Here is a 72,089-nt window from a genome sequence, read left to right as displayed (position 1 = left end):
AACATGGTCTATTAGAAGCATCAGAGGAACTTGAGTTCAGAAGCAGAAGCACTGAAGTCATGGAATCACGCTCAGAAGCATATCAAGATCAGAAGATCAGAAGATGCTCTGCACCAAGCTGTTTGTACTCTGATGATTTTCAACGTAGTATTTACAAAGAACAAATCAGAATCAAGTACTAGATGTCAGGCTACGCTGACAGACAAAAGGAACGTTAGAAGCTATTAAAGGCAATGTCAGTAGTCACAGCAAAAGCAAGGCTCGAGGTAGTTGACAAAACAGTGAAACATTAAATGCAATGCTGTACGGAATACGCAAAGCATTAAATGCTCCCAACGGTCATCTTCTCAAAACGCCTATAAATATGAAGTTCTAATGAGAAGCAAGGTTACGAATTTTGGACGCACTTTGAACGAATTCTGAACTATCTCTGATACTATCTTGCTGTTCACTTCAAAAGCTATCAAACTTCATCTTCAATCTCACTACATTACTGTTGTAATACTTTAGTGAGTCTAAGCTTAAATCTGTAAGAGAAATATCACAGTTTGTGATTATCGCTTTTAAGAAGCAATTGTAATACTCTTAGAATTTGTTTACATTAAATTGTAAAGGACTAGAGTGATCGGGTTGTGATCAGTATACTTTAGAGAAGTCTTAGAAGGTCTCTAAGCAGTTGTTCCTAGAGTGATCAAGTTGTGATCAGAAGACTCTAGAAGACTTAGAAGTTGTCTAAGTGGAAAACCATTGTAATCTCGTGTGATTAGTGGATTAAATCCTCAGTTGAGGTAAATCACCTTGTATAGGGTGGACTGCAGTAGTTTAGTTAACAACGAACCAGGATAAAAATACTTGTGCAAATTATTTTTATCTTACGAGTTTTTGAAACTACACTTATTCAAACCCCCCCTTTCTAAGTGTTTTTCTATCCTTCAACAAGCACTTTAACATACAACTTCACTTGATTATGTAATAAATGTCCTTGATGGTGTACTCTAAGTCTAACAACCTGGGTATCGTATGGCCTACGACAAAACAAAACCAAATCACTAACATTATCAATTTACGGACCACAATATTAACATAATGATCAGTGCATTTTGATGCACATTCCTCTATGTTTGAACTTATACATTTCCATGGTTTGCTTGTTTTATTTTTATATTTTATAATTTTTTAATATTTTAATTTATTTTATTGTTATTTAATTTTCGTACTTATTTTTCAGCTTTAGCAGTCTACACGAAAACGATCATAACTCGAGCTCCGGGAATCCGATCAACGTGTTCTAATAATCGTCGGAAAGCTAAGAGAAAGAGCTACAATTCTCGTGTTGGAGTCAAAGTCAGATTCGGAACGCATATTTTCCAGAATTGCGTTTGAAGTTGCAACAATAGTTTTTTATTTAGTTTGGGTCATTTGTATTGGGCTGGGTTATGTATTTGACCCAATTGAGCTGTAAACCGTTTGGTTCTCTCTAGTACCTAGGTTTTCCCGTACAATGGAGAACTCACATATTTTACTATTCACGAATTTTATTTTCTTCCGCTGAAAAGAACCGTAATGGAGAACTAATTCCTCGGAGCTGATCTATTGTATTCAGGTTCCAATCTTTGAGATTATTATAATGTTCAATTGAATTTCGATTTCCTTTCAAGTTCTTCCTATAAATCGTTTGCTTAATTCGTATTCAATCGTTTGCTTAATTTGATTGTTGTTATAGGATAGAGATTGATAAATTCGATCTATTGCGTTCCTTAATTTATAATCGCTTTTTAACTTTGCTTAATTGTTAATTCGCGTAATCTCTAACCGAATGCTTAATTCGACCAACAAGAATATAATTGAAATAATATCTTTCGCGCTTGTTTGATTGATGTTGTAATCGTATGGGATTGAGAATCCGTTAGGGAATTGAACATATAGTAATCGATGATGAGTAGGAACCCGAATCAGTAGAGCGGCTTATTTTATAATCACTTATTTTAATCACTTATTTGCTCTATTGTTCATAAATCGATCTAAAACCAAAAACCCCCAATTAGATTTCTATTAGTTAATATCAAAACAAGAATCCTTGTGATACGATACTCGAGTTGTCGTTACCGTAACTATATTTCAAAATCACTCGTTTTTGACCCGTGTGCGGCAGCGGATCAAATTGGTGCCGTTGTCGGGGATTCTTGTCGATTTAGCCAATAGTATAGTTTTAGGTATTCTTTGTTTTGTTTTTCTGAATTTTTGTGTTATTAATTTGCATTTTATGCGTTTTCGCTTTCGGAAGCCCGACCGGGTCCGAAAAACCTGGTTTTCTAAAAAATCGTGTCCGATTACAACTCTTTTTTGCCTACTGGGACCAGAAAAATCGTGGGATCATTACTCCCTTACTCTATGAGAGTTAAGGGATTTTGCCCTCAATTTCCCAAATTCATCGTTTTTCTATTTTTAATGAATTTTTTAGTGTTTTCATATAGTCGAAAAATTCCAAAAAAAGTCTCAAAATTCTTATTTCATCTAAGTAGATTAAATTTCGTGTTTTTATATTTTTTTGAACTTATTTTAACCGTGTTCCTTCATTCTATTTGTTTATGGCTGTTATAGGATATTGTTGGCATTTTCGCATGTGTTGCTGCATTGCTTAATTGATTTTGATTCTGAACTTGATTTTGATAACATGGTTGATCAAAGAACACTAAGGCAGCTAGCTGCATTTGATGTTAATTATAATGGTTTATATATTGAATATGCTGATGTTGTTGTTCCCTTTGAGTTGAAATCTGGTTTAATACACTTGTTGCCACATAAGCATCTGAAGGAATTCCAGATTGTTTGTTCTACACCATTGAGACCTAAAGGAATAACAGAAGACCATATCAAGCTGAGAGTCTTCCCGTTCTCACTTCAAGGTGCTGCAAAAGATTGGTTATACTACCTTGATCCGAATTCTGTTACAAGCTGGAATGATCTCAAAAAAGTGTTCTTAGAAAGATTCTTCCCTCCCCAAGTTACCACTTTTGCATCTTCCAGACCTTCACTAGAGGACCTTGTCAAGCAAATGGCTATGAATAATCTCCAATTTCAGCAACAAACAGATTCTATTATTCAGAATTTGCAGACACAGGTTGGACAACTTGTAACTTCAATGAATTCCATGCAAGCTCAAGGATCAAACCATCTACTTGCCCAAAAAGTAGTGAATCCAAAAAGTCCTAATGTAAGTGCGATTTCCTTGAGTTTCGAAAAGAGTGTTGAACCGGTTGAACCAGCACCAGAAAAAAATAAAGAGTGGTTAAGTCCATTCCTAAACTTGATTATGAAATTGTTGATGACACTTATAATGATTTGTTTGCAGCTGTCAATTTTCCATATTTTTCTAGTTTTGATGATGTTTACTCATGTTCTGATTGTACTAACTCTAACCTTTGTGTTGTATGTGCTGAGATTGATGCTGCCTTGCAGGGTGACATTTTTCCTACAGGTGAAGTTGTCGATGAAGTTGTTTATGCAGTTGAACTTGAAATCTCGGCTGCCCAAAACACATCATCCGTTGAACAACCACCTTCTTTAGAGTCTGAACTACTTCTTGAAGATTTAAATTATTCATCAAAGAATGAATTTGAGAATGAAGAGAAATTATTGAAGAAACATAAGAATGGAATTGGATGAAATTTGATCGACATTCTTGATACTATTCCATCATGTAATGTGAATAAGATCTCACTTTCAAATGAAGAAAAATTAGTGAGGCAGCCCTTTCAATGATTGATCTTTGATGTTGTGAAAAATGACATCACCTTCATGTGCGCATTCAACACTTTTACTTTTCGGAGATTGTTCTTTGATCCTGGAATAAAAGACGAAGGCACTAAAATAAATTTCAAGGTCAATGTACATCGTATTAGGCTATTCCATGAGAGCCTTACCTTGGAAGGAGAGATTGTAAAGAGCCTTCACTAGCAAAGGTTGTTTATGCGATTACATATCCTCCTTGAATACTCGGGTGTGTTATTTCCTTTCTCTCACTCTTACTTTATATTTGAGTTCTTTTCATTGAGGACAATGCTTGTTTTAAGTGTGGGGGAGGGAATCATTTATTTTCTTTGCTTTTGTTCTTTGTTTTATTGTTTTGTTTTCTTGTTTTGTGTTTTCAGTTAAAAAAGTGCATCTTTTTAAAAGTTTTGGGTTATAGATTAATTTGAGGTTAGTTGTGGAGACGTGGGAAAAGTTCACAAGATCGGTATTGTTTTAACACCATAGGTCTCCTGAGTATGGAGATTATTTTGAATACTTGTTATGACATAGCCTTAAATTCTTATTCTCTAATAGCTCTTGAGTAGTTTATCTTTGCAGTCAGCACCATCTCACACATGCTCTACGTAAGAAAGCCGATGAAAATAAGTGAGTGATCCAAGTTTTATTTGAAAGAAAAAAAAGGAATGCATCTTCTAAGTTTGGCGACCCTCACCCGGTCACTTAACCCAACGGTTATAGAACCTACAAAAAAAACATGATTTCAAGACCCGTTGTTAGTTGGTTCAGAGGTTTCTGGTGTTGAACTTGGTATGGAGGATTACGGTCCGATCCCTCGCAACTACAATTGGGGAATAAAAAGGGTATACCACTTAGTTACCAGAATCCCATGCAAAAAGGATCAGAGTCACTAACCGGTAGCCTTACTATGAGAGTGTGGGGATAACAGGCTTAATGTGATTGCGCCAGAATGAAAAAGAGTAAAAAGGAGGATGAGTAAGTTGGCTTTGGCATAATACATGATTCGAAGTGATTTGTGTGTTCAGGAGGTTTATGTCTGCATAATTGCGGATTTGTGTTCCTACGATATCCTTAGTGTGTGAGATTAGTTTTTATATTTTATAATTTTTTTATATTTTAATTTATTTTATTGTTATTTAATTTTCGTACTTATTTTTCAGCTTTAGCAGTCTGCACGAAAACGATCATAACTCGAGCTCCGGGAATCCAATCGACGCGTTCTAATAATCGTCGGAAAGTTAAGAGAAAGAGCTACAATTCTCGTGTTGGAGTCAAAGTCAGATTCGGAACGCATATTTTCCAGAATTGCGTTTGAAGTTGCAGCAATAGTTTTTTATTTAGTTTGGGTCATTTGTATTGGGCTGGGTTATGTATTTGACCCAATTGAGCTGTAAACCGTTTGGTTCTCTCTAGTACCTAGGTTTTCCCGTACAATGGAGAAATCACGTATTTTACTATTCACGAATTTTATTTTCTTCCGCTGAAAAGAACCGTAATGGAGAACTAATTCCTCGGAGCTGATCTATTGTATTCAGGTTCCAATCTTTGAGATTATTATAATGTTCAATTGAATTTCGATTTCCTTTCAAGTTCTTCCTATAAATCGTTTGCTTAATTCGTATTCAATCGTTTGCTTAATTCGATTGTTGTTATAGGATAGAGATTGATAAATTTGATCTATTGTGTTCCTTAATTTATAATCGCTTTTTAACTTTGCTTAATTGTTAATTCGCGTAATCTCTAACCGAATGCTTAATTCGGCCAACAAGAATATAATTGAAATAATATCTTTCGCGCTTGTTTGATTGATGTTGTAATCGTATGGGATTGAGAATCCGTTAGGGAATTGAACATATAGTAATCGATGATGCGTAGGAACCCGAATCAGTAGAGCGACTTATTTTATAATCACTTTTGCTCTATTGTTCATAAATCGATCTAAAACCAAAAACCCCCAATTAGATTTCTATTAGTTAATATCAAAACAAGAATCCTTGCGATACAATTCTCGAGTTGTCGTTACCGTAACTATATTTCAAAATCACTTGTTTTTGACCCGTGTGCGACAGCGGATCACATAACAGGGACCATAACATTAACAAAACAGGGACCACAATACATTAACACTTTAGGGAACACAACATAAACCAACCACATAACTCAAAACCTGTAACAGACCACAACATTAATAAGACGAGAAATCAGGGACCGCAACATTAACAAAGCACAAACATAAATAAATGTTCAGAATGAGCCAAGGATACAATTAAGGTAAGCAACTTAATCAAAATATATGAAAACGAGTTGGGTGAATCAGTGATGAGCGACCATACATACCTCGAAACCTAAGTTGGGTTTACCATTTCATAGATGAGCGACGAAAGCGATTTGAGCGATTTCAGAAAACGAGTACGCTATCGATTTCATAAAGCGCACTTAGGGTTCATGTTCTGGTTTTGAACTGCAAGAGAGGAAGAGAGTGTATGAAGAATATTTTTCCTTTTTTGATTTTTAATTAGAATAGGGGAATGGTAAGGGTTTTTAAATTTTTTTATATAATTATTGAAAATGAATTACAAAAAACATTAATTAATATCAAATAAAAAATTAATTAGATTAATTTTAAAATGACTTGTCATTGACACATCAGCAAATATAGCACCACATCATTAAAAATAACTCCCAAATTGGAGAGGGGACTAAAATCAAACATAAAACTTGAAAAAAGGAACAAAATCGTGATTTTTAAAATAGGGTGATCAAAACTAAAAAAAAAAGACAAAATAGAAAGATCAAAGTTGCAATTAAGCCAATAATGTTTAATCTAAAGCAACTTGTCATTATTGTGGTGATAAAGGTCACATTAAGCCTTTTTGCCATGTTAGGAATATCAAAGTTCCTAATGGTATTATAACATGTATACCTAAGTGCTCTTTTACTAACCTTCCAGAACCTACTAGATGAATACCTAAATTACATGCTTGATTTCTTATAAGATAGTTTTGCCTCCGCAAAAAGGATGTGGTTTCTAATAACTGATGCTCAAGACATATGACGAGAGATGCTTCGATGTTCATCAAGTTAGATCACAAGGAATATAGTCACGTCACTCGTGAAGACAACAATAAAGGTAAAATTTTAGGAGAAGGTGTTGTAGGAAATTCCTCCACAATCAACATAGATCATGTTTTATTGGTTAAATGGCTTACACAACTTATTAAGCGCTAATAAATTATGTGGAAATGGGTATTCAATTATTTTTTGATATATTGAGTTGCCTAATTGAACATAATGCTAGTCAGAGTCTTTTGTTTAAAGATCCTAGAGTTGATAATATATGTTTGCTAGACCCAATTGATGAGTCAAGGTAAGGTAATAAATGTTTGGTCATCAAGAATGAAGATTAATGGTTATGATAGAGACGTATAGGACACATACACTTTCACTTGATAAATAGGATAATATCCAAAAATTTAGTAGTTAATCTACCTAACATAAATTTTTTAAAAGATAAGCTTTGTGATGCTTCCTAATTGAAAAAGCAAACGAGGACTTCTTTTAAACTTAAAATTTTACTTCAACTTTAAAATTTCTCGAGTTTCTCCATCTAAATATTTTTGAACCTTAAAAAACAAAGAGTATAGATGATAACTATCATGACTTTAGATTTTAAACAATCACATAAATAACATTAAACATTATATCTATATCCATATTATTTAAATATTATGTATATGAATCTTCTCGTTTATATTTTATTCAACATTTACTTTTTTATATTATTTAAGAGAAATTCTCAATGCACCCCTTGAATCTCTTAGCTATCTGACGAAATTTCAATTATGCCCTTACTTTCGTAGATACACATTCGGAAGCACCTTTTTTTAAAAAAGAAATAGTTTTTTTCGTAGGTACATCTACGGAAGCATTAAAAGATATAGTGAATGTTAAATTCAAAATATTTCAGTGTAGTAAATCTTCCGCAGATATATCTACGTACGGAAGGTGTTAAAAACAGAGTGTTCCATAGATGTACCTACAGAACATTCTGCTATATTTTAAATTAGTGTTATTTCACTCTAAAACTCCAATACTTTTAACATCAAAATATAGTACATCAAGGTAGTGTAATGTAAAGGCAATGGTATATAGTACACAAAACTAATATGTCGTATAAATCATCCAAATAGTGTCATACATAATAAAAAAAGTACATAAATGTAATCAAAATACAGACATCAATAAAGTCACAGGAATCACTACTGTGTGTGCCGCACAACATCCTCCTTTACCCTTCCTCTGGCTCCGTCTTTGCATCCACGTCCTCTACTAGTTACTCTACCTCTACTGTCAAGAGCCCCACCGGTCCTGGCACGATTTAAACGATACAAAAATGCCCTTTCTGCCACCCCCATGATACCATCCAGTACACGCCTATGATCAGACCCATAAGGAAAGAAACCATCGGCAATGCATGCCCGCACCATGTCAAGTATCTCACGATAGCAAGACAACACATCCTGAGTGTGGTCCAACTGAGGCTGATGAGTCTGCAAGATCTCCTCATGGGCTGGTCTAGGTGGTGATCCCAAAGCAGTGGGGATCATGTTTGTATGTGACACCATGAAGTACCAAGTGATGTACCTGTCTGTGCAACTCAAGTCTCTCTTTGATCTGGTCGCCCGAGCCTCGTCAGGAACTAGCTCCCAGTCTCCAAAGACCTCATCTATCTGCCGACGGGTCATCAAGATAGGGGCAGAGACAAAAGGGCCGCGAGGGATCTTCTGGTAGTACCCAAACTGCCGCATGCTGAACTCCGAAAGATAACGACCAGTGATGGTCGAGCTAGAAGCCAACCATCCAAAATATAGGGCAATGTCATCCACAGAACTGTCTCACGGTGAGCAGCATAACAGTCGTATTGGATGTCCTCTGTAGTGTAACTCGGTGAACTGACTTTTATTTTAATAAGCAACAATGTTGCGGTGAGCATGAGTCGCCACCGACTTTTATTTTGTCCAATGTTAGGAAAGGTAAAAAGTACAGAAAAAGACCTTATTTGAGAGAAAACGGGCTCGGGGAGTAAGTTATGAAAAGGGAAGGTGCAAGCACCCTTTTCATCCGTAGTTATCTACGGGCTCTTAACTTGCTTAGCTCATGTTTGTTTGTTTTGAGTTGAAAAGAAATATAAGGACTTTAGCGTAAATGCGTAGCCTTAGTTTTTTGAAATAGTCGTGAAAAGATGTCTTTTATTGAGCTAGGCAGGTTAAGAGAACTACCCTAGTTAACTGGTCTTTTTCTGTAATTTTTAAAGTTCCTAGGATTATCCATACTATGTAGAAGTAGGAAATCCTTTATATTGGACGTGCGGGTCATCGAAGGGTCATCGAGGTCGTTGAAGGCAACATGATAGAGGTACCCTTAGCAATTTCGAAGGGACGATCGTCACTTTTTCGTAGGCAACAATCGAGGGTCATCGAGGGACTTAGTGACGATTTTATATCGAGGGACCTTTGCTAATGGGTACCTCTACATTTCGAGGGACGCGACCTTATAATCGAAGGCAACCGAAGAGGAGCGTACCCTAGGGGTGAGTGAGTGCAAGTGTGTTAGATTCAAATACTTATCTTTGAAATTAAGTTAACTATGTTTAGTTTTAGTCTTTCCATACAATCCTATTAGCATACATCTAACAATTAATATTTGTGCAGAAAATAAAGTGCGGAAAGGTAAAGGTTCCTACGCTATTACATCGCTTCAGGGAGGGGATTACAAATTGCCAATCGGGGAGAAAAAATTATTACAAACCAAAAAAAATAAATATTAAAGCGGAAATTAACATATATAAATGTACAGAATTTAGTAGTTAATGTCCATAAGAAAGTCCAAAACCATAGGAGTGGTACCTCACAAAACAAAGCAAATGTTAGTAATCAAATATTAATCAAGAAATTAATAACAAATATCTAAACAAACTATAAATTCTAAAGAGAGATTAACATGAACTAATATTTATTTTTTGGTATTTTTAATATGAAAATAAAATCTAAACATAAAATATATTTTTGTATATATTTTTTTTAATAGGGAAAATAAATTCTAACTATATCTAAGCTCTAATAATATTTTTTGTATTTTATATATCACAACATTTTTTTTGGTATTTTTGTTATAGAAACATGTTTCAATCAATTAAAAATAAGTATTAAATAAAACTAATCAATCACATAAAATGGGCTAAAAAAAACAGTAAAAATGGAGGGTGCATGGTAAGGAATTCGCTGGGCTTCTAACTGCAGGCCCAAAGCGAATCCATAGCAGCAAGGAGGGAGTGGTCCGCCTGATAGAGGGTGTAAAGAGCAAATCGATGGACTATCTGGAGCAGGCCCATTCAAACCAATCCATAATAATTCTAAAATTAAACAGATAATGTTAGGAAATAAAAATAAACAAAAATGATGCAATTGACATAACAAAAATATTAAAAACACAATGACTTTTTCAAACAAAACTATGGCCACTGAATTGATGACACGTGGCAAGTTATTTGTTGAAAACAAAAAATGAAATTAGATTCCATTTCCCAACTCCTCTTTCTCTCACCACGTTAATCTTCTTCTTCTTTTAACAAGAACCACCATTTTTCTCTTTTCTCCTTCAATATAAAACAAATGTCAAAACTCCACAAAAAAGAAAAGAATAAATGAAAAAATAAAAACAATACCGAAACAAAACGATGACGGCGAAGAGCGTGGACACGGTCTTTGGTGGAGATTCCGGCGCCGTTTTGGTGAACGACCTGAGGGTGCGCGACACTGGCGACATCGCGGTGGCGCGCGTGATCTGAGCAGTCGGATCCGTGACACGGTGTTGGTCGCGAAAAGGGCTGCGGTGTTTGTCATCGGGTGCGTGGTGAACCGAACAACCAGTTGTGCGTTTCGGAGCAGATCCGATTGAAAGGATTTTTGCGACACCGAAAGCTTCGATCCAATCGATTCAGTGATTGTTTAGATCCACATTATTTTTCTTTATTTTCTCTGCAAAATAACTTAGATAGGATACTACACAAATTTATTATGGATTTTGATTCAAGTTATGATTAGATGGAAAAAAGTTTGTTAATGGTTAATTGATGAAATAGAGAAAGTTTGTATTGTGTTCATTGCATACGTTATTGTTTTATATGATGTTATTATTTTGTTGGAATTATATTTAAATGGAAATGGTAAAAGTGTGGTAGTTAGAAGTTAGTGTGAGGGAGATTGATGATATGATAATGCTAAGATGTGTGTATGTATTTTTTTTGTGAGAAATTATGTGTAATAAAAAAAATGGGTTGGGGACTATGGAACTGTTATGTACGTGAATAGTGTAAGTAAAAAAAAATATTGTTAGTCTGTGAGTGTACGTCTCTGAGGGGAATAGTATATGATAGGTTAGTTTTATAGTGTACAAATTTTGACCTAGAATTAAAAAAGGTAAAAACAAAGATAATAAAAACTTTAATTGAAATTGATTGAGAATTATTAAATAACAAATTTGACTATAAAACTTTCTTTTTTTGGGATTTTTCAATATTTTATGTTTTTTTTGTTGATTTTTTGGCTAAAAAAGCATAAAAAGTAAAAATTGATTATTTTTTTAAAAAAACTATTTAATTAATACGAAAATCAAAATTAAAATGGTAAAAAAATGTTTTTTTTTTAATGTTTTTTTTTAATATAAATGAGAGGACATTTTTTTTTTATGTTTTTTTTTAATATAAATGAGAGTAAAATTAAAACTATAGAAACAAATAAAAAATGTAAGAAGTGGGAGTCGAACCCGAGACCTTGTACCTACAAACCTTACTTCCTTACCAATTGTGCTATATTATTTATTTGAAATAAAAAGCCAATTGAAGTATATGAAGCATCAATAAGCATTTTGCTATTTATTAAAATATAATAATTTAAGAGTAAACTATTATATTTTAAAATAGACTTTAAATCGAATATTTATAAAATTCAGGATGTCAATGTAAATGAACCCGAGATTTTATAAAAATCCAATTTTGAAAAATAGTTTTGAATTTTTGAAAAGTGTGGGCAAATTTTGGGGTATGACAGCTGCCCCTGTTCAATCTTCTTAAACCTGAGGATGTAGATTGGCTTGTGTGCCTATCGGAATCTGAAGGTGGAAGAGGATTGAACACTAGAATACCCAGAAATTTGCCCTTGTTGATGGAGGGACTTTTGTATGAGATGGGCTTAAAGATGCCATCCGGAGGTTGACAGAGAACTGTCTGAGATGGCTTAGAGATGCCACCTAACTGAGATGATTGTCAGCAACCTGGGGGGTCATGCTTCCCATGGCGCGTATATGATAGATCTTCAGAATGTTTGGGGTTCAAGCTTCCAAACGTATATCTGGAATAGAGATTCATAGATGTTCGGGGTTCGAGCTTCCGAAACATCTACCATAGAATTCAGATCAATCGGGGTTCAGGCTTCCGAAACATATCTGCCGTAGATTTCAGAACATCCGGGGTTCATGCTTCCGGAACGTTTCTGTCGTAGATTTCAGATTATCCGGGGTTCAAGCTTCCGGAACATATCTGTTGTAGAATTCAGATCATTCGGGGTTCAAGCTTCCGAAACATATCTGCCGTAGATTTCAGAACATCCGGGGTTCATGCTTCCGGAACGTTTCTGTCGTAGATTTCAGATCATTCGGGGTTCAAGCTTTCGAAACATATCTGCCGTAGATTTCAGAACATCCGGGGTTCATGCTTCCGGAACGTTTCTGTCGTAGATTTCAGATTATCCGGGGTTCAAGCTTCCGGAACATATCTGTTGTAGAATTCAGATCATTCGGGGTTCAAGCTTCCGGAACGTTTCTGTCGTAGATTTCAGATTATCCGGGGTTCAAGCTTCCGGAACATATCTGTTGTAGAATTCAGATCATTCGGGGTTCAAGCTTCCGAAACATATCTGCCGTAGATTTTAGAACATCCGGGGTTCATGCTCCCGGAACGTTTCTGTCGTAGATTTCAGATTATCCGGGGTTCAAGCTTCCGGAACATATCTGTTGAGAATCTGGGGTTCAAGCTTCCAGACTGTATATTTTATAGAAATTGGTTTTGTAAATGATATTTTCATGACCGGTTGGTCGACCTGAAAGGAAAAGTTAGCTTTTGTGCAATGTCATGATGCATGTAATGTATTGTATGTTTTTTGAAATGAATGAGAGTGCTATGCAGATGCCATGAAATGTATGATGTATGAATGCTAACAGCAAATTGTAGCGGTATTTGGCGGGGAAAATAAATCCCTGATTGTTCAGCGCCTTTGAGAGATTATTTGAATCTCGACTTGACTGCCCCAGATGAATTGGACAATAACATGTCATGCCCCTTGTACATATTGGTGTTTTAACCAAATGAGTCATTCGTAGGAAATATTTCTGCTTTTGACGTGCTTTTGAAGCGACTCTGTCTGTCTGGAGGACTTCCTGAGATTTGTGCTGTTATAAGCAACTTGGCCCAATATCATGAGTTTAAGGAACAATGCCCCTGATTGATCTGGGTCGGAGGTAGTTTCAACTATGCTTGGGTGAATTCTCCTGGTTGTTCAGCAGTTTTGAGAGATCCCTTGAATCTTGACCTCATTGCCCCAGATTGACTGAACTATTACTCAACGGAGTATCCAACTGCTTTTGTGCCCCTGAGGGTGATCAGAATTTGAGATATTCTCACTTGAACTCAACGGAGTTCTGAAGACAACTTGTCCCTTGAAAGGATTAAAATTTTCATCTGCAGTTCATGATGGAAGCTTTCCTGGTGTCAACCACTTGTTCATATGCAAAGAATGTTTAGTATGAGAAATATAATTCTAATGCAAAGTTCATGTTTGTCTTGAAGTTTAAAAAAGAAATTTTTGAAAGGATGTCAAAACATCGATTATTTTATGAAAGGTGATGTGATACCAACTCAAACGTTTTTAGAAAAACTCTTTGGAGTCAGTTTACCGTATTCTCGTTACAGTATGCTTTCGAATTAACCCTGACTCAATTAGGACTTTTATAGGTTGTAACGTGGTCAGGTTCACGGTTTTTTAGAAGAAAGGATTTTTAGGCTCAAAATTTTATTGGTGCCCACCCCCTTCGTAATGTTCTTCAACCTAAGTTCAGTTAACTTGACGCGAGCATTCATCCTTCAAGAGGAGCTTGAGACGATTGAGAAATCAATTAGGTATTTGGACATGGCAGTCACTTTACCTTTCATATTTTGTGTCTGATCACACGACTTGTTCTTTGAATTTATAGTCACACGACTTTGCCCTTTTGTTGAGGATCTCTTTTTTGTTTCCCTAACTTTTGCCTGGACAAATTCTTTTTATTTTGATGTCCAGCGGGATGCCCTAATTTTTGCCTAAGTCGCTGGTTTTCAAGTTCGTTGACTTAGCGGGCTTTCTTTTCTCTCTTTTTTTTTTTTTGAACAAGTCGTATGAGACGTCTTCAATTTATTATCATTGGAAAGATTGTGACTGCGTCATTTCTTGGTTGACGAGGGATAGTCGTTGTTGTACCGTCATATTTTGACCTCCTATTGTGCGAGAGATGACCATTGCGGTCTCGACTTTTTCTCAACCTTTTGAAGGATAACCATTTTTGTTTCCTTAGGTGCGAGCTCCTCCTGAATTTTGAACACCCAATCAGGTTAACTGAACACTACCCTGCCCCTAGGTTAAATTGAGGGTTTTTTCGTATAGAAAAGAAACTCCTACTTCAAGGCTCAAAAGGGGTTGGCAAGGGATTAACTTCCTTATATCTCCAGTGTTTGGGAATTTGAAACAATGCCTGTACATCATCAACAGGGTTTTACTCGAAAGCACACCATTTGAGATTATTGGTATTATGCGTTCGTCATTCTCCCTTCAGAGTCATCACGCTTTATCATTGAAAGTTTGATATCACAAGCAAATAAAACATATTAGAGCGAGAGCGAATGAATTTTTTCAAGACAAACACATCCAATGCATCGTTATTATAGTTAAAAAACAAACAAGTATTGCATATAGACAGTATTGAACAAGAACAAGAAAGATTACGCATGAAAATGCATGAGAAATTACGAATTGCCAATATTGAGGAGATTTTCTCCGTATGGACTTATTGCTTCAGAAGGTCCATTGAGTCGAAGGAGGACTTCAAATATGGCCTGCAGGTGTGAATATGATAGCCTTTGCATTAATCAGGTCTTGTACCTTATCTCGGACTAGTTGGCAATTATCGATCGACTGACCAAGTGCCCCAGAGAGGAAACCAAACCAAACGTTCGTATCTGAACTACAGATTACTTCCAAGAAGAAGATTCTGACGAAGCCACAAAGGTGTTGTAAGTATCAAGCTTTAGGGATTTGAGGTAGGAAATGAGAAGCTCGTTGTCTGGAAACCTGTTATGCAATGATATGTATGCAAATGCATATGCAATGCTTTCAAGGATCTTTTTGGAACCCAGTTTGCAACATTGACATGTAGTTGCAGTTTTGTTGAAGAACTTCGACTTCCGTCTTTGAACGTCCTTCTTTAAGAATCAGGCTCACCATATCCAGTGGGTCATAGCCTCTGATTCGGGATACCTCTGAATTTGAAGGTACATGGCTAGAGGAAAATAAATCCTCTTGCCCCTTGATAGGTATGGTGCCTATAAACCGAAGACACGTGGCTAGAGGAAAATAAATCCTCTTGCCCCTTGTTAGGAATCTGGCTCTTAAGGATGGCACCTGGAATTGCGCGCCCTAAATACTTGAGATCCTTGAAAAAGGTTAGTTAGGTGATGAGAACGAGTAAGTCCTATAAAGAGTTCAAGTTGTTAGTGTACACACAAATCCTGCAAGGAAACCAAAAAGTTAGGGTATAAACAAACCCTGCGAGGAAACCAAATGGTTAGGATATAAACAAATCCTGCGAGGAAACCAAGCGGTTAGGGGATAAACATATCCTGCAAGGAAACAAAAGGGTTAGCAGCACATACAAACAACTCACACAAGTGTTCTTAGGTTTAGAGGCTCGCATGAAGTTCATAGTTAAATACCCTCCCACTGAAGTTTAGTTGGTTCAACCTGTCCTAAAAGAGTAACCGGGTTCTATGGTGCTCATATCCCTGATCTTTCTCACGGGCATTGTCTCAACATAGCACTCAATCGGCCAGCCAAAAGCATCCCTTGAGTCCAATCTCAATGAGTGTAGCATCGAGTATCAACCGGCTTCAGTCAGGAATCCAAAGCCAGCCATCTCGCTACTTCTTATAAGCCAAAGTCAAGTTCAACTAAGGTTCTAAGGGCGAATTAGTGCTCATGACACCACGCGGTAGCCAAATGTCTCCTCGATCAGATTCAAGGGCCATCAGGACAAACCAAAGCGTCGCACTAACGGTGGCCACCAGTTCAACCATAACGATACATGTCGTACAGTTTCCCTGGTCTCATGCCACATACTTAAGGTACACTAGATCCGGGTTAGGATCTTTCACACAGAACAATCCCAAACAAACTTTAAGAATAAAGCATACAAACAAACAATTGAAAACATTTATAATGAACTAAGCCCTAAGGTAAACCCCTCTTTTTATTTGTCCCCAGCAAAGTCGCCAGTTCTGTAACTCGGTGAACTGACTTTTATTTTAATAAGCAACAATGTTGCGGTGAGCATGAGTCGCCACCGACTTTTATTTTGTCCAATGTTAGGAAAGGTAAAAAGTACAGAAAAAGACCTTATTTGAGAGAAAACGGGCTCGGGGAGTAAGTTATGAAAAGGGAAGGTGCAAGCACCCTTTTCATCCGTAGTTATCTACGGGCTCTTAACTTGCTTAGCTCATGTTTGTTTGTTTTGAGTTGAAAAGAAATATAAGGACTTTAGCGTAAATGCGTAGCCTTAGTTTTTTGAAATAGTCGTGAAAAGATGTCTTTTATTGAGCTAGGCAGGTTAAGAGAACTACCCTAGTTAACTGGTCTTTTTCTGTAATTTTTAAAGTTCCTAGGATTATCCATACTATGTAGAAGTAGGAAATCCTTTATATTGGACGTGCGGGTCATCGAAGGGTCATCGAGGTCGTTGAAGGCAACATGATAGAGGTACCCTTAGCAATTTCGAAGGGACGATCGTCACTTTTTCGTAGGCAACAATCGAGGGTCATCGAGGGACTTAGTGACGATTTTATATCGAGGGACCTTTGCTAATGGGTACCTCTACATTTCGAGGGACGCGACCTTATAATCGAAGGCAACCGAAGAGGAGCGTACCCTAGGGGTGAGTGAGTGCAAGTGTGTTAGATTCGAAATACTTATCTTTGAAATTAAGTTAACTATGTTTAGTTTTAGTCTTTCCATACAATCCTATTAGCATACATCTAACAATTAATATTTGTGCAGAAAATAAAGTGCGGAAAGGTAAAGGTTCCTACGCTATTACATCGCTTCAGGGAGGGGATTACAAATTGCCAATCGGGGAGAAAAAATTATTACAAACCAAAAAAAATAAATATTAAAGCGGAAATTAACATATATAAATGTACAGAATTTAGTAGTTAATGTCCATAAGAAAGTCCAAAACCATAGGAGTGGTACCTCACAAAACAAAGCAAATGTTAGTAATCAAATATTAATCAAGAAATTAATAACAAATATCTAAACAAACTATAAATTCTAAAGAGAGATTAACATGAACTAATATTTATTTTTTGGTATTTTTAATATGAAAATAAAATCTAAACATAAAATATATTTTTGTATATATTTTTTTTTAATAGGGAAAATAAATTCTAACTATATCTAAGCTCTAATAATATTTTTTGTATTTTATATATCACAGCATTTTTTTTGGTATTTTTGTTATAGAAACATGTTTCAATCAATTAAAAATAAGTATTAAATAAAACTAATCAATCACATAAAATGGGCTAAAAAAAACAGTAAAAATGGAGGGTGCATGGTAAGGAATTCGCTGGGCTTCTAACTGCAGGCCCAAAGCGAATCCATAGCAGCAAGGAGGGAGTGGTCCGCCTGATAGAGGGTGTAAAGAGCAAATCGATGGACTATCTGGAGCAGGCCCATTCAAACCAATCCATAATAATTCTAAAATTAAACAGATAATGTTAGGAAATAAAAATAAACAAAAATGATGCAATTGACATAACAAAAATATTAAAAACACAATGACTTTTTCAAACAAAACTATGGCCACTGAATTGATGACACGTGGCAAGTTATTTGTTGAAAACAAAAAATGAAATTAGATTCCATTTCCCAACTCCTCTTTCTCTCACCACGTTAATCTTCTTCTTCTTTTAACAAGAACCACCATTTTTCTCTTTTCTCCTTCAATATAAAACAAATGTCAAAACTCCACAAAAAAGAAAAGAATAAATGAAAAAATAAAAACAATACCGAAACAAAACGATGACGGCGAAGAGCGTGGACACGGTCTTTGGTGGAGATTCCGGCGCCGTTTTGGTGAACGACCTGAGGGTGCGCGACACTGGCGACATCGCGGTGGCGCGCGTGATCTGAGCAGTCGGATCCGTGACACGGTGTTGGTCGCGAAAAGGGCTGCGGTGTTTGTCATCGGGTGCGTGGTGAACCGAACAACCAGTTGTGCGTTTCGGAGCAGATCCGATTGAAAGGATTTTTGCGACACCGAAAGCTTCGATCCAATCGATTCAGTGATTGTTTAGATCCACATTATTTTTCTTTATTTTCTCTGCAAAATAACTTAGATAGGATACTACACAAATTTATTATGGATTTTGATTCAAGTTATGATTAGATGGAAAAAAGTTTGTTAATGGTTAATTGATGAAATAGAGAAAGTTTGTATTGTGTTCATTGCATACGTTATTGTTTTATATGATGTTATTATTTTGTTGGAATTATATTTAAATGGAAATGGTAAAAGTGTGGTAGTTAGAAGTTAGTGTGAGGGAGATTGATGATATGATAATGCTAAGATGTGTGTATGTATTTTTTTTGTGAGAAATTATGTGTAATAAAAAAAATGGGTTGGGGACTATGGAACTGTTATGTACGTGAATAGTGTAAGTAAAAAAAAATATTGTTAGTCTGTGAGTGTACGTCTCTGAGGGGAATAGTATATGATAGGTTAGTTTTATAGTGTACAAATTTTGACCTAGAATTAAAAAAGGTAAAAACAAAGATAATAAAAACTTTAATTGAAATTGATTGAGAATTATTAAATAACAAATTTGACTATAAAACTTTCTTTTTTTGGGATTTTTCAATATTTTATGTTTTTTTTGTTGATTTTTTGGCTAAAAAAGCATAAAAAGTAAAAATTGATTATTTTTTAAAAAAAACTATTTAATTAATACGAAAATCAAAATTAAAATGGTAAAAAAATGTTTTTTTTTAATGTTTTTTTTTAATATAAATGAGAGGACATTTTTTTTTTATGTTTTTTTTTAATATAAATGAGAGTAAAATTAAAACTATAGAAACAAATAAAAAATGTAAGAAGTGGGAGTCGAACCCGAGACCTTGTACCTACAAACCTTACTTCCTTACCAATTGTGCTATATTATTTATTTGAAATAAAAAGCCAATTGAAGTATATGAAGCATCAATAAGCATTTTGCTATTTATTAAAATATAATAATTTAAGAGTAAACTATTATATTTTAAAATAGACTTTAAATCGAATATTTATAAAATTCAGGATGTCAATGTAAATGAACCCGAGATTTTATAAAAATCCAATTTTGAAAAATAGTTTTGAATTTTTGAAAAGTGTGGGCAAATTTTGGGGTATGACAGCTGCCCCTGTTCAATCTTCTTAAACCTGAGGATGTAGATTGGCTTGTGTGCCTATCGGAATCTGAAGGTGGAAGAGGATTGAACACTAGAATACCCAGAAATTTGCCCTTGTTGATGGAGGGACTTTTGTATGAGATGGGCTTAAAGATGCCATCCGGAGGTTGACAGAGAACTGTCTGAGATGGCTTAGAGATGCCACCTAACTGAGATGATTGTCAGCAACCTGGGGGGTCATGCTTCCCATGGCGCGTATATGATAGATCTTCAGAATGTTTGGGGTTCAAGCTTCCAAACGTATATCTGGAATAGAGATTCATAGATGTTCGGGGTTCGAGCTTCCGAAACATCTACCATAGAATTCAGATCAATCGGGGTTCAGGCTTCCGAAACATATCTGCCGTAGATTTCAGAACATCCGGGGTTCATGCTTCCGGAACGTTTCTGTCGTAGATTTCAGATTATCCGGGGTTCAAGCTTCCGGAACATATCTGTTGTAGAATTCAGATCATTCGGGGTTCAAGCTTCCGAAACATATCTGCCGTAGATTTCAGAACATCCGGGGTTCATGCTTCCGGAACGTTTCTGTCGTAGATTTCAGATCATTCGGGGTTCAAGCTTCCGAAACATATCTGCCGTAGATTTCAGAACATCCGGGGTTCATGCTTCCGGAACGTTTCTGTCGTAGATTTCAGATTATCCGGGGTTCAAGCTTCCGGAACATATCTGTTGTAGAATTCAGATCATTCGGGGTTCAAGCTTCCGGAACGTTTCTGTCGTAGATTTCAGATTATCCGGGGTTCAAGCTTCCGGAACATATCTGTTGTAGAATTCAGATCATTCGGGGTTCAAGCTTCCGAAACATATCTGCCGTAGATTTTAGAACATCCGGGGTTCATGCTCCCGGAACGTTTCTGTCGTAGATTTCAGATTATCCGGGGTTCAAGCTTCCGGAACATATCTGTTGAGAATCTGGGGTTCAAGCTTCCAGACTGTATATTTTATAGAAATTGGTTTTGTAAATGATATTTTCATGACCGGTTGGTCGACCTGAAAGGAAAAGTTAGCTTTTGTGCAATGTCATGATGCATGTAATGTATTGTATGTTTTTTGAAATGAATGAGAGTGCTATGCAGATGCCATGAAATGTATGATGTATGAATGCTAACAGCAAATTGTAGCGGTATTTGGCGGGGAAAATAAATCCCTGATTGTTCAGCGCCTTTGAGAGATTATTTGAATCTCGACTTGACTGCCCCAGATGAATTGGACAATAACATGTCATGCCCCTTGTACATATTGGTGTTTTAACCAAATGAGTCATTCGTAGGAAATATTTCTGCTTTTGACGTGCTTTTGAAGCGACTCTGTCTGTCTGGAGGACTTCCTGAGATTTGTGCTGTTATAAGCAACTTGGCCCAATATCATGAGTTTAAGGAACAATGCCCCTGATTGATCTGGGTCGGAGGTAGTTTCAACTATGCTTGGGTGAATTCTCCTGGTTGTTCAGCAGTTTTGAGAGATCCCTTGAATCTTGACCTCATTGCCCCAGATTGACTGAACTATTACTCAACGGAGTATCCAACTGCTTTTGTGCCCCTGAGGGTGATCAGAATTTGAGATATTCTCACTTGAACTCAACGGAGTTCTGAAGACAACTTGTCCCTTGAAAGGATTAAAATTTTCATCTGCAGTTCATGATGGAAGCTTTCCTGGTGTCAACCACTTGTTCATATGCAAAGAATGTTTAGTATGAGAAATATAATTCTAATGCAAAGTTCATGTTTGTCTTGAAGTTTAAAAAAGAAATTTTTGAAAGGATGTCAAAACATCGATTATTTTATGAAAGGTGATGTGATACCAACTCAAACGTTTTTAGAAAAACTCTTTGGAGTCAGTTTACCGTATTCTCGTTACAGTATGCTTTCGAATTAACCCTGACTCAATTAGGACTTTTATAGGTTGTAACGTGGTCAGGTTCACGGTTTTTTAGAAGAAAGGATTTTTAGGCTCAAAATTTTATTGGTGCCCACCCCCTTCGTAATGTTCTTCAACCTAAGTTCAGTTAACTTGACGCGAGCATTCATCCTTCAAGAGGAGCTTGAGACGATTGAGAAATCAATTAGGTATTTGGACATGGCAGTCACTTTACCTTTCATATTTTGTGTCTGATCACACGACTTGTTCTTTGAATTTATAGTCACACGACTTTGCCCTTTTGTTGAGGATCTCTTTTTTGTTTCCCTAACTTTTGCCTGGACAAATTCTTTTTATTTTGATGTCCAGCGGGATGCCCTAATTTTTGCCTAAGTCGCTGGTTTTCAAGTTCGTTGACTTAGCGGGCTTTCTTTTCTCTCTTTTTTTTTTTTTGAACAAGTCGTATGAGACGTCTTCAATTTATTATCATTGGAAAGATTGTGACTGCGTCATTTCTTGGTTGACGAGGGATAGTCGTTGTTGTACCGTCATATTTTGACCTCCTATTGTGCGAGAGATGACCATTGCGGTCTCGACTTTTTCTCAACCTTTTGAAGGATAACCATTTTTGTTTCCTTAGGTGCGAGCTCCTCCTGAATTTTGAACACCCAATCAGGTTAACTGAACACTACCCTGCCCCTAGGTTAAATTGAGGGTTTTTTCGTATAGAAAAGAAACTCCTACTTCAAGGCTCAAAAGGGGTTGGCAAGGGATTAACTTCCTTATATCTCCAGTGTTTGGGAATTTGAAACAATGCCTGTACATCATCAACAGGGTTTTACTCGAAAGCACACCATTTGAGATTATTGGTATTATGCGTTCGTCATTCTCCCTTCAGAGTCATCACGCTTTATCATTGAAAGTTTGATATCACAAGCAAATAAAACATATTAGAGCGAGAGCGAATGAATTTTTTCAAGACAAACACATCCAATGCATCGTTATTATAGTTAAAAAACAAACAAGTATTGCATATAGACAGTATTGAACAAGAACAAGAAAGATTACGCATGAAAATGCATGAGAAATTACGAATTGCCAATATTGAGGAGATTTTCTCCGTATGGACTTATTGCTTCAGAAGGTCCATTGAGTCGAAGGAGGACTTCAAATATGGCCTGCAGGTGTGAATATGATAGCCTTTGCATTAATCAGGTCTTGTACCTTATCTCGGACTAGTTGGCAATTATCGATCGACTGACCAAGTGCCCCAGAGAGGAAACCAAACCAAACGTTCGTATCTGAACTACAGATTACTTCCAAGAAGAAGATTCTGACGAAGCCACAAAGGTGTTGTAAGTATCAAGCTTTAGGGATTTGAGGTAGGAAATGAGAAGCTCGTTGTCTGGAAACCTGTTATGCAATGATATGTATGCAAATGCATATGCAATGCTTTCAAGGATCTTTTTGGAACCCAGTTTGCAACATTGACATGTAGTTGCAGTTTTGTTGAAGAACTTCGACTTCCGTCTTTGAACGTCCTTCTTTAAGAATCAGGCTCACCATATCCAGTGGGTCATAGCCTCTGATTCGGGATACCTCTGAATTTGAAGGTACATGGCTAGAGGAAAATAAATCCTCTTGCCCCTTGATAGGTATGGTGCCTATAAACCGAAGACACGTGGCTAGAGGAAAATAAATCCTCTTGCCCCTTGTTAGGAATCTGGCTCTTAAGGATGGCACCTGGAATTGCGCGCCCTAAATACTTGAGATCCTTGAAAAAGGTTAGTTAGGTGATGAGAACGAGTAAGTCCTATAAAGAGTTCAAGTTGTTAGTGTACACACAAATCCTGCAAGGAAACCAAAAAGTTAGGGTATAAACAAACCCTGCGAGGAAACCAAATGGTTAGGATATAAACAAATCCTGCGAGGAAACCAAGCGGTTAGGGGATAAACATATCCTGCAAGGAAACAAAAGGGTTAGCAGCACATACAAACAACTCACACAAGTGTTCTTAGGTTTAGAGGCTCGCATGAAGTTCATAGTTAAATACCCTCCCACTGAAGTTTAGTTGGTTCAACCTGTCCTAAAAGAGTAACCGGGTTCTATGGTGCTCATATCCCTGATCTTTCTCACGGGCATTGTCTCAACATAGCACTCAATCGGCCAGCCAAAAGCATCCCTTGAGTCCAATCTCAATGAGTGTAGCATCGAGTATCAACCGGCTTCAGTCAGGAATCCAAAGCCAGCCATCTCGCTACTTCTTATAAGCCAAAGTCAAGTTCAACTAAGGTTCTAAGGGCGAATTAGTGCTCATGACACCACGCGGTAGCCAAATGTCTCCTCGATCAGATTCAAGGGCCATCAGGACAAACCAAAGCGTCGCACTAACGGTGGCCACCAGTTCAACCATAACGATACATGTCGTACAGTTTCCCTGGTCTCATGCCACATACTTAAGGTACACTAGATCCGGGTTAGGATCTTTCACACAGAACAATCCCAAACAAACTTTAAGAATAAAGCATACAAACAAACAATTGAAAACATTTATAATGAACTAAGCCCTAAGGTAAACCCCTCTTTTTATTTGTCCCCAGCAAAGTCGCCAGTTCTGTAACTCGGTGAACTGACTTTTATTTTAATAAGCAACAATGTTGCGGTGAGCATGAGTCGCCACCGACTTTTATTTTGTCCAATGTTAGGAAAGGTAAAAAGTACAGAAAAAGACCTTATTTGAGAGAAAACGGGCTCGGGGAGTAAGTTATGAAAAGGGAAGGTGCAAGCACCCTTTTCATCCGTAGTTATCTACGGGCTCTTAACTTGCTTAGCTCATGTTTGTTTGTTTTGAGTTGAAAAGAAATATAAGGACTTTAGCGTAAATGCGTAGCCTTAGTTTTTTGAAATAGTCGTGAAAAGATGTCTTTTATTGAGCTAGGCAGGTTAAGAGAACTACCCTAGTTAACTGGTCTTTTTCTGTAATTTTTAAAGTTCCTAGGATTATCCATACTATGTAGAAGTAGGAAATCCTTTATATTGGACGTGCGGGTCATCGAAGGGTCATCGAGGTCGTTGAAGGCAACATGATAGAGGTACCCTTAGCAATTTCGAAGGGACGATCGTCACTTTTTCGTAGGCAACAATCGAGGGTCATCGAGGGACTTAGTGACGATTTTATATCGAGGGACCTTTGCTAATGGGTACCTCTACATTTCGAGGGACGCGACCTTATAATCGAAGGCAACCGAAGAGGAGCGTACCCTAGGGGTGAGTGAGTGCAAGTGTGTTAGATTCGAATACTTATCTTTGAAATTAAGTTAACTATGTTTAGTTTTAGTCTTTCCATACAATCCTATTAGCATACATCTAACAATTAATATTTGTGCAGAAAATAAAGTGCGGAAAGGTAAAGGTTCCTACGCTATTACATCGCTTCAGGGAGGGGATTACAAATTGCCAATCGGGGAGAAAAAATTATTACAAACCAAAAAAAATAAATATTAAAGCGGAAATTAACATATATAAATGTACAGAATTTAGTAGTTAATGTCCATAAGAAAGTCCAAAACCATAGGAGTGGTACCTCACAAAACAAAGCAAATGTTAGTAATCAAATATTAATCAAGAAATTAATAACAAATATCTAAACAAACTATAAATTCTAAAGAGAGATTAACATGAACTAATATTTATTTTTTGGTATTTTTAATATGAAAATAAAATCTAAACATAAAATATATTTTTGTATATATTTTTTTTTAATAGGGAAAATAAATTCTAACTATATCTAAGCTCTAATAATATTTTTTGTATTTTATATATCACAGCATTTTTTTTGGTATTTTTGTTATAGAAACATGTTTCAATCAATTAAAAATAAGTATTAAATAAAACTAATCAATCACATAAAATGGGCTAAAAAAAACAGTAAAAATGGAGGGTGCATGGTAAGGAATTCGCTGGGCTTCTAACTGCAGGCCCAAAGCGAATCCATAGCAGCAAGGAGGGAGTGGTCCGCCTGATAGAGGGTGTAAAGAGCAAATCGATGGACTATCTGGAGCAGGCCCATTCAAACCAATCCATAATAATTCTAAAATTAAACAGATAATGTTAGGAAATAAAAATAAACAAAAATGATGCAATTGACATAACAAAAATATTAAAAACACAATGACTTTTTCAAACAAAACTATGGCCACTGAATTGATGACACGTGGCAAGTTATTTGTTGAAAACAAAAAATGAAATTAGATTCCATTTCCCAACTCCTCTTTCTCTCACCACGTTAATCTTCTTCTTCTTTTAACAAGAACCACCATTTTTCTCTTTTCTCCTTCAATATAAAACAAATGTCAAAACTCCACAAAAAAGAAAAGAATAAATGAAAAAATAAAAACAATACCGAAACAAAACGATGACGGCGAAGAGCGTGGACACGGTCTTTGGTGGAGATTCCGGCGCCGTTTTGGTGAACGACCTGAGGGTGCGCGACACTGGCGACATCGCGGTGGCGCGCGTGATCTGAGCAGTCGGATCCGTGACACGGTGTTGGTCGCGAAAAGGGCTGCGGTGTTTGTCATCGGGTGCGTGGTGAACCGAACAACCAGTTGTGCGTTTCGGAGCAGATCCGATTGAAAGGATTTTTGCGACACCGAAAGCTTCGATCCAATCGATTCAGTGATTGTTTAGATCCACATTATTTTTCTTTATTTTCTCTGCAAAATAACTTAGATAGGATACTACACAAATTTATTATGGATTTTGATTCAAGTTATGATTAGATGGAAAAAAGTTTGTTAATGGTTAATTGATGAAATAGAGAAAGTTTGTATTGTGTTCATTGCATACGTTATTGTTTTATATGATGTTATTATTTTGTTGGAATTATATTTAAATGGAAATGGTAAAAGTGTGGTAGTTAGAAGTTAGTGTGAGGGAGATTGATGATATGATAATGCTAAGATGTGTGTATGTATTTTTTTTGTGAGAAATTATGTGTAATAAAAAAAATGGGTTGGGGACTATGGAACTGTTATGTACGTGAATAGTGTAAGTAAAAAAAAATATTGTTAGTCTGTGAGTGTACGTCTCTGAGGGGAATAGTATATGATAGGTTAGTTTTATAGTGTACAAATTTTGACCTAGAATTAAAAAAGGTAAAAACAAAGATAATAAAAACTTTAATTGAAATTGATTGAGAATTATTAAATAACAAATTTGACTATAAAACTTTCTTTTTTTGGGATTTTTCAATATTTTATGTTTTTTTTGTTGATTTTTTGGCTAAAAAAGCATAAAAAGTAAAAATTGATTATTTTTTAAAAAAAACTATTTAATTAATACGAAAATCAAAATTAAAATGGTAAAAAAATGTTTTTTTTTTAATGTTTTTTTTTAATATAAATGAGAGGACATTTTTTTTTTATGTTTTTTTTTAATATAAATGAGAGTAAAATTAAAACTATAGAAACAAATAAAAAATGTAAGAAGTGGGAGTCGAACCCGAGACCTTGTACCTACAAACCTTACTTCCTTACCAATTGTGCTATATTATTTATTTGAAATAAAAAGCCAATTGAAGTATATGAAGCATCAATAAGCATTTTGCTATTTATTAAAATATAATAATTTAAGAGTAAACTATTATATTTTAAAATAGACTTTAAATCGAATATTTATAAAATTCAGGATGTCAATGTAAATGAACCCGAGATTTTATAAAAATCCAATTTTGAAAAATAGTTTTGAATTTTTGAAAAGTGTGGGCAAATTTTGGGGTATGACAGCTGCCCCTGTTCAATCTTCTTAAACCTGAGGATGTAGATTGGCTTGTGTGCCTATCGGAATCTGAAGGTGGAAGAGGATTGAACACTAGAATACCCAGAAATTTGCCCTTGTTGATGGAGGGACTTTTGTATGAGATGGGCTTAAAGATGCCATCCGGAGGTTGACAGAGAACTGTCTGAGATGGCTTAGAGATGCCACCTAACTGAGATGATTGTCAGCAACCTGGGGGGTCATGCTTCCCATGGCGCGTATATGATAGATCTTCAGAATGTTTGGGGTTCAAGCTTCCAAACGTATATCTGGAATAGAGATTCATAGATGTTCGGGGTTCGAGCTTCCGAAACATCTACCATAGAATTCAGATCAATCGGGGTTCAGGCTTCCGAAACATATCTGCCGTAGATTTCAGAACATCCGGGGTTCATGCTTCCGGAACGTTTCTGTCGTAGATTTCAGATTATCCGGGGTTCAAGCTTCCGGAACATATCTGTTGTAGAATTCAGATCATTCGGGGTTCAAGCTTCCGAAACATATCTGCCGTAGATTTCAGAACATCCGGGGTTCATGCTTCCGGAACGTTTCTGTCGTAGATTTCAGATCATTCGGGGTTCAAGCTTCCGAAACATATCTGCCGTAGATTTCAGAACATCCGGGGTTCATGCTTCCGGAACGTTTCTGTCGTAGATTTCAGATTATCCGGGGTTCAAGCTTCCGGAACATATCTGTTGTAGAATTCAGATCATTCGGGGTTCAAGCTTCCGGAACGTTTCTGTCGTAGATTTCAGATTATCCGGGGTTCAAGCTTCCGGAACATATCTGTTGTAGAATTCAGATCATTCGGGGTTCAAGCTTCCGAAACATATCTGCCGTAGATTTTAGAACATCCGGGGTTCATGCTCCCGGAACGTTTCTGTCGTAGATTTCAGATTATCCGGGGTTCAAGCTTCCGGAACATATCTGTTGAGAATCTGGGGTTCAAGCTTCCAGACTGTATATTTTATAGAAATTGGTTTTGTAAATGATATTTTCATGACCGGTTGGTCGACCTGAAAGGAAAAGTTAGCTTTTGTGCAATGTCATGATGCATGTAATGTATTGTATGTTTTTTGAAATGAATGAGAGTGCTATGCAGATGCCATGAAATGTATGATGTATGAATGCTAACAGCAAATTGTAGCGGTATTTGGCGGGGAAAATAAATCCCTGATTGTTCAGCGCCTTTGAGAGATTATTTGAATCTCGACTTGACTGCCCCAGATGAATTGGACAATAACATGTCATGCCCCTTGTACATATTGGTGTTTTAACCAAATGAGTCATTCGTAGGAAATATTTCTGCTTTTGACGTGCTTTTGAAGCGACTCTGTCTGTCTGGAGGACTTCCTGAGATTTGTGCTGTTATAAGCAACTTGGCCCAATATCATGAGTTTAAGGAACAATGCCCCTGATTGATCTGGGTCGGAGGTAGTTTCAACTATGCTTGGGTGAATTCTCCTGGTTGTTCAGCAGTTTTGAGAGATCCCTTGAATCTTGACCTCATTGCCCCAGATTGACTGAACTATTACTCAACGGAGTATCCAACTGCTTTTGTGCCCCTGAGGGTGATCAGAATTTGAGATATTCTCACTTGAACTCAACGGAGTTCTGAAGACAACTTGTCCCTTGAAAGGATTAAAATTTTCATCTGCAGTTCATGATGGAAGCTTTCCTGGTGTCAACCACTTGTTCATATGCAAAGAATGTTTAGTATGAGAAATATAATTCTAATGCAAAGTTCATGTTTGTCTTGAAGTTTAAAAAAGAAATTTTTGAAAGGATGTCAAAACATCGATTATTTTATGAAAGGTGATGTGATACCAACTCAAACGTTTTTAGAAAAACTCTTTGGAGTCAGTTTACCGTATTCTCGTTACAGTATGCTTTCGAATTAACCCTGACTCAATTAGGACTTTTATAGGTTGTAACGTGGTCAGGTTCACGGTTTTTTAGAAGAAAGGATTTTTAGGCTCAAAATTTTATTGGTGCCCACCCCCTTCGTAATGTTCTTCAACCTAAGTTCAGTTAACTTGACGCGAGCATTCATCCTTCAAGAGGAGCTTGAGACGATTGAGAAATCAATTAGGTATTTGGACATGGCAGTCACTTTACCTTTCATATTTTGTGTCTGATCACACGACTTGTTCTTTGAATTTATAGTCACACGACTTTGCCCTTTTGTTGAGGATCTCTTTTTTGTTTCCCTAACTTTTGCCTGGACAAATTCTTTTTATTTTGATGTCCAGCGGGATGCCCTAATTTTTGCCTAAGTCGCTGGTTTTCAAGTTCGTTGACTTAGCGGGCTTTCTTTTCTCTCTTTTTTTTTTTTTGAACAAGTCGTATGAGACGTCTTCAATTTATTATCATTGGAAAGATTGTGACTGCGTCATTTCTTGGTTGACGAGGGATAGTCGTTGTTGTACCGTCATATTTTGACCTCCTATTGTGCGAGAGATGACCATTGCGGTCTCGACTTTTTCTCAACCTTTTGAAGGATAACCATTTTTGTTTCCTTAGGTGCGAGCTCCTCCTGAATTTTGAACACCCAATCAGGTTAACTGAACACTACCCTGCCCCTAGGTTAAATTGAGGGTTTTTTCGTATAGAAAAGAAACTCCTACTTCAAGGCTCAAAAGGGGTTGGCAAGGGATTAACTTCCTTATATCTCCAGTGTTTGGGAATTTGAAACAATGCCTGTACATCATCAACAGGGTTTTACTCGAAAGCACACCATTTGAGATTATTGGTATTATGCGTTCGTCATTCTCCCTTCAGAGTCATCACGCTTTATCATTGAAAGTTTGATATCACAAGCAAATAAAACATATTAGAGCGAGAGCGAATGAATTTTTTCAAGACAAACACATCCAATGCATCGTTATTATAGTTAAAAAACAAACAAGTATTGCATATAGACAGTATTGAACAAGAACAAGAAAGATTACGCATGAAAATGCATGAGAAATTACGAATTGCCAATATTGAGGAGATTTTCTCCGTATGGACTTATTGCTTCAGAAGGTCCATTGAGTCGAAGGAGGACTTCAAATATGGCCTGCAGGTGTGAATATGATAGCCTTTGCATTAATCAGGTCTTGTACCTTATCTCGGACTAGTTGGCAATTATCGATCGACTGACCAAGTGCCCCAGAGAGGAAACCAAACCAAACGTTCGTATCTGAACTACAGATTACTTCCAAGAAGAAGATTCTGACGAAGCCACAAAGGTGTTGTAAGTATCAAGCTTTAGGGATTTGAGGTAGGAAATGAGAAGCTCGTTGTCTGGAAACCTGTTATGCAATGATATGTATGCAAATGCATATGCAATGCTTTCAAGGATCTTTTTGGAACCCAGTTTGCAACATTGACATGTAGTTGCAGTTTTGTTGAAGAACTTCGACTTCCGTCTTTGAACGTCCTTCTTTAAGAATCAGGCTCACCATATCCAGTGGGTCATAGCCTCTGATTCGGGATACCTCTGAATTTGAAGGTACATGGCTAGAGGAAAATAAATCCTCTTGCCCCTTGATAGGTATGGTGCCTATAAACCGAAGACACGTGGCTAGAGGAAAATAAATCCTCTTGCCCCTTGTTAGGAATCTGGCTCTTAAGGATGGCACCTGGAATTGCGCGCCCTAAATACTTGAGATCCTTGAAAAAGGTTAGTTAGGTGATGAGAACGAGTAAGTCCTATAAAGAGTTCAAGTTGTTAGTGTACACACAAATCCTGCAAGGAAACCAAAAAGTTAGGGTATAAACAAACCCTGCGAGGAAACCAAATGGTTAGGATATAAACAAATCCTGCGAGGAAACCAAGCGGTTAGGGGATAAACATATCCTGCAAGGAAACAAAAGGGTTAGCAGCACATACAAACAACTCACACAAGTGTTCTTAGGTTTAGAGGCTCGCATGAAGTTCATAGTTAAATACCCTCCCACTGAAGTTTAGTTGGTTCAACCTGTCCTAAAAGAGTAACCGGGTTCTATGGTGCTCATATCCCTGATCTTTCTCACGGGCATTGTCTCAACATAGCACTCAATCGGCCAGCCAAAAGCATCCCTTGAGTCCAATCTCAATGAGTGTAGCATCGAGTATCAACCGGCTTCAGTCAGGAATCCAAAGCCAGCCATCTCGCTACTTCTTATAAGCCAAAGTCAAGTTCAACTAAGGTTCTAAGGGCGAATTAGTGCTCATGACACCACGCGGTAGCCAAATGTCTCCTCGATCAGATTCAAGGGCCATCAGGACAAACCAAAGCGTCGCACTAACGGTGGCCACCAGTTCAACCATAACGATACATGTCGTACAGTTTCCCTGGTCTCATGCCACATACTTAAGGTACACTAGATCCGGGTTAGGATCTTTCACACAGAACAATCCCAAACAAACTTTAAGAATAAAGCATACAAACAAACAATTGAAAACATTTATAATGAACTAAGCCCTAAGGTAAACCCCTCTTTTTATTTGTCCCCAGCAAAGTCGCCAGTTCTGTAACTCGGTGAACTGACTTTTATTTTAATAAGCAACAATGTTGCGGTGAGCATGAGTCGCCACCGACTTTTATTTTGTCCAATGTTAGGAAAGGTAAAAAGTACAGAAAAAGACCTTATTTGAGAGAAAACGGGCTCGGGGAGTAAGTTATGAAAAGGGAAGGTGCAAGCACCCTTTTCATCCGTAGTTATCTACGGGCTCTTAACTTGCTTAGCTCATGTTTGTTTGTTTTGAGTTGAAAAGAAATATAAGGACTTTAGCGTAAATGCGTAGCCTTAGTTTTTTGAAATAGTCGTGAAAAGATGTCTTTTATTGAGCTAGGCAGGTTAAGAGAACTACCCTAGTTAACTGGTCTTTTTCTGTAATTTTTAAAGTTCCTAGGATTATCCATACTATGTAGAAGTAGGAAATCCTTTATATTGGACGTGCGGGTCATCGAAGGGTCATCGAGGTCGTTGAAGGCAACATGATAGAGGTACCCTTAGCAATTTCGAAGGGACGATCGTCACTTTTTCGTAGGCAACAATCGAGGGTCATCGAGGGACTTAGTGACGATTTTATATCGAGGGACCTTTGCTAATGGGTACCTCTACATTTCGAGGGACGCGACCTTATAATCGAAGGCAACCGAAGAGGAGCGTACCCTAGGGGTGAGTGAGTGCAAGTGTGTTAGATTCGAATACTTATCTTTGAAATTAAGTTAACTATGTTTAGTTTTAGTCTTTCCATACTATGTAGAAGTAGGAAATCCTTTATATTGGACGTGCGGGTCATCGAAGGGTCATCGAGGTCGTTGAAGGCAACATGATAGAGGTACCCTTAGCAATTTCGAAGGGACGATCGTCACTTTTTCGTAGGCAACAATCGAGGGTCATCGAGGGACTTAGTGACGATTTTATATCGAGGGACCTTTGCTAATGGGTACCTCTACATCGAAGGCAACCGAAGAGGAGCGTACCCTAGGGGTGAGTGAGTGCAAGTGTGTTAGATTCGAATACTTATCTTTGAAATTAAGTTAACTATGTTTAGTTTTAGTCTTTCCATACAATCCTATTAGCATACATCTAACAATTAATATTTGTGCAGAAAATAAAGTGCGGAAAGGTAAAGGTTCCTACGCTATTACATCGCTTCAGGGAGGGGATTACAAATTGCCAATCGGGGAGAAAAAATTATTACAAACCAAAAAAAATAAATATTAAAGCGGAAATTAACATATATAAATGTACAGAATTTAGTAGTTAATGTCCATAAGAAAGTCCAAAACCATAGGAGTGGTACCTCACAAAACAAAGCAAATGTTAGTAATCAAATATTAATCAAGAAATTAATAACAAATATCTAAACAAACTATAAATTCTAAAGAGAGATTAACATGAACTAATATTTATTTTTTGGTATTTTTAATATGAAAATAAAATCTAAACATAAAATATATTTTTGTATATATTTTTTTTTAATAGGGAAAATAAATTCTAACTATATCTAAGCTCTAATAATATTTTTTGTATTTTATATATCACAGCATTTTTTTTGGTATTTTTGTTATAGAAACATGTTTCAATCAATTAAAAATAAGTATTAAATAAAACTAATCAATCACATAAAATGGGCTAAAAAAAACAGTAAAAATGGAGGGTGCATGGTAAGGAATTCGCTGGGCTTCTAACTGCAGGCCCAAAGCGAATCCATAGCAGCAAGGAGGGAGTGGTCCGCCTGATAGAGGGTGTAAAGAGCAAATCGATGGACTATCTGGAGCAGGCCCATTCAAACCAATCCATAATAATTCTAAAATTAAACAGATAATGTTAGGAAATAAAAATAAACAAAAATGATGCAATTGACATAACAAAAATATTAAAAACACAATGACTTTTTCAAACAAAACTATGGCCACTGAATTGATGACACGTGGCAAGTTATTTGTTGAAAACAAAAAATGAAATTAGATTCCATTTCCCAACTCCTCTTTCTCTCACCACGTTAATCTTCTTCTTCTTTTAACAAGAACCACCATTTTTCTCTTTTCTCCTTCAATATAAAACAAATGTCAAAACTCCACAAAAAAGAAAAGAATAAATGAAAAAATAAAAACAATACCGAAACAAAACGATGACGGCGAAGAGCGTGGACACGGTCTTTGGTGGAGATTCCGGCGCCGTTTTGGTGAACGACCTGAGGGTGCGCGACACTGGCGACATCGCGGTGGCGCGCGTGATCTGAGCAGTCGGATCCGTGACACGGTGTTGGTCGCGAAAAGGGCTGCGGTGTTTGTCATCGGGTGCGTGGTGAACCGAACAACCAGTTGTGCGTTTCGGAGCAGATCCGATTGAAAGGATTTTTGCGACACCGAAAGCTTCGATCCAATCGATTCAGTGATTGTTTAGATCCACATTATTTTTCTTTATTTTCTCTGCAAAATAACTTAGATAGGATACTACACAAATTTATTATGGATTTTGATTCAAGTTATGATTAGATGGAAAAAAGTTTGTTAATGGTTAATTGATGAAATAGAGAAAGTTTGTATTGTGTTCATTGCATACGTTATTGTTTTATATGATGTTATTATTTTGTTGGAATTATATTTAAATGGAAATGGTAAAAGTGTGGTAGTTAGAAGTTAGTGTGAGGGAGATTGATGATATGATAATGCTAAGATGTGTGTATGTATTTTTTTTGTGAGAAATTATGTGTAATAAAAAAAATGGGTTGGGGACTATGGAATTGTTATGTACGTGAATAGTGTAAGTAAAAAAAAATATTGTTAGTCTGTGAGTGTACGTCTCTGAGGGGAATAGTATATGATAGGTTAGTTTTATAGTGTACAAATTTTGACCTAGAATTAAAAAAGGTAAAAACAAAGATAATAAAAACTTTAATTGAAATTGATTGAGAATTATTAAATAACAAATTTGACTATAAAACTTTCTTTTTTTGGGATTTTTCAATATTTTATGTTTTTTTTGTTGATTTTTTGGCTAAAAAAGCATAAAAAGTAAAAATTGATTATTTTTTAAAAAAAACTATTTAATTAATACGAAAATCAAAATTAAAATGGTAAAAAAATGTTTTTTTTTAATGTTTTTTTTTTATATAAATGAGAGTAAAATTAAAAAATTAAAACTATAGAAACAAATAAAAAATGTAAGAAGTGGGAGTCGAACCCGAGACCTTGTACCTACAAACCTTACTTCCTTACCAATTGTGCTATATTATTTATTTGAAATAAAAAGCCAATTGAAGTATATGAAGCATCAATAAGCATTTTGCTATTTATTAAAATATAATAATTTAAGAGTAAACTATTATATTTTAAAATAGACTTTAAATCGAATATTTATAAAATTCAGGATGTCAATGTAAATGAACCCGAGATTTTATAAAAATCCAATTTTGAAAAATAGTTTTGAATTTTTGAAAAGTGTGGGCAAATTTTGGGGTATGACAGCTGCCCCTGTTCAATCTTCTTAAACCTGAGGATGTAGATTGGCTTGTGTGCCTATCGGAATCTGAAGGTGGAAGAGGATTGAACACTAGAATACCCAGAAATTTGCCCTTGTTGATGGAGGGACTTTTGTATGAGATGGGCTTAAAGATGCCATCCGGAGGTTGACAGAGAACTGTCTGAGATGGCTTAGAGATGCCACCTAACTGAGATGATTGTCAGCAACCTGGGGGGTCATGCTTCCCATGGCGCGTATATGATAGATCTTCAGAATGTTTGGGGTTCAAGCTTCCAAACGTATATCTGGAATAGAGATTCATAGATGTTCGGGGTTCGAGCTTCCGAAACATCTACCATAGAATTCAGATCAATCGGGGTTCAGGCTTCCGAAACATATCTGCCGTAGATTTCAGAACATCCGGGGTTCATGCTTCCGGAACGTTTCTGTCGTAGATTTCAGATTATCCGGGGTTCAAGCTTCCGGAACATATCTGTTGTAGAATTCAGATCATTCGGGGTTCAAGCTTCCGAAACATATCTGCCGTAGATTTCAGAACATCCGGGGTTCATGCTTCCGGAACGTTTCTGTCGTAGATTTCAGATCATTCGGGGTTCAAGCTTCCGAAACATATCTGCCGTAGATTTCAGAACATCCGGGGTTCATGCTTCCGGAACGTTTCTGTCGTAGATTTCAGATTATCCGGGGTTCAAGCTTCCGGAACATATCTGTTGTAGAATTCAGATCATTCGGGGTTCAAGCTTCCGGAACGTTTCTGTCGTAGATTTCAGATTATCCGGGGTTCAAGCTTCCGGAACATATCTGTTGTAGAATTCAGATCATTCGGGGTTCAAGCTTCCGAAACATATCTGCCGTAGATTTTAGAACATCCGGGGTTCATGCTCCCGGAACGTTTCTGTCGTAGATTTCAGATTATCCGGGGTTCAAGCTTCCGGAACATATCTGTTGAGAATCTGGGGTTCAAGCTTCCAGACTGTATATTTTATAGAAATTGGTTTTGTAAATGATATTTTCATGACCGGTTGGTCGACCTGAAAGGAAAAGTTAGCTTTTGTGCAATGTCATGATGCATGTAATGTATTGTATGTTTTTTGAAATGAATGAGAGTGCTATGCAGATGCCATGAAATGTATGATGTATGAATGCTAACAGCAAATTGTAGCGGTATTTGGCGGGGAAAATAAATCCCTGATTGTTCAGCGCCTTTGAGAGATTATTTGAATCTCGACTTGACTGCCCCAGATGAATTGGACAATAACATGTCATGCCCCTTGTACATATTGGTGTTTTAACCAAATGAGTCATTCGTAGGAAATATTTCTGCTTTTGACGTGCTTTTGAAGCGACTCTGTCTGTCTGGAGGACTTCCTGAGATTTGTGCTGTTATAAGCAACTTGGCCCAATATCATGAGTTTAAGGAACAATGCCCCTGATTGATCTGGGTCGGAGGTAGTTTCAACTATGCTTGGGTGAATTCTCCTGGTTGTTCAGCAGTTTTGAGAGATCCCTTGAATCTTGACCTCATTGCCCCAGATTGACTGAACTATTACTCAACGGAGTATCCAACTGCTTTTGTGCCCCTGAGGGTGATCAGAATTTGAGATATTCTCACTTGAACTCAACGGAGTTCTGAAGACAACTTGTCCCTTGAAAGGATTAAAATTTTCATCTGCAGTTCATGATGGAAGCTTTCCTGGTGTCAACCACTTGTTCATATGCAAAGAATGTTTAGTATGAGAAATATAATTCTAATGCAAAGTTCATGTTTGTCTTGAAGTTTAAAAAAGAAATTTTTGAAAGGATGTCAAAACATCGATTATTTTATGAAAGGTGATGTGATACCAACTCAAACGTTTTTAGAAAAACTCTTTGGAGTCAGTTTACCGTATTCTCGTTACAGTATGCTTTCGAATTAACCCTGACTCAATTAGGACTTTTATAGGTTGTAACGTGGTCAGGTTCACGGTTTTTTAGAAGAAAGGATTTTTAGGCTCAAAATTTTATTGGTGCCCACCCCCTTCGTAATGTTCTTCAACCTAAGTTCAGTTAACTTGACGCGAGCATTCATCCTTCAAGAGGAGCTTGAGACGATTGAGAAATCAATTAGGTATTTGGACATGGCAGTCACTTTACCTTTCATATTTTGTGTCTGATCACACGACTTGTTCTTTGAATTTATAGTCACACGACTTTGCCCTTTTGTTGAGGATCTCTTTTTTGTTTCCCTAACTTTTGCCTGGACAAATTCTTTTTATTTTGATGTCCAGCGGGATGCCCTAATTTTTGCCTAAGTCGCTGGTTTTCAAGTTCGTTGACTTAGCGGGCTTTCTTTTCTCTCTTTTTTTTTTTTTGAACAAGTCGTATGAGACGTCTTCAATTTATTATCATTGGAAAGATTGTGACTGCGTCATTTCTTGGTTGACGAGGGATAGTCGTTGTTGTACCGTCATATTTTGACCTCCTATTGTGCGAGAGATGACCATTGCGGTCTCGACTTTTTCTCAACCTTTTGAAGGATAACCATTTTTGTTTCCTTAGGTGCGAGCTCCTCCTGAATTTTGAACACCCAATCAGGTTAACTGAACACTACCCTGCCCCTAGGTTAAATTGAGGGTTTTTTCGTATAGAAAAGAAACTCCTACTTCAAGGCTCAAAAGGGGTTGGCAAGGGATTAACTTCCTTATATCTCCAGTGTTTGGGAATTTGAAACAATGCCTGTACATCATCAACAGGGTTTTACTCGAAAGCACACCATTTGAGATTATTGGTATTATGCGTTCGTCATTCTCCCTTCAGAGTCATCACGCTTTATCATTGAAAGTTTGATATCACAAGCAAATAAAACATATTAGAGCGAGAGCGAATGAATTTTTTCAAGACAAACACATCCAATGCATCGTTATTATAGTTAAAAAACAAACAAGTATTGCATATAGACAGTATTGAACAAGAACAAGAAAGATTACGCATGAAAATGCATGAGAAATTACGAATTGCCAATATTGAGGAGATTTTCTCCGTATGGACTTATTGCTTCAGAAGGTCCATTGAGTCGAAGGAGGACTTCAAATATGGCCTGCAGGTGTGAATATGATAGCCTTTGCATTAATCAGGTCTTGTACCTTATCTCGGACTAGTTGGCAATTATCGATCGACTGACCAAGTGCCCCAGAGAGGAAACCAAACCAAACGTTCGTATCTGAACTACAGATTACTTCCAAGAAGAAGATTCTGACGAAGCCACAAAGGTGTTGTAAGTATCAAGCTTTAGGGATTTGAGGTAGGAAATGAGAAGCTCGTTGTCTGGAAACCTGTTATGCAATGATATGTATGCAAATGCATATGCAATGCTTTCAAGGATCTTTTTGGAACCCAGTTTGCAACATTGACATGTAGTTGCAGTTTTGTTGAAGAACTTCGACTTCCGTCTTTGAACGTCCTTCTTTAAGAATCAGGCTCACCATATCCAGTGGGTCATAGCCTCTGATTCGGGATACCTCTGAATTTGAAGGTACATGGCTAGAGGAAAATAAATCCTCTTGCCCCTTGATAGGTATGGTGCCTATAAACCGAAGACACGTGGCTAGAGGAAAATAAATCCTCTTGCCCCTTGTTAGGAATCTGGCTCTTAAGGATGGCACCTGGAATTGCGCGCCCTAAATACTTGAGATCCTTGAAAAAGGTTAGTTAGGTGATGAGAACGAGTAAGTCCTATAAAGAGTTCAAGTTGTTAGTGTACACACAAATCCTGCAAGGAAACCAAAAAGTTAGGGTATAAACAAACCCTGCGAGGAAACCAAATGGTTAGGATATAAACAAATCCTGCGAGGAAACCAAGCGGTTAGGGGATAAACATATCCTGCAAGGAAACAAAAGGGTTAGCAGCACATACAAACAACTCACACAAGTGTTCTTAGGTTTAGAGGCTCGCATGAAGTTCATAGTTAAATACCCTCCCACTGAAGTTTAGTTGGTTCAACCTGTCCTAAAAGAGTAACCGGGTTCTATGGTGCTCATATCCCTGATCTTTCTCACGGGCATTGTCTCAACATAGCACTCAATCGGCCAGCCAAAAGCATCCCTTGAGTCCAATCTCAATGAGTGTAGCATCGAGTATCAACCGGCTTCAGTCAGGAATCCAAAGCCAGCCATCTCGCTACTTCTTATAAGCCAAAGTCAAGTTCAACTAAGGTTCTAAGGGCGAATTAGTGCTCATGACACCACGCGGTAGCCAAATGTCTCCTCGATCAGATTCAAGGGCCATCAGGACAAACCAAAGCGTCGCACTAACGGTGGCCACCAGTTCAACCATAACGATACATGTCGTACAGTTTCCCTGGTCTCATGCCACATACTTAAGGTACACTAGATCCGGGTTAGGATCTTTCACACAGAACAATCCCAAACAAACTTTAAGAATAAAGCATACAAACAAACAATTGAAAACATTTATAATGAACTAAGCCCTAAGGTAAACCCCTCTTTTTATTTGTCCCCAGCAAAGTCGCCAGTTCTGTAACTCGGTGAACTGACTTTTATTTTAATAAGCAACAATGTTGCGGTGAGCATGAGTCGCCACCGACTTTTATTTTGTCCAATGTTAGGAAAGGTAAAAAGTACAGAAAAAGACCTTATTTGAGAGAAAACGGGCTCGGGGAGTAAGTTATGAAAAGGGAAGGTGCAAGCACCCTTTTCATCCGTAGTTATCTACGGGCTCTTAACTTGCTTAGCTCATGTTTGTTTGTTTTGAGTTGAAAAGAAATATAAGGACTTTAGCGTAAATGCGTAGCCTTAGTTTTTTGAAATAGTCGTGAAAAGATGTCTTTTATTGAGCTAGGCAGGTTAAGAGAACTACCCTAGTTAACTGGTCTTTTTCTGTAATTTTTAAAGTTCCTAGGATTATCCATACCTTTATATTGGACGTGCGGGTCATCGAAGGGTCATCGAGGTCGTTGAAGGCAACATGATAGAGGTACCCTTAGCAATTTCGAAGGGACGATCGTCACTTTTTCGTAGGCAACAATCGAGGGTCATCGAGGGACTTAGTGACGATTTTATATCGAGGGACCTTTGCTAATGGGTACCTCTACATTTCGAGGGACGCGACCTTATAATCGAAGGCAACCGAAGAGGAGCGTACCCTAGGGGTGAGTGAGTGCAAGTGTGTTAGATTCGAATACTTATCTTTGAAATTAAGTTAACTATGTTTAGTTTTAGTCTTTCCATACAATCCTATTAGCATACATCTAACAATTAATATTTGTGCAGAAAATAAAGTGCGGAAAGGTAAAGGTTCCTACGCTATTACATCGCTTCAGGGAGGGGATTACAAATTGCCAATCGGGGAGAAAAAATTATTACAAACCAAAAAAAATAAATATTAAAGCGGAAATTAACATATATAAATGTACAGAATTTAGTAGTTAATGTCCATAAGAAAGTCCAAAACCATATGAGTGGTACCTCACAAAACAAAGCAAATGTTAGTAATCAAATATTAATCAAGAAATTAATAACAAATATCTAAACAAACTATAAATTCTAAAGAGAGATTAACATGAACTAATATTTATTTTTTGGTATTTTTAATATGAAAATAAAATCTAAACATAAAATATATTTTTGTATATATTTTTTTTTAATAGGGAAAATAAATTCTAACTATATCTAAGCTCTAATAATATTTTTTGTATTTTATATATCACAGCATTTTTTTTGGTATTTTTGTTATAGAAACATGTTTCAATCAATTAAAAATAAGTATTAAATAAAACTAATCAATCACATAAAATGGGCTAAAAAAAACAGTAAAAATGGAGGGTGCATGGTAAGGAATTCGCTGGGCTTCTAACTGCAGGCCCAAAGCGAATCCATAGCAGCAAGGAGGGAGTGGTCCGCCTGATAGAGGGTGTAAAGAGCAAATCGATGGACTATCTGGAGCAGGCCCATTCAAACCAATCCATAATAATTCTAAAATTAAACAGATAATGTTAGGAAATAAAAATAAACAAAAATGATGCAATTGACATAACAAAAATATTAAAAACACAATGACTTTTTCAAACAAAACTATGGCCACTGAATTGATGACACGTGGCAAGTTATTTGTTGAAAACAAAAAATGAAATTAGATTCCATTTCCCAACTCCTCTTTCTCTCACCACGTTAATCTTCTTCTTCTTTTAACAAGAACCACCATTTTTCTCTTTTCTCCTTCAATATAAAACAAATGTCAAAACTCCACAAAAAAGAAAAGAATAAATGAAAAAATAAAAACAATACCGAAACAAAACGATGACGGCGAAGAGCGTGGACACGGTCTTTGGTGGAGATTCCGGCGCCGTTTTGGTGAACGACCTGAGGGTGCGCGACACTGGCGACATCGCGGTGGCGCGCGTGATCTGAGCAGTCGGATCCGTGACACGGTGTTGGTCGCGAAAAGGGCTGCGGTGTTTGTCATCGGGTGCGTGGTGAACCGAACAACCAGTTGTGCGTTTCGGAGCAGATCCGATTGAAAGGATTTTTGCGACACCGAAAGCTTCGATCCAATCGATTCAGTGATTGTTTAGATCCACATTATTTTTCTTTATTTTCTCTGCAAAATAACTTAGATAGGATACTACACAAATTTATTATGGATTTTGATTCAAGTTATGATTAGATGGAAAAAAGTTTGTTAATGGTTAATTGATGAAATAGAGAAAGTTTGTATTGTGTTCATTGCATACGTTATTGTTTTATATGATGTTATTATTTTGTTGGAATTATATTTAAATGGAAATGGTAAAAGTGTGGTAGTTAGAAGTTAGTGTGAGGGAGATTGATGATATGATAATGCTAAGATGTGTGTATGTATTTTTTTTGTGAGAAATTATGTGTAATAAAAAAAATGGGTTGGGGACTATGGAACTGTTATGTACGTGAATAGTGTAAGTAAAAAAAAATATTGTTAGTCTGTGAGTGTACGTCTCTGAGGGGAATAGTATATGATAGGTTAGTTTTATAGTGTACAAATTTTGACCTAGAATTAAAAAAGGTAAAAACAAAGATAATAAAAACTTTAATTGAAATTGATTGAGAATTATTAAATAACAAATTTGACTATAAAACTTTCTTTTTTTGGGATTTTTCAATATTTTATGTTTTTTTTGTTGATTTTTTGGCTAAAAAAGCATAAAAAGTAAAAATTGATTATTTTTTAAAAAAAACTATTTAATTAATACGAAAATCAAAATTAAAATGGTAAAAAAATGTTTTTTTTAATATAAATGAGAGGACATTTTTTTTTTTATGTTTTTTTTTAATATAAATGAGAGTAAAATTAAAACTATAGAAACAAATAAAAAATGTAAGAAGTGGGAGTCGAACCCGAGACCTTGTACCTACAAACCTTACTTCCTTACCAATTGTGCTATATTATTTATTTGAAATAAAAAGCCAATTGAAGTATATGAAGCATCAATAAGCATTTTGCTATTTATTAAAATATAATAATTTAAGAGTAAACTATTATATTTTAAAATAGACTTTAAATCGAATATTTATAAAATTCAGGATGTCAATGTAAATGAACCCGAGATTTTATAAAAATCCAATTTTGAAAAATAGTTTTGAATTTTTGAAAAGTGTGGGCAAATTTTGGGGTATGACATGTAGTCATGCGGTCAATAGAGTACCCGTAAGAATCCGACACCTGGTTCCCTCTGAGGGGGATGTACGGACTAGCACGGGGCATGGCCTCAGTGTAGCCAAGCACCGCTCCCTAGCCAATGATCATGGGGAAGTGTTGTAAAATCCAACCTTGAAAAAAAACACGGGGATCAAACATTATCACAAGTATATATTGAACAAATTTAAGAAAAAGTAGAATGATATAAGATTGTTACCACTAAGAGGGAACAACTTCCAGCCACAGTCATTTCCTTCCACAAGCATCCGTCTCCTATTATATGATAGTTGTATGCTAGTGTAACCGCTTTCTAGTTGTACTCATGGATATGTGCGGTATCCGATAAGTACCTCAGGTAAATGACATTTCTATACGAGGAGCTGGTGTCCACGAACAACTGAGTGCCTAACATAAATAAGAAGTAACATCTCAGCACCCGTTGCCTGTGTATGTCCTCCTCTACTGGGTCACCAGCAGCCTGTTGTGCTGCAAGGAACTCAGACTCGTACTGTCGCGTTAAGAAGGAAAAACTCACGTGCGCGCCACGGGTCCTTTCCACCTCCTTAAACGCGTCCTCAAGATCAATTCCGGGCTCAGCAATCAGAACCTCCCTCGCTTCCTCCTTGGTCAGCCTACCGTGACCAAGAAGAGTTCCCCTGATAGCTATATGCAGGAGGCATGTGATGTCGTCAAGCGTGATGGTAATCTCACCATGTGGCAGATGGAATGACGAAGTCTCTGGGTGTCACCTCTCTGCAAATGCTATCAGCATCCCATTATGTATCATGTGGTACCCAATCTGACACAAGTCCTTCAACACAGAAGCTGCGAGATAGGCAATCTTCCGGCCGTGGTTGTAGAACTTTTGGGGATCTCTATCCTGAAATTTTCCAAAGAAAGCACTATTAGTAATAAGAAAAGTTATAAACAATTAATCAAAAATTGAGGACAAAAAATAATAAGTAATAAGTCTAAGAAATGTTACCTCTCCGTCCCAGATATGTCCGGCTGAATGATCAGCATACCCTATCAATAGGGATCCATCTGAAAGAACCTCTAGGTAGCCCACAGGAGCTTCATGCGCACCAGCCTCCTTGTGCAGCTCAGGAGGTGGCACCGGAGATCCAGCATCGGCTGGAGGTGGCACAGAAGTAGAAGAAGCTCTCCGACAATGTCTGCGGGTGGATGGCGTCTTTAAGGAACCCTCACCATCATCCTGAGGGCTCCGAGATGAGGTAGTAGATGTGGATGGCCCATCATCTATAGCGGATGTAACCGGTAACTCTGCTGCAACAAATGTATAAGGTGCATCCGCTGGAACGAAGGCTCCATCAGTCACTTGTGACAACATCTGCATCCGTGCACGTCACATAGAGGCATGATGTGCAGTCCTCCCAAATATAATGCAGTTTGAATGGTCGGCCATAATGTCTATATTTTATTACAAGTAAAATCGAGTTAGATACAGTTTGGTAATTAAAAAAAAAACAAATTAGATGCACATACGGAAATCTTCCGTAGATATATCTACAGAACTAGCTAACATATCAAATAACTGAGTTTGTTCCGTATGCACATCTACGGAACGACCAAACGTTTCATATGTTCCGTAGATGCATCTACGAAATATTCTGCAACTTCAGAAACACACAAATGGGATAAGTAAGTGTTCACATAGTTGGAAAAATCAATTTTCACCCCCTGATCATCCGTTTTACACATCAAACATTGTCTCTAAAGTATGTTTCTAAAAGTAACTAATGATTTCAACACCTAAAAATCTACTCAAACTCTATTACGGGAAATACTCTAAAATAACTCGAAAACTCGAAAATTTACTGATTAAATTGAGTTTTGAAGTTGTTGGAATGTGTTGATCATTGATGTTGACGTTAACGGCCGAATTTGAGAGGAAAAAAACAATTTTGGTGGAAGTTTGGTTTTTGAGTTGAGAGAATTTGGGAATTTGAGAAGATGAAAAGTGAAGAATGAGGGAGGAGAAGAGTCTGACGCGAATATAACATTAAATACTTTCATAAATGCATCTACGAAACAAAATAACTTTGAAACAAAAAAAATACTTTCAAAAATATATCTAAGAAACAGAAGAATATTTTTAATAACGCTCATAGTGCATGAGAGACCGAACGAGGTTAGAGATTCTCAATATAGAACTCATAATATATTTTTTTTTAAAAGTGTTAATATGTTATGCCAATATGTTATTATGTTCTTTTTAGTCATTGTGTCTTTATATATTCTAGCCTAACAGTCTCCCTCTAATTAAAAGGGATAAAGGACAAAAACAAAATGTCATAGGAAACGACGCCTAAAAACATCATACTTCCACACGTCAATATCATGCTTGATTAACTAAAATATAAATTCCTACTGTGATTAGGTTATGTCAATTATTCAACACTTTTGATACCACTTCATTAGATTTTTGGTGCATATACTTCCAAGATGGTTTCATATAAAGTAAGTGAAAAAATATTATAACCGAGAAAAATGCAAAAGTTTAACAGAAATTGAGGTGTCCAAGTAGATTTTTGTATAAAGTATTATTAAGATTAATCAAACCTCACATGAGAAAGGTCAATTCTATCCTCGTTTCATTTTCCCATGACCACACAAAATGACTATGGTTAGGTGTAAGTACTAGACATTTCGAAAGAAATGTCCATCTTCCCACAATAAGTAATTATATACTTACTTATCACATCTACAATATAAGAAAGTTAACTGCTCTGGAAAAACCAATTTTGCCCTTCTTTTCTCACAGCTTGCCACGTGGTTGCTCTTACAAAGTTCCATTTCTATCACTTTTGTTATCTTTCTTTCTCTTTCATATAATCCACTTTCTTTTTTTCTCTTTTTCTCTCTCTTCCTTATGACGATCTTTCTTTCTCCAAGTTCTCATATTTTTCTCAAATCTCTAACCCTAAATCTTCTTATTTCTTCTCCTTCTACATGTTTGCTGATTATATCGTGATGTTGATTCTGAACCGTTAATGGTTGTTAACGAGGGTTACGATCGTGAAAATTTATGATGATGTTGGTGACGCTGAAAGTCACAGCAAATCGGTGAGATCTTTCTTTGTTTTTCGTATTTTAATTCTATAATCTTTCTTCTTCTCTCAATATTTTCTGAAGGGTTTGTGTAAAAAATGAGGAAGATGATGATGAAATAGGATTTCATGAACGTTATTGTTGTATCAGATTTACTGAATATGAACTGCGTTCTTTTTCTTTCTTCTCATTGTTTTTGGAAAATTTGTATAAATGAGGATGATGATGATGGAATTTTAGGGTTTTGGTTTTGTATTCTGCGGCTGGGTATGAACTGCGTTCTTTTTCTTTCTTCTCATTCTTTTTATATTGACAAATTTAGGATTTTATGTTACTGTTAGCAGGCCCGAGGAAATTCTGTATTGGGCTTTACTAATGTTTCATTCTGATCTTGTGTGAATCGTAATCCCCTGGTACTGAACCGTAACTGTGATGTTATTGTTGATTTACTACAGTGAAAAATGTAACTCAGTTGTTAACTTATTCTTTTTCTCTTTATTATGAACCCAAAGTTTATTTGTGATTTGTAGTAAAGATTAGGCCTATGATTATTCTATGAAACAAAGCTTCTTTTGTGTAATTTGTAATGAATATTTGAATCTTTGGATGTAATGAATATTTGGTTGGTTGTTGATATTTGGCATACAGGAAAATAGAGCAAATGGATGACTACAAGGTTTTAGCGACTATTGGACCGTCCTCATTATCTATTTTTTCGTTTGCTGGTTTGTTGTTTTAGGTTACGATTGATTGTACTAATTTTCGTCATTGATTTACTGTAGATTTGGAGATGAAAACATTATTGATGTGTGATATTGGAACTAATCTATTGCTGAATGGAAGCTACTGGTTTTGTCTCTGCAGGTGTTGGGCTGATGGTGTTGAGCATGATCATCGAGAACAAGGGTTGAAGGCTGCTTTCGTTCAAAAGTTGATATTATCAACCATATTCGAGGAAATATGATCATAGAATTTAATTTAGTCGCGTAAGTCATGGATTAGCCTCAAATCTAAGGTTGATTGCAGGGGAGTGTTACGGTTTTGAGTGAAAGGATGAGGGAGTAGTTGAGAATAAGTTAATTGGTGTTTGTTTTGTGGGATCAAAAATGACTTTTTTTTTTTAAAATTGAAATAGAAAACGCGTGAGCTTGTATGAGTATGTATGTAATTGGTAATGTTTAATAGAAATTCCTTTCTCCGAGTTTGCAGGTATTATATGGTGATGATAATGGTGAATCGATTCCTTTCCATTTTCAAGTGATTTGATGAACTTGCAGGTATTATATGGTGATAATGGTGAATTTGCAGGTATTGTATGGTGAATTAATTCCTTTTCAATTTTCAAGTTATTTGATGAATTTTCTGTACAGATTATTTGAATCCATTCCACGCACATGATGAGGGAATCTTACATGGCGGGTAACTGCTCATTCTTAACCTTACTTTTTATCAATGGATGGGAACATATTTCTGGTTGTAACTTCTCTATTAATAAGTTGATTTGGTCGGGGCGGCGCCGAAATATTTGACTCAACTTGTGGTGACTTTGGAGCAGGAATGAGTCTGGGCAAGGGTGAGTATTTCAAATTAGAATGTTACATGATTTTATTTTCTCATCTATTATACTATGTGACTTTTAACTTTTTTCTTTCGTTTTTAGGCAGTAACCATGGATGATGGTATTCGCCGCCGATGAGTCCACAATAGGAAAGGTTACTGATGTGTTCCAACATGCATCCTCGGTTGGTATGTTAGTCTGTAGGACTTGGGCCTTCAATGATGGACAATGGAGAGCCCTTAAGAAATCTCCATCTATTTATGATCAAGAGGTGTTCAAGGCTCTGGATTTTTTAGGAGTGAAGCATAATATCTCAAGTGGGGTAATGTTGCTGGCCTTAACTTGATGTTCTTCAAGAATTGGTTTCCCGTTCACTTTCATTTATCAAAATCGACGTGGCAGGTCGGTGATCCCGTTGCAGATCACAAGTGTTGGAATAAACCTGAGTCAATTACCGAGGAACGACCTCTCTTACAAGTGAGCACATCCTCTCCCGGACCAGATGTTGCAGGTGGAACTGCAGCAGCCATGGCATCAGAGTCTTTGGTTTTCAAAAAGACGAATTCTACATATTTAAGCAATCTCCTCAAGCATGGCATCAGATACTGTACTTTCAAATTTGCTTTCTTATCTTCTAAATTATACTTTACAAATGTGATGTTGATATTCTTCTATTTGGATATTCCTAATTGTATCATTGGCCTTATCCTTTTATTCAATATGCGATTTTCTACGTGTTTCTTAATTGCATCCACGAAGCCGAATCAGTCACATTAAGAAATTTCAAGATAAGGCATAGCCAACATAGGTTTCAGAAAGCTTCACTTCGTTGAGTGTATAAAAGTATATACATTTTGTTTAATCCAATGCTATTGACTCCACACTGCAGATTGTGCCGCTATTTGGAGAATATATTTGTCGATTGTATAGTTCCTAACTCTAACAGTAACCATCCAACCTCGGAAACAAGGATATAAACATTCATACTGCAAAAAGGTATGGTTCTTGCAGATTATATAGTTAAGTGTTGAACCACCAGTGAAAAAGTTTTAGAAAGAGAATGAAACTAATTTGTTATTGAATGGAAGCTACTGGTTTTGTCTCTGCAGGTGCTGGATTGATGGTGTTGAGCAGGATCATCGAGAACAAGGGTTGAAGGTTGTTTTTGTTCAAAAGTTGATATTATCAACCATATTCGAGGAAATATGCTCATAGAATTTAATTTAGTCGCCTAAGTCATGGATTAGTTACAGCTTCTTACATATTCAGATAGTCTATGTATTGTGTTGCTGGTCCACAAGGCACTGGGTTTTATTGCGGTGGTTCTGTTTAGGATGTGAAGTCGTATAAGCAATAGTTATATTGAGGCCAAATGTATTTCAGGACTCTGTCAATTTAAGTGTGATTTTTCGGTAACTCCATTGAAGATTGCTTTAAATCTACTTTACTACAGCTTATTGAGAGCATGGTAACATTGAGAGATTGCACAGCCTGCAAGTTGTACCAAGTAAGTAGCATTTGAACTATCAATGATTAAATGTTTTTTGCATCTCTTTCCAGGAACTCCAACTTCTGCTGCTACTTCTTTGATAGGACCAGATGGAAATGTCATCTTATGTCGAGGTTTTGTTTTAGGTGTAAATTCTATAATTGGTAACTGCAGTCATGGATTAATACACAAGAATTAAGTGTCAGTATCATAAAGATATCTTTATAGGTACTTAGTATATCATTCCAATGGTAATGTACCTGAGGTTTAGAAGTATGTGATCCCTGATTTGCAGAATTAAGGGTTACTTTTTATAATTATTCTTTTCTGATTCTCTTGGTGAACCTGTTAGGAAATTCGGTTAGTCATTTTCTCTATCTTCAAGTTTCTGTTTAACCGTTAGTTATGGACTATGCAGCTTGGTTTTTGAATCGGTTTCCTCTTGCAGAATTTATGTCGGTGAGTTTGTATGCTTGTGTGCAGGATTTCAGTTCGGTTTAATGACGTTGAACCGGTTCACGTGTTCTGATTATGCAGGTCAGCTTATTGAAGGGAGTTCATTTCGGTTCAGATTGAATTTGAGGAAATAGGAGAGTTATTCTGTTATATTTTCCTGTCAATTTTTGTTACAAAAGTTAGTCATGAACCTGACTTTAGTGAATATAGGGACAATATTAGTGGTGTTAGTTTTGAGTTTTGGAATTGGAAATGCACAACAAGTACCTTCCTATTTTATATTTGGAGATTCTTTGGTTGATAATGGTAACAACTACCAGCTGACTTCTATGACAAAAGCTAATTATGCTCCTTATAGAATTGACTTTCCTGGCGGACCAACAAGAAGATTTTTTTATGGCAAAACTTCTGTTGATGTAATTGGTGAGATTCTGCTTTTTTATTCTTTAATATATAGTTCTATGCTGCTTGCAAGTAAATAGTTATGTTGCGTTGATTTTTGAAGTTCATACAGTAACTCTTCTGAGAAGACCTTACATTCTCCCAAAAAGTTAGAACCACGTGGTCATAGAGACCAAGCTGCACTTAAATTGCAGAAAGTTTACAAAAGTTTTCGAACCAGAAGACAACTTATAGAACAAAGATAGTTAGTTGATTCGACTCATTTTTTTGAAGATTGCACCCTTCTAGATTTATTGACCTGGACGGAGAAAAAATATACCTCCTGTATAGGTACATCCGGACAAGACGGTGTTTTTCCGTCTTGGTGGATAAATCTAACGAGGGGCGGTTTTTAAGAATCGTCTCCATCAAACTATAGCATAAAGTGACAATCATGTTTAAGTTATTAAACTGAATACATTCATATGGAACATGTTGTGTTGCTTGCACTAAGAACGGTAGGAGCAGACTGCTCAACTTCTGAACTGTATGAGCAGACTATCAAGTATCAGAAAGGCTCCTTAGTTAGTTGGATCTTAAACCCTTTGACTTGGCTACAAAACTTATAAACAATGGTATGTTGAAGTTGATGCATCCCTTATCAATTGGTGACTTCAGTATAACATGATCAATCATAATGGCAGTAAGAAGAAGCCTACAGAGTTGACGGGGCCTGGTAGCTTCTATGTGCGCTCAATGTCTTCTTGGAATCATTTTATCAATTTCCTATGTGAATTAGCATTGGGCTGTGTTTTTGGTTTTCTTGTAGGTTGTACCAAACATCACTTATCCAAACATTTGTAATAAGCAGCTAATTTTGGAGGCTTGATGGCTTTAAACATATATCTGCTGTCATGAAGGCAATTTGGTGATGTATTCCCGTGTTGGCTGGGTCTGATTTTGTAGTTGTGTGGTTAGGCGGTTCGATCGTCAATAGCAGATTAGAAACAGGAATGCATGATTTTAAAGAATTGTCCTTGGTTGGTAGAAAAGCTACATGGATGGCTTACTTGGTAAGGTTTTATATGTGTTGTATTTATCAAATTTAAATTATCAACCATAGAAATAATGCATTGTAGGTTCCTTGATGGCTGGTAACTCCAATGAGCATTTTCCATCTATAAGGCTTTGTGATATTTTACTAACTTTTCTTGGGTAATCTCTACTGTCAATAAAAAAATGGTATTTTATTTGTTAGTTGAAACTTACTCTCCGTTAGTTGAATTAAAGCTGAAACTTACACAAACAGAATGTGAATTAAAGCTGAATTCTCCGTTAGTTGAAACTTGAATAGTATTTAGTTTACCTTGTGATGTTGCAGTTTTGTGATCGAACCGGTATCAATTGGCCTGAATGTTGCTTTGAAATCTACTTGTGAAAAATCTGATCATTCTTTTCTGAACACTTAATTCATGTTGATCATTCTTTTTCAGAAAATCGAACTCATGTTAGATTTGCTCACAAATGTTTTACTTTTAAATATGATTCGACGCTTGATTAATTTCTGTTTCAGGATGATAGCGGTGGTGAAGCACTTGAACGAGTTTACGAACGAATGGAAGCATCAACTATAGAAAAAACGTGTTGCTGCTGAAATTTTATTTGATTTTGGTTTCAAGAAGCTCTTGCAGGCAAGGGAGGTTGCTGAATTCTTGGTCTGCTTTTTTGCCTCTGTCATGAATGTTTGATGTATTATATTGAATCTAAAGCTTTTGATATTGTGCACGACTTGCAGCAGGCGAATTTTGTGATAGTTACTGTAAATAATCTTATCAAAATGTGACTTTTGGTAAATATCAAATATATAAATATGAAGATACATTTACATATGTTTCATATTAAGCAGAAAGAAACTATAGAAAAATTAATATTGGGTTAGAGAGGAAGATATGAAACAAACTAACAAAAGACAAGTTCCATTGGAATTGGAAGTGGGAGAAAGGAAAGAAAAAGATATGGAAAGGGTTTGGGTGAGCATCAAAGTGATTCATCATCCCAAAATTGTTGAGTTGTTAGAAAGTTCAGCTAAAGAGTATGAATACAAGCAGCAAGGTGTTCTTAGAATCAGATATGATGTTGACAACTTTAAAGCCATTATAAAAGAGAGTGATTGGCTGATAGCATCAATTTGGAGATAGTAATTTTAATTTCTTTCTAAAAATTTCATTCTTTAGGTTTCATCTACTCTAAAAATAATATTATTGAAGATATTATAGATACTAAATATAATTATGTCTTTTATTACAAGTATGGTTATAGAAAACTTCTTGAGAAAATTACATGATGGAATTTTAAGCATAAATAAGAAGTCTTATATTAGATGAAAGTAAACATGTTGAGCAACATGTAAATGAAAGGATTTATATACTTAATATTTTATTTTATTTTTGGTGAAAATGATGTATGAAATTTATTTGTGTGGTTGTTTGTAGCCTAATATATAAATATTCCAATACTTTAAACTCCCCCTAAATCTAATACAGTAATAATTAAAGTCATGATTCAGTCTAACGGGATGGAAGAGTAAATCCATGTGTTATAAATTTTGTATCAAAGATGGAAGAGTAAATCCACATGTTATAAGTTTTGTATCAAAATTCTTCTTGAGTGTATTGTGAGAAACTTGTATTTGATTGAGAGTGAGATTATTAAAAAAAACAAGTGTGAAAAGTTAATCTCATTTATAGAAATGAGTTAATTCACATTCAATAACATAAATAATGACATAAATAAAAGAAGTAACTCTAATATGAAATGCCTTTGTTTAGGTGAAAATCTATGTCAATTTTTTATGCTCAAAATATAAATTAAATTATGTTTTTCTATTAAAAATAATAAACGGTTATTAATGAGTGTAACACATTGGTGTAATTTGATCCCTTTATATATATATATATATATATATATATATATATATATATATATATATATATATATATATATATATAATAAAAGAAGATTTATATTTCTAAAATGAAATTAATAATATCTTTTAAATTAGTTTTAGTGTATAAAATGTGATGCAAAATAAAATTATGTTTACTAAACCTTTTGTGAAACGGGACATAAAGTTATTGATCAAAATATTGATTATTAACGGGACATGAAATTACTGATTAAAATAATAATTTATTAATTATACCTTTAATTATTATTTTTTTATCGATAACTAGACATTTTTTTATTAAAAATATATATCTGAAACAAATGCGCGTCCCATACCAGAACCCGTGCGAACGCACGGGTTTGTTACTAGTTCCTTTTAAGCACAAATCAACTATTACTAAAAGGGACTCCATTGGTACACAGCCATGCACCTTATCATATAGAGATTGATATGGAGACTTATCATTGGCTTTGAAGATAGTGTTCTTTGAAAATAGGAGTATGATACATACTAGTTATAAATTTGATTTAGGGTTTGAATTGAAGCACGTTCGTTGGACTTTTGTTCAAGAAAGGAATGGTGTGTGATACGTGGACTCTCTTAGTTGTGATTATCATATGTGACAGATTTTGATGGTAACAAGTTCATGTTGTTACATGTGTCCATTATCTGATCAATTGCGTTAGATCAATTGCGTTATCTGATCAATTGTGTCCATTATTATTTTCAGTCATTGGTTATCTTGAGTTACAATATTATTCTCAAACTACGAGAGTGAAATAAGTATCTAGATCACTAGAAATAAAATATCTTTCTTCTTAGGTTCACTTGCTTTTAAAGGGGCAGAGATTTCGTGTGTTTACCACAATTAATCCTAATTTTGGAAAAAGTTGGTAAAAAACCTCACATCACTCTATGTTCTTGACTTGTAGCACTAATTGGCTCTAGCATAATATTCCATTCTTCTTGTATTCATCGTATGCTACAACCATTAAGATTCCTTGTTCTTGAAGATGCTTATGTTATTTTATAATAAGAGATGAGAGGAACAAATATCAACCATTGAAATTATCAAGAGAGAGAATGTTAATACATTAATATAGCAATTCATTTCTTTCTCTTGATGAATTCAATGGTTGATATTTGTTTCTCTCATCTCTTATTATAAAATGCTCTCACTTAATATTATATATCAAGTGAGATCATTTTATAATGAGAAATGAGAGGAACAAATATCAATCATTGAATTCATCAAGAGAGAGAATGTTAATACATTAATGATTTTAATACACTCTCCCTCTCTTGATGAATCCAATGGTTGATATTTGTTCCTCTCATCTCTCATTATAAAATGTTCTCACTTGATATGCTATATATATATATATATATATATATATATATATATATATATATATATATATATATATATATATATATATATATATATATATATATATATATATATATATATATGAAGTGTTATAACAAGTTAACATAGATGTGTAACTGTACAAGTACCAAAATAAGTTAAATAAGTTGAAAATAAAATGATTCTGAAGTTAGAGTAACTGGTTACGCATTCGCAGTAACCAGTGATTGTATTTTTCAAAGTTGTAACAGATGTAACCGGTTACCGGTCAAAGAATTTTATTTTTTCAGTTATTTGATTGTGTAACTTGTATTTCATTTCACTTGTATATAAATGTCTTGGAGAAATCCTCATCAATATTAATGAAAATATACATTCTCACTCTCAATTCTCTCTCTCTCTCTCTCTCTCTCTCATTCTCTCTCTCTATCATTATCCACGGTCAAACTCTCCATTTTCACCAATTAAGTGATTGCAAGTTCTAACATTTGACATCAAGAGTCTGGTTCGATCCACCAAACACCTAGTGTGCAACATGAATTATGTCTCCAATCAAAGAATCCCGACAAACATATAAATCTTTCATGCGAAGAATTACGAAAAATTGTGAAAGCAGATGAAGGTGTTGTTTGGCTACCAATATGTTCTAGAAGTAATCAAGAACTGGGGTGAATCCTCTTGTCGAAGGTGTAATAGATGCACAACGAGCGACGCATAAGGAAGAGAAGAAAAAGATTACAAAGCAATGTTTTTTATCCATCAATGTGTGGATGGTGACAACTTTGAGGAAGTTGGTGATTGCGAATCATCAAAACAAGCGCGGAAAATCTTGGAAAAGACATATGCAGGGGATGACAAGGCAAAGGTGGTGAAATTACAATCTTACAAACGTCAACTCGAATTAGTTCAAATAGAGTAAAAAGAGACAATCAACGATTACGTGACGAGAATTATGTTAGAACAAGATTTGTTCTTATCAATTATCTTAGTTTTGATGATAACAATAATATGAATTTTGCTTAAGATAATATGGTACTCTAATCCAATGCAATTTCCCTTTCAGGAAATATATATAAAGAGTACGCATAATTCAGCGCTCAGAAGATGTGTCTCAAATGGTTCAGCGTGCAACATCAGAACATGGTCTGGCAAGACATCAGAAGATGGTCGAAGCAGAATCAGAACATGGGTCTATGGAAGCATCAGAAGAACATGAGATCAGAAGCACTGAAAATCAGAAGATGGTATCACGCTCAGAAGCACTTCAAAGTCAGAAGATCAGAAGATGCTGTGCACCAAGCTGTTTGACTCTGATGATATTCAAACGTCGTATTCACAAACATCAGATCAGAAGGAAGTACACGTGGCAGACTACGCTGACTGACAAAAGGAACGTTAAAGCTACTAAAGGCTACGTCAGTAGACACAGCGTGAACAAGGCTCGAGGTAGTTGACAAAAGCGTATAACATTAAATGCAAAGCTGTACGGAACACGCAAAGCATTAAATGCATTCAACGGTCATCTTCTCAACGCCTATAAATATGAAGTTCTGATGAGAAGCAAGGTTAACGTTTTCGCACCAATACAATTCAAATTAACTTGCTGAAACTCTGTTCAAATCTAAACTCAGAATCTTCATCTTCATCAAAGCTCACTACATTGCTGTTGTAATATCTTAGTGAGATTAAGCTTAAATTGTAAGAGAAATATCACAGTTGTGATTATCGCTTTTAAGAAGCATTTGTAAACTCTTGAATAGATTACATTAAGTTGTAAGGAACTAGAGTGATCAGTTGATCAGTATACTCTAGGAAGTCTTAGCAGTTGGCTGAGCAAGAAGTCTTGGCAGTTGGCTGAGCAGGAAGTCTTGGCAGTTGGCTGAGCAGAAAGTCTTAGGAGTGAACTAAGCCTAGAGTGATCGTGTTGATCAGTAGACTCTAGAAAAAGTCTTAGGAGTGAACTAAGCAGTTGTTCCTGGAGTGATCAGGTTGTGATCAGAAGACTCTGGAAGACTTAGTTGCGGCTAAGTGGAAAACCATTGTAATCCGTGCGATTAGTGGATTAAATCCTCAGTTGAGGTAAATCATCTCTGCGGGGGTGGACTGGAGTAGCTTCGTTAACAGCGAACCAGGATAAAAATATTTGTGCATCTATTTTTATCGTCCAAGATTTAAAGTCACACTTATTCAATCCCCCCCCTTTCTAAGTGTTTTTCTATCCTTCAATTGGCATCAGAGCGCCGGTTCTAAGGTGCAAGCACTTAACCGTGTTTAGAAAAGATTCAGGAAGAGAAAAACGCTTCATTTAAAAGATGGTTGATGAAAGTGAAAGGACTATACCTACACCTGCATCTACATCTGGCTCTGCTGAGCAATACAACGGTAACAATGGTTATACTAGACCGCCGGTATTTGATGGTGAAAACTTTGAATACTGGAAAGATAAACTGGAAAGTTACTTTCTGGGTCTAGATGGTGATCTATGGGATCTTCTGATGGATGGTTACAAACATCCTGTAAATGCCAGAGGCGTAAAGCTGTCAAGGCAAGAAATGAATGATGATCAAAAGAAGCTTTTCAGGAATCATCATAAATGTAGAACTGTTTTGCTGAATGCTATCTCTCATGCTGAGTATGAGAAGATATCTAACAGGGAAACGGCCTATGACATATATGAGTCCTTGAAAATGACTCATGAAGGAAATGCTCAAGTCAAGGAGACAAAAGCTCTTGCCTTAATCCAGAAGTATGAAGCCTTCAAGATGGAGGATGATGAAGACATTGAAAAGATGTTTTCGAGATTTCAAACTCTTACTGCTGGATTGAGAGTTCTTGACAAAGGATACACCAAGGCTGATCATGTGAAGAAGATCATCAGAAGCTTACCCAGAAGATGGGGTCCTATGGTGACTGCATTCAAGATTGCAAAGAATCTGAATGAAGTTTCTCTGGAAGAGCTTATCAGCGCCTTGAGAAGTCATGAAATAGAGCTGGACGCAAATGAGCCTCAAAAGAAAGGTAAGTCTATTGCATTAAAATCAAATATCAAGAAATGCACTAACGCTTTTCAGGCCAGAGAAGAAGATCCTGAAGAATCAGAATCTGAAGAAGAAGATGAACTGTCCATGATTTCCAAAAGGCTAAATCAACTCTGGAAGACCAAGCAAAGGAAGTTCAGAGGCTTCAGAAGTTCAAGGAAATTTGAACGTGGAGAATCTTCTGATGAAAGAAGATTTGACAAGAAGAAGGTCATGTGCTATGAATGCAATGAGCCTGGACACTACAAGAATGAATGTCCAAATCTTCAAAAGGAAAGTCCCAAGAAAAAGTTTCATAAGAAGAAAGGTCTTATGGCAACCTGGGATGAGTCAGAAGATGATTCAGAAGATGAGCAGGCCAACTGTGCGCTGATGGCGACAGAAGATGACGGATCAGAATCTACATCAGAATCAGACTCCGAAGAGGTATTTTCTGAACTTACTAGAGATGAGTTAGTTTCCGGTCTAACTGAACTTCTGGAACTCAAGTCTCAGATTAGTCTCAAATACAAAAAGCTGAAAAAGCAATTTGAATTTGAAACAAAGAAGCTTGAGTTGGAGAATTCTGAATTAAAAGAAAAACTTTTAAAATTATCCAATAATGTTGGATCTCCTTCTGATTCAGAAAAATCCACTCCTAGTCTGAACCATATTCTGAAAGAATATGATTTAAGTTTCAGAAAGTTCTTATCTAGAAGTATTGGCAGAAGTCAGCTAGCTTCTATGATATATGCTGTGTCTGGAAACAAAAGAGTTGGCATTGGTTATGAGGGTGAAACCCCATACAAACTTGAACCTGTTGATGAAATGAAAATTACATACAAGCCATTGTATGATCAGTTCAAGTATGGCCACTCTCATGATATTAGGCACACCTCACATGCACAAAGTTTTCACATAACACACACTAAGAAGCATGTGACACAACCTAGGAAATATCATGAAACTCACATTAAGAATTATCATGCTGTTCCTCCTATTGCTTACAATGTTAAATCCAAGTTCAAACAGAACTTGAGAAAATCTAACAAGAAAGGACCCAAGAAAATGTGGGTACCTAAGGATAAGATTATTCCTATTGCAGATATCCTTGGCTGCAAGAAGGACAAAGCACAACATGTCATGGTACCTGGACTCTGGATGCTCGCGACACATGACAGGAAGAAGGTCTATGCTCCAAGACCTGGTACTTAAGTCTGGAGGAGAAGTCAAGTTCGGAGGAGATCAGAAGGGCAAGATAATTGGCTCTGGAACTATAAATTCTGGTAACTCTCCTTCCATTTCTAATGTACTTCTTGTAGAAGGATTAACTCATAACCTCTTATCTATCAGTCAATTAAGTGACAATGGTTATGATATAATCTTCAATCAAAAGTCTTGCAAGGCTGTAAATCAGAAGGATGGCTCAATCCTATTTACAGGCAAGAGGAAGAACAACATTTATAAGACAGATCTGCAAGATCTTATGAGTCAGAAGGTGACTTGTCTTATGTCTGTTTCTGAAGAGCAGTGGGTCTGGCACAGAAGATTAGGTCATGCTAGTTTGAGAAAGATCTCTCAGATTAACAAACTGAATCTTGTCAGAGGACTCCCTAATTTGAAATTCCAATCAGATGCTCTTTGTGAAGCATGTCAGAAGGGCAAGTTCTCCAAACCTGCATTCAAGTCTAAGAATGTTGTTTCTACCTCAAGGCCATTAGAACTCTTGCACATTGATCTGTTTGGCCCAGTCAAAACAGCATCTGTCAGAGGAAAGAAATATGGATTAGTCATCATAGATGATTATAGCCGCTGGACATGGGTAAAATTCTTGAAACACAAGGATGAGACTCATTCAGTGTTCTTTGATTTCTGCATTCAGATTCAATCTGAAAAAGAGTGTAAAATCATAAAGGTCAGAAGTGATCATGGTGGTGAATTTGAGAACAGACCCTTTGAAGAATTCTTCAAAGAAAATGGTATTGCCCATGATTTCTCTTGTCCTAGAACTCCACAGCAAAATGGGGTTGTAGAACGAAAGAATAGGACTCTTCAAGAAATGGCCAGAACCATGATCAATGAAACCAATATGGCTAAGCATTTCTGGGCAGAAGCAATAAACACTGCATGTTATATTCAGAATAGAATCTCTATCAGACCTATTCTTAATAAGACTCCCTATGAATTGTGGAAGAATAAAAAGCCCAACATTTCATATTTCCATCCTTTTGGATGTGTGTGCTTTATTCTGAACACTAAAGATCATCTTGGTAAGTTTGATTCCAAAGCTCAAAAGTGTTTCCTTCTTGGATATTCTGAACGCTCAAAAGGCTACAGAGTATACAATACTGAAACATTGGTTGTAGAAGAATCAATCAATATCAGGTTTGATGATAAGCTTGGTTCTGAAAAACCAAAGCAAGTTGATAATTTTGCAGGTTGTGATATTGACATATCAGAAGTTGTTGAGCCAAGAAGCAACGCATCAGAAGCAGAGCTTCTCAGAAGCAAAGAATCTGAAGATCAAGTATCAGCTTCTCTGGAGGATCTAAGTATTTCTGAAGAACCATCTGTCAGAAGATCATCCAGACTCATCTCTGGTCATTCAGAAGATGTCATTCTTGGAAAGAAGGATGATCCAATCAGAACAAGAGCATTCCTTAGAAACAATGCAGACTGTCAATTAGGTCTTGTATCTTTGATCGAGCCAACTTCTGTTGATCATGCTCTAGAAGATCCAGACTGGATAATTGCTATGCAAGAAGAACTAAATCAGTTTACAAGGATTGATGTTTGGGATCTTGTTCCTAGACCAGATGGATTCAATATAATCGGTACAAAGTGGGTCTTCAGAAACAAGCTCAGTGAGAAAGGCGAAGTGGTAAGGAACAAAGCCAGACTGGTGGCTCAGGGTTATAGTCAGCAAGAAGGGATTGACTACACAGAAACCTTTGCACCAGTGGCCAGGTTAGAATCTATTCGTCTATTAATTTCTTTTGCCACTCAACATAACATCACTCTCTATCAGATGGATGTTAAGAGTGCCTTCTTAAATGGTTATATAGATGAAGAAGTTTATGTCCATCAACCTCCTGGTTTTGAAGACTCTATGTCTCCTAATCATGTTTTTAAACTTAAGAAATCATTGTATGGATTGAAACAGGCTCCCAGAGCTTGGTACGAACGCTTAAGTTCTTTCCTTCTGGACAATGGTTTCACTAGAGGAAAAGTGGACACTACTCTCTTCTGTAAAACCTTTGAAAAGGATATTTTAATTTGTCAAATATATGTAGATGATATTATTTTTGGAACATCTAATGCTACACTTGGAAAGGAGTTTGCTAAGTCTATGCAGGCTGAGTTTGAAATGAGCATGATGGGAGAACTCAAGTATTTCCTTGGAATACAAATAAATCAAACATCAGAAGGAACGTATGTTCACCAAACCAAGTATGTGAAGGAACTTCTGAAGAAGTTTAATCTTCTAGACTGCAAAGAAGCCAAAACTCCTATGCATCCAACATGCATCCTAGGTAAGGATGAGGTAAGTAAGAAGGTAGATCAGAAGCTATACAGAGGTATGATTGGATCTCTTCTATATCTGACTGCTTCTAGACCTGACATTCTGTTCAGTGTTTGTTTGTGTGCTAGATTCCAATCAGATCCTAGAGAATCTCATTTAACTGCTGTTAAGAGAATTCTAAGGTATCTGAAAGGTACTACTAATGTTGGTTTAGTTTACAGAAAATCTAAAGAATACAACTTAGTAGGATTCTGCGATGCTGACTATGCTGGAGACAGAATTGAAAGAAAAAGTACTTCAGGAAGTTGCCAATTTCTTGGAAGTCATTTGATCTCCTGGTACAGCAAGAAGCAAGCAACTATTGCTCTATCAACAACAGAAGCAGAATATGTCGCTGCTGCTGGTTGTAGCACACAGATGCTCTGGATGAAGAGTCAGTTAGAAGATTATCAGATATTTGAGAGTAACATTCCTATATTCTGTGATAATACTTCTGCTATATGTTTATCTAAGAATCCTATTCTTCATTCAAAAGCTAAACATATTGAGATAAAACATCATTTCATAAGGGACTATGTTCAGAAGGGTGTTATTTCTTTAAACTTTGTTGATACAGACCATCAATGGGCTGATATCTTTACAAAACCCCTGGCTGAAGATAGGTTTAAGTTCATTCTGAAGAACATCAGTATGGATTTATGCCCAGAATGAGAAGATGAGAAGTTCTCATGTATGAGTATCTTTTGAAATGAATGTGGAACAATTTTTTTTCAGAAGTTCTGTTTGAAATCTTTTAGAAATTATGATTCGGTTATTACTAACGTTTCATTGTCTAAGTTGATTCAGAACCTCTTTTAAAGCAAAACAGCTGTTACGTTTTATCTCGGGATGGTAAACCTGTCGTTACTATTCATGGATAAGCGCGCGTGCAGTTGAAGGGACGCCGACCATAGGTAACTGTGCCAGTCACTTCATTTGTCTTTATTATCTCTCCTCACGTCACGTAACATTAAATGCTAGTCTTCATTCGTTTCACTTTATTTTCTTTTAAATACTCTTCAAAATGGTTTTTTGGTTTCCTATCTTTTTGTTTTCCTCTTAAAAGTTTTCTCTCTCTCTCTCGGTTTTCATTTCTTCTGTCAAAACCTAGCGTTCACCCTAAGCCTGTTGAAGCTCCATGACTCAAAGGCGACAAATCTCTGTGCATCTCGGGATGGCTCTTCTAATACCGCTCAAGTCAGACTCTTCTTTGATGTTGTTATCAACTTTCATCCAAAGACAGAAGACTTTCTTGAGTTGTGGGAAGATATACTCAACTTCTATGTTGAGTTTCTTGACCGAATATTGTATTTTTTAATTTTTTGTAGTCATTTCCTCTTTGGAAATTCTACTTTGTAGTTTTCTTTTCCTTGCTGCTTCTGCTTGTTTTGTATTTGCTAGGAATGTTTCTCATCTTGTTAAACATAGGAACCTTTTGTAATATCTTTTGATTATCAATGAAAAAGTTTCTTTGTGTTTTACATTCCAGTAAATGTTTTCTTTTGTCATTTTATACATCTGAATCTTTTTATATATTCTTTTTGATGTTATGACAAAAAGGGGGAGAAAGATAAATGATAAATGATTTGATTAAATCTATCAGTTGCTGGGTAAAGGCTCCCACACATTCACTAACAAGAACTGCAAGTTCTATATGGTTTAAGTGTTTTGCAGGTACAGAGAAGTAAAGTGAATCTTCAAAGCAAACACTAGAAGCAAAACCATGGAAACTGAAGCAAGCTGAGTGCTGTCAAGCTTCAGAGATCAGAAGCAAGAAAGAAGAATGAATCAGAAGCACTGATAATAGAATTTGAATATCATTGTCTATCCTGTTATGACAAAATTCTATTTGCCCTAATACATATAATGTTATGGCTCTGATACATTATTTGCTCTGATACATGTTTTTAGCCTAAATGCTCTGATACATTTGGCTCTGATACATATCATGTATTTGAATATACATTTTTATGTTCTAACTCGTTCATGCTGACTTTTGTCGTTTAGTTTTTGTTCTGTAACATTTCAGGATGTAGAGATGCTCAGATGATGCTCTGGTACATTCAACAATGTTCTGATACAAATCTAGCATGAAGTGATGTTGGTAGACATTCAAAGTTCTGAAGCTATCCGAGGGAAGCAGAAATCAGAAGATGTGAATGTTCTAAAGATCCAGTAATTCAAGTTCTGAAGCTGTCCTGAATGGAAGCAGAAGTCAGAAGCTGTGAATGTTCTGAAGATCAAAGAAATTCAAGTTCTGAAGCTGTCCTGAATGGAAGCAGAAGTCAGAAACTGTGAATGTTCTGAAGATCAAAGAAATTCAAGTTCTGAAGCTGTCCAATGGAAGCAGAAGTCAGAAGCTATGAATTCTCTGAAGGCAGAAGCTTATATGATCGTCTCTACCGAAATAATCAGGGAAGTCTTTTATCAAAGTTCTTCGAGTATTTATTTCAGGGGGAGAGTATTTATTTCAGGGGGAGATTATTTATCTCAGGGGGAGATTGTTAATCTCAGGGGGAGACATATTCATATGCTTATGCTATAGCTGTGTAATTTGTCTTTTGCCGTCTACTCTTTCTGATCGCAAATTCATATCATTTATATATGTTTTTGTCATCATCAAAAAGGGGGAGATTGTTAGAACAAGATTTGTTCTTATCAATTATCTTAGTTTTGATGTTAACAATAATATGAATTTTGCTTAAGATAATATGGTACTCTAATCCAATGCAATTTCCCTTTCAGGAAATATATATAAAGAGTACGCATAATTCAGCGCTCAGAAGATGTGTCTCAAATGGTTCAGCGTGCAACATCAGAACATGGTCTGGCAAGACATCAGAAGATGGTCGAAGCAGAATCAGAACATGGGTCTATGGAAGCATCAGAAGAACATGAGATCAGAAGCACTGAAAATCAGAAGATGGTATCACGCTCAGAAGCACTTCAAAGTCAGAAGATCAGAAGATGCTGTGCACCAAGCTGTTTGACTCTGATGATATTCAAACGTCGTATTCACAAACATCAGATCAGAAGGAAGTACACGTGGCAGACTACGCTGACTGACAAAAGGAACGTTAAAGCTACTAAAGGCTACGTCAGTAGACACAGCGTGAACAAGGCTCGAGGTAGTTGACAAAAGCGTATAACATTAAATGCAAAGCTGTACGGAACACGCAAAGCATTAAATGCATTCAACGGTCATCTTCTCAACGCCTATAAATATGAAGTTCTGATGAGAAGCAAGGTTAACGTTTTCGCACCAATACAATTCAAATTAACTTGCTGAAACTCTGTTCAAATCTAAACTCAGAATCTTCATCTTCATCAAAGCTCACTACATTGCTGTTGTAATATCTTAGTGAGATTAAGCTTAAATTGTAAGAGAAATATCACAGTTGTGATTATCGCTTTTAAGAAGCATTTGTAAACTCTTGAATAGATTACATTAAGTTGTAAGGAACTAGAGTGATCAGTTGATCAGTATACTCTAGGAAGTCTTAGCAGTTGGCTGAGCAAGAAGTCTTGGCAGTTGGCTGAGCAGGAAGTCTTGGCAGTTGGCTGAGCAGAAAGTCTTAGGAGTGAACTAAGCCTAGAGTGATCGTGTTGATCAGTAGACTCTAGAAAAAGTCTTAGGAGTGAACTAAGCAGTTGTTCCTGGAGTGATCAGGTTGTGATCAGAAGACTCTGGAAGACTTAGTTGCGGCTAAGTGGAAAACCATTGTAATCCGTGCGATTAGTGGATTAAATCCTCAGTTGAGGTAAATCATCTCTGCGGGGGTGGACTGGAGTAGCTTCGTTAACAGCGAACCAGGATAAAAATATTTGTGCATCTATTTTTATCGTCCAAGATTTAAAGTCACACTTATTCAATCCCCCCCCTTTCTAAGTGTTTTTCTATCCTTCAAATTACTCTATTGGTGAACCAAATAAAGTCATGTGGAGAAATTGTTACGGAGCAGAAAGTTGTATCAAAAATCCCGTGTTCTTTGACAGCAATATTTGATAACATAATAGTGACGACTGAGGAATTGAAGGATCTTGCGACGATGAGAAAAAAGGAGCTTCAAAGCTCTCTTGAGGCTCATGAGCAAAAGATGAAGAAGAGCAATATCAGCAAGGCAAAGGCGGATATCACTTTGCAAGCTCGATTCAATTAGAAGAACAAGAAGTCTGAAGGAAAATAACTCATGAAGAATAAAGGGAATTTTCAGAATATTGGTGAAAGAGAGTCTCAAAATTCAATGAATTCAACTTGTCAAAAGGGTGAGAGCAGATGCAACAAAAATGGTGGTCAAGGCAACTTTAGAGGTGAAAGGGGAAAGTTTGAGAAGAGCAAGGTGCAATGTTTTAAATGTCAAAAGTCCAGTCATTATGCAAGAGAGTGCAACGCGAATAAGAAGGAACCTCAAGTAGATGAAGTCAAGGTCTAAAGACAAGAGTTTGATTAAGAGCACACACTTTTGGTCATGATCACAAAAGGGAAATGCAACAACAAAAGCCAGTGGGACAACAACAACAACAGTTTCAAGAACACCGCAAAAATATGTTGTAACTAATTATGCAAAAGCTGTAACCGATTACAAACAGCGGAAAACGTTATGATGAGTGCAAAATAGGGAGTTTATAGAAGTGAGGAATGGTATTTGGAATCCGGTTGTTCTACTCATATGACGGGGAGGAAGGATTGGTTTGTTAAAATCAATCATGCCACGAAGAATAAAGTGAAGTTTGCGGATGACACCACTCTAGCGGTCAATGAGATTGATGATGTTTTGATCAAGAGAATGGATGGTGGACATTCCTTGATCAAATATGTATTGTACATTCAATGAATCAAGTGTAATCTTCTAAGTATTGACTAATTGCTTGAGAAGGGTTACAAGATTCACATGGAGAACAAGACGCTATACGTTATGGATGCAAACAGGGTTTTGGTCCTAAAATATCCTATGGTTGCTAATAGAACCTTCAAGAATGAGTTGAAGGTTATGGAGGATAGGTTTCTTGCTACATCGGCTGGTCAAGAAGAGTGGATATGGCACTACCGTCTTGGGAATCTCAATTTTAGAGATCCCAATGCATTGCAAAAGAACGGAAAGATAACGGGGTTGCCATTCATCAACGTACTGGATAAAATTTGTGAAAAATATGTGCAAGCAAAGCAACACAGGGGTAGATTTAGCAAGGATGCAGGTTGTAGAACCAAGCATCACCTTGAGGTGGTTTATTCCGATGTATGTGGGCTGATGCAAGTTGACTCGATTGTTGGAAATATATATGTTGTCACATTAATTGATGATTATAGTAGAAATATATAAACATACCTAATCAAGAGAAAGGATGAGGTATTCTGAGTGTTTAAGATGTTTAAGTTCATGGTTGAGCGGCAAAGCGGTCACAAGCTCAAAATTCTCAAAATGGATGGTGGAGGCGAATATGTCTCAAATGACTTTGAGAAGTTTTGTAATCAAGATGGGATAGTACATGAGGTAGTACCACCCTATACACCATAGAAAAATGGTGTTTTCGAAAGGAAGAAACGATCGATCATGAACATTGTGAGAAACATGTTGAAAGAGAAGAACTTGCTGAAAGAATTATGGGGAGAAGCAGTATCATCAGCTACCTATTTGTTGAATAGGTGTCTTACAAAGAATCTTGAGAAGTTAACACCAGAAGAGGCATGGTTTGAATTCAAATCAAATTTGAACCATTTGATAGTTTTCGGTTTTGTAGCGTGTCGACATGTTCCAGGGCAACTTAAAAAGAAGTTGGACGATAAGGGAGAATTGATGATACATGATGTGATTAGACGAGACTTTGTTTTCGATGAAATTAAAGAGATGCAACATCCTTTAACCAGTTACGTAAAATCTCTAACCGGTTATAGCATTGACAATTCAGATTTTGCAGAGTTTGAGAGTGCAGAACCAGCCTCTGTCAAAGACCGAATTGAAGAAAATGTGAGAAGATCAACAAGGCAAAGTGGTTTGCCTCCAAGATTTCAAAATTGTGAGATGTTTCGAGACAATGAAGTCAATGATAATGGTGATTTCATCCATTTTGCACTTATGGCCGAATCTAAACCCGATAAGACAAAAGAGACTTGAGTGATCCAAAATGGGTTTGTGCTATGAAAGGGGGGCTGGAATCGATTGAGAAAAATAATACTTGGAAGTTAGGTGATCTATCGGAAGAAAAAAAGCTGGTTGGTGTAAGATGGGTCTATATGGTGTAGACAAATCCCATGGGAAAAATAATCAAGCATAAGACTCAATTAGTTGCAAAAGAATTTTTGCAAAGAGAATGCATAAAATTTGAAGAGGTATTTGCATTGTTTGCTAGAATTTAAACCATAAGGATAGTTGTTGGTATTGCGAATAATAACAATTGGTCTATCTATCAAATGGATGTCAAATTTGCATTTTTAAACAGACTTCTAGAAGAGGAGGTGTATGTAGAGCAGCCCCTAGTTTTGTTGTGAAAAACTAAAAGTCAAAGTTCTACAAGTTGAAGAAAGCATTACACGATTTAAAACAAGCTCCAAGAGCTTGGAACAAGAGAATAAATGGTTTCTTAAAGGAGATTGACTTCAAACAATGTGTATTCGAACATGGCAGATATGTGAAGAGGGATATAAATGATGGAGTGATAATCACTTGTCTATACATAGATGATTTGTTGATTACGGGCAATGACGAAAAGTAAATTTCTATGTTCAAGAGTGAACTTATGAAAGAATTCAAGATGACTGACCTTGTTCACATGACATACTTCCTTGGTATTGAATTCCACACGTCAAAAAATAGACTGTTCATGCACCAAAAAAGGTATGTGATATAGATATTGAAGAAGTTTTAAATGAAGCATTGTAATGTTGTCATTACTCCAGCTGAACCTCATCCTCAATTTTCTAAGAATGAGGTTGAGTAAGAGGTGAATCCAACTTTGTATAAGAGGGTGATTTGATCCTCGCATTACTTGTGCAATACATGATCAAACTTGGCATTTAATGTCGGTATTGTGGATATATTCATGCAGAGGCCGAATGTGTCTCACTTGGCAGCGGTCAAGAGGATCCTAAGATACGTCAAAGGATCTATTGGTTGTAGAATTCTCCTTCCATGAGCGGACACGAAAAAATGCAATTTATTCGATTTTACCTATTTCAATTGGTGCAGAGATAAAGATGATCGAAAGTCTACAACTGGATACATCTTTATGTTCAGTGGAACACCAATCTCATTATGTTCGAAGAATGAATCGGTAGTAGCATTCTCATCTTGGAGGCTGAGACATCAAATTTTGATTCATCATAATCTGAGTCATTTGCTTCTCTTTATAAACTATTTAACCGAGTCAGAACTAAGTTAATTTTAGAGCTTAATGATCCTGCACACTTGAACAAATGTTAGTGTGCCCAATTATTCTTTAAGTATTTTATTATCATCAAAATTCAAGAACAGTTTAGACACTCTTACCGAACCGCTAGACATTGTTGTGTTTCAAGACCTTCGAACAAAGCTTAAAGTCGTGACTTCCATTCTTCCTTGATCTTGTGGAAGAGTATTTGGAGAGTAATGCAAATTATGATTGTTATATTGAGCTTAACATGCGTTACATCATGCACATGCATAGTCGAAGAGTGCATGGTGACATGATTATCTCTACATTAGTTCTCAATGCATTCCTCCATGCACTGCACTGATGCACTTGTCACTAATATATATATATATATATATATATATATATATATATATATATATATATATATATATATATATATATATATATATATATATATATATATATATATATATATATATATATATATATATATATATATATCCTCACATGACCACACAAAATGCCTATGGTGAGGTGCAAGTACTAGACATTTTGAAAGAAATATCCATTTTCCCACAATAAGCAAATAATTACTTAGTTAATACATTCCTTATAAGCACAAATCAACTATTAATAAAAGATAAAGGGACCTCGTTGGTGCATATAATTAGCAATGAAAATTTGCGTTCTTTGAAAATAGTAGGATACTAGTTACAATGTCACCTAGGAGAAACTTGATTGGGATTTGAATTGGAGCACATTGGTTAGACTTTTGTTCGAGAAAGGAATGGTGTGTGATACGTGGACTCTCTTAGTTGTGATTATCATATGTGACAAACTTTGATGGTAACAAGTTCATGTTGTTACATGTGTCCATTATCTGATAAATTACGTTTCAACTTTTTAGATTTTGTATGGCCAATTAATCTTAAGGTAACTAGTCCATATCTACCATTATCATTTTAAGTCTTTGATTATCTCGAATTACAACATCATTCTCAAATTACCAGAGTGAAAGTACCTAGATTCTAGATCACTAGAAATAGAATATCTGTTGTCACCTCAATTTTTTTGATTTGGTATTTCTTCTTAGGTTCTATGGGACAGAGTATTTCGTGTGTTTACCACAATTAGTCCTGATTCTGGAAAAAAGTTGGTGAAAAACTTCACATCACTACATGTTCGTGACTTGTATCATTAATCGGATAGCATAATATCACATTTCTTATTGTGTTGAAATTCGATTCTTTGTATCCATTAAGATTCCTTTTTCTTGAAGATGCTTGTGGGGGCCTAGCTTGGGGGAAGTTAAAAATTAACAATTTATAAAAATCAAAATTGATTTTTTTTTTTTTGAGATAGGCATTATATAAAAATGATTTCTTTAAGTAATTTAGTAGTTGAAATTCACACATTAAAAAAGAAAAATGAGGTGTTGAAGATTTCAACATACACTATGCATCTGATGTATTTGTACAGCTAACAACTTAAATGATTTAATAAAATTAAAAAAAAAATTTATATGCATTCATAATTAATAATAATAATAATAATAATAATAATAATAATAAAAAATTAAAGAGCCATGCTATTTTTACACTAAAAAGATACACCTGTATCCTACACCGTAGCAGTTGTGTGGCTGCTTTAGCACTATTCTGTATTTGCTCTTATTTCAAAAAATTAATAAAATATTAAACAAAGCAAAAACACCGTATATTATACGGTGTAGTGTCACAATTCAGTGTAAGTTTAGCATTCTTGTAAATTAAATATACATTTAATTATTACAAATTTAATTAATGAATCTTACCTGTAAAAAAGGTTTTTATTAACAAATTTATCATGGGAGTAGTTTAGGATTCAGTTCAAATTCTTAAATTGACAACAAAGTTTGTTCGAATTATTAAATATTAATGAATTGGTTAAATATTAGTGAGCGTTGTTCAAATAAAATTAAGACTACTACAAGTGAAATACTATTGAAGTTAATCTTCATGCATGAGAGAGATTGAATAGGATGATCTTCATGCATGTTTGGTTTTCATTGATTGAATTATACAAGTGAGTGAGCTTAGTGTATATATAATGTAGCTCACTCTAACTAACTTTTACACAAGCTAACTAACTTTTTATAGTTATTGTAACTAACTATAACTACCATGTCTTGTATATGAAAGTCCTTAACAACAAGTAAGTTTCCATCAGAGTTTTTCTTAACTTTGTACACCCACTCGCATCTTATATGTGTGCTTTTTCTCTATAGTTCCATTCTGGATGTGAACAAGTAAGTTTATGAATGATGCCAAGATCCTTGAGATAAGAAGTGAATGGCCTGAATTCTCCTCCAAAGTTAGATTGAACAATTTTGATTGTTTTGATGAAATGTGTAGTCACATATTTATGGAAAAGCTTAAAAGCATTAAGAGAATCACTATTGTTTTTAAGTAGATACAACCAGGTATACATGGTAAAAGCACCGGCAAAAACTATATAGTAAGTGTATCCATTACTTGAAAGATGAGGAGAATGCTCACATAGGTCAGTAAGAACAACTTCAAAAGTATGATTGAAATTGGTATAGGAAAAATAAGCATATAATCCATGAGATTACCAAGACAGCGTGAATTACAAAAATCTGCTAGATTTTTATTTTTGTATTGTATCTTACGAATTTGAAAGACATTAAGAATAGCCTTGGTGTTTGCATGATCTAATCTAACATGCCATAAATAGACTTTATTAGAAACACAATATAGTGTAGAAGTGTTATTAACAAAGGAAGGTTTATGATGTACACCCTTGAGACACGTTTATAAGAAGAAGAAAATTAGTTTTCACGATTATTAAGAAATTCAAGTGTAGTTAATTTTTTAGATTTTATACAAAATATTTATTAAATTTACTACAATGTCCTCTTTATTAAATTTAATGAAGTGTTCACTACAACACGCAAGGTTTTTAAAAGCGCTTTTTTTGGCCTTTAACAGCGCTTTAAAGCGCTGCCAAAGCCAGCGCTGGCATAGGCTACGAAAGCGCTTTTAAAAGCGCTCTGGTAGACCCCCTATAAGAGCGCTTTTTACAGAAAAAGCGCTCTGGTAGACCCCCCCTATAAGAGCGCTTTTTCTGGAAAAAGCGCTCTGGTAGACCCCCCCTACTAGAGCGCTTTTCCAAAAGCGCTTTGGTAGGTTGCGTTTTTTTTTTCTTTTTGTAGCAGCCTATAAGAGCGCTTTTTATGGAAAAAGCGCTCTGGTAGACCCCCCTACTAGAGCGCTTTTCCAAAAGCGCTTTGGTAGGTTGCGTTTTTTTTTTCTTTTATGTTTTTTTTTTATCTTAGACAACGCTTTGAGAAATACATTTATTATATTAAACAAATAAAAATTAAAAAAAATACATTTAATATGAAGCATTTTATGAATTAGTATTGCATATATTTATTATCAAAATACAAATAAAACATTACTAAGAAAACTAGTGAAACATCAAATTCTCAAAACACAAAATACAATACAAATATATATATATATATATATATATATATATATATATATATATATATATATATATATATATATATATATATATATATATATATATATATATATATATATATATATACTGATTTGCTCCCTAAGAAAACTAGTTCTCTCCAGTCGAACGTGACTCCTCGATGGCCATAATTGACTTTCTAACAATGCACAAATCAACTTCTAATTTATCTTCAATTGTCCATCGCATGTATACATATAAGAATAAGAAGAAGAAAAAAATAAAATTAATAAAGGAGTATAATACATATTCATCAATTATAAATTTAAATATATAAGTTAGATGTACAACATGTCACTTATTAATCTCAAATATACAAGTTAGATGTAAGTAACAACACTAGCAAATGATCATTGAAACTTAATAAATAAAAGGTATGCCAAATCATTA

At 36.0% G+C, this 72,089-nt stretch overlaps 2 long non-coding RNA genes across 8 annotated transcripts in view; one reads left to right on the top strand and one right to left on the bottom strand.

Annotated features, from left to right (window-relative positions):
• The first annotated feature begins 45,838 nt into the window (after window positions 1-45,838).
• On the top strand, window positions 45,839-52,199 carry LOC131635139 (uncharacterized). 7 transcript variants are annotated; one of them, XR_009293741.1, is made up of 11 exons: window positions 45,839-46,746; window positions 46,886-47,007; window positions 47,231-47,298; window positions 47,392-47,440; window positions 47,518-47,594; window positions 47,682-47,901; window positions 47,982-48,186; window positions 48,469-48,575; window positions 48,689-48,737; window positions 49,140-50,978; window positions 51,479-52,199. It is a non-coding gene; the product is annotated as an uncharacterized LOC131635139 (long non-coding RNA). The 7 variants fall into 7 exon arrangements; XR_009293738.1 differs by having other exon boundaries at window positions 48,689-49,047; XR_009293737.1 differs by having other exon boundaries at window positions 48,689-49,527; window positions 49,606-50,978.
• Window positions 52,200-71,813: 19,614 nt separating this feature from the next.
• Window positions 71,814-72,089, bottom strand: part of LOC131604772 (uncharacterized) — a 1,613-nt gene continuing 1,337 nt past the window's right edge. Inside the window, exon 4 of the long non-coding RNA XR_009284645.1 lies at window positions 71,814-71,869. This is a non-coding gene — a long non-coding RNA (uncharacterized LOC131604772). The remainder of the gene's footprint in view (window positions 71,870-72,089) is intronic.

The sequence above is a fragment of the Vicia villosa genome, linkage group LG1, assembly GCF_029867415.1.
Source record: "Vicia villosa cultivar HV-30 ecotype Madison, WI linkage group LG1, Vvil1.0, whole genome shotgun sequence".
In the NCBI taxonomy this organism is placed as follows: domain Eukaryota; kingdom Viridiplantae; phylum Streptophyta; class Magnoliopsida; order Fabales; family Fabaceae; genus Vicia; species Vicia villosa.
This window is presented reverse-complemented; position numbering and strand designations above follow the sequence as displayed.